At 33.5% G+C, this 72,089-nt stretch overlaps 1 protein-coding gene across 1 annotated transcript; it reads left to right on the forward strand.

Annotated features, from left to right (window-relative positions):
* The first annotated feature begins 35,765 nt into the window (after positions 1-35,765).
* On the forward strand, positions 35,766-38,873 carry LOC131806261 (serine/threonine-protein kinase phg2-like). The gene is made up of 4 exons (XM_059130224.1): positions 35,766-35,895; positions 35,969-36,252; positions 36,329-36,472; positions 38,520-38,873. The coding sequence occupies exons 1-4, from the start codon at positions 35,766-35,768 to the stop codon at positions 38,871-38,873; spliced, it is 912 nt and encodes a 303-aa protein (XP_058986207.1).
* Positions 38,874-72,089: the final 33,216 nt, after the last annotated feature.

Raw genomic sequence — 72,089 nt, forward strand, 5'->3', positions numbered from 1 at the left:
ACCCAGTTTGTGGTAGGTTTGCGATAAAGAGGTGGTTTCGGAAATGTAGTATCCATCCATGTAGTGCACGAAAGTACTAAATAGTAAAAATTTTGGATGATTGTTGGTGTCTAGGATGGATTGTCATAAAATTCTGAAGTTGATATTGAGAACACTGTTGTTTTCTAGGGTTTATATATGGAGTCGTTATAAAATTTGCGTGTCACGACATAGTGACGTACATTTAAAATATTTTTACCTCTTAGCAGCAACATAAAAAAGCCAAATTCAATTTATTTCTGTAAGCTGTACCCCTTTTTCCACCATTCGCACGTTTTATTAATGACTTGGGAGAAAGGGAAATCACATGCCATAAACACGTAACGAATTTTCGGCAAATATGATGTAAAGTATAAAAGTCTTCCCACCTGAGAACCTGGCGACGGTGCAGTTGGTTGTATATTTCTCAAATTGCACTCAACCAACTTCCAAAATTTGAAACTTGCTACAACCCTCAATGATGGCAGTGTAGCAATAAAATGGGGTTTTATGCCATGTTTACTTTAGAACTTTTTGTAGGGTTAACCTTCTTTGAGAGGATTTATTTGAAGTAAAAGTAATGGGTATGACAATTTAAATCCAAATCCAGTGGGTTAACCCTCATATATATAAACGTACTATTATGTACTTCAGGAGAGATTTTAGTTGCAAAGATTTTGGTTTTTCAAATCAATATTAAATTTTCTCAAAGTTTTATTGAAGTGAAAAGGAATTTTGCTAAATCCATAGGTGATGATTTAACTAAGCGTTTTTATTGCAGAAAAGATTTCCAAAAAACATTTCAGTTGTACTTTTAGATTGCATTTCTCCTCCTTTATAGCAATGATAGTTAATTTTGTAAACTCAATTTTAGATTAGTAATTGATGAAGGAGTAAATTGCATAGTTACGAATATCGCAAATGTTTTGCTGTCGGTGAGTTGATTTTTAAACGCTGCACATGGCAAATATATAAAATGGTTAGAACGACATATTCAAGGTCGTAAAATCTTTCGAACGAATTTCATGCATGTATGTACATCGTATGTATTTAGTCAGTACTCACTTCAAGTTCGTAATTGAGCCATGTCGGCCCACTTTTTCGGATAGCCCTCACATGATTGACCTCCCGATATTTTTTGTTTTGATAATTAAGTAAATTTTTTAGCTGTAGACAAAGGACAGCTCTATGTAAAATTGCATCTTCCTATCTCATATCGTTAGGACTCTAGCTGATTACAACGAACGGACAGATTGATAAAGCAATTTTATGCTGATCCGGTGGGATAAAAAAAACTGCAACCAACTTCAGACTGCTGTCATTTCTAACCACTCGTCCGACAGCTATTAAAATTATTCTAGTAACATCTCATTATATTGTTTACAAGGGTACAAAAGCATTTTGGTGAGAATTTTCCTGAAAAAAAGTTATTCGTGATAGAATTCAAGCGTGAAGAAAACAGCAGAAATGGTTCGAAAAGTAAAAAAGCGACTAGATCGACACCCGCGTCGCAGTAGCTGAAAAATTCCTCGTGAGCTGAATATATCGCAATATACCATTCCGCAAATATTGAAAAATGAACTCTGGGTTTAACCATTGAAATTCCAAAAAGTGTAAGAACTTACACCGCAACAGAAAGAAAATAGACTCAAAAGAGCTAAAGAGTTGCTTCGCTTGACCGAAAGTGATGAACTGTTGAATTTGGTTTTCTCTGATGTGAAAACATTCGTTGTCCAGCAGTTTGTAACCACCATCGCACTCAGCACGCGCCACCCAAGAAAGATTACTGGTTTCATTTCCAGCGCACAATGGCCACCAAAATCTCTGGATACCAATCCGTTGGACTATTGTGTCTGAAGTATTTTCGAAAGCAACGTTGGCATTAAAAAATACCAAAGTGTCGATCACCTCAAGCAAGCGCTTCGCCGGTAATGGACCAAAATACCGAAGAGCAAAATTCGGGCAGCGTGTGACGTTTTCATTGGCCGTTTGAAGGCCATAATTCTCTATGTTACAAAAGGATGAACGCTAGAGGAATCAACAGAGACGGATGAATTCATCTGGTCAATTTTGCAATAATTTATTTCGGTATGTGTAACGAATATCTCAGTTTGTCAATAAAAATCTGAGTAACTCTATGAATACGTGACTTTGCGTTTTAAGAACATTGAAAATTTAAAATGTCATTGGAAGTACATTGTCAGATAATTCAATATAAAAAATGCTAAAATAAACATCAACTTTTATCTATATATATAAAAATCAATTGTTGTGTGTTGGTAACGGAATCAGTTGAAAACGGCTGGACCGATTTATATAATTTTCTGTACAAACGTTCGTCATACCCCGAGTTAGGTTTTTAAAGAAAAAAATATTGACCACGCCTACTTTTACGCCCACTTTCTTGATTTATATAAAATTTTTATAGAACAGTGTGGCTTGTTTGTTCGGGATACCGTAGTATTTTGTTGTTACAAAATGGTCAGGCTTTATCCCTTTATTGTTGTTTTTATAAAAACAACGTTTGTTTATTAGTGGAGAACGATGGTACTGTTTAACAGGGGGTAAGGCAGGGAATACCTAGGTTTCGGAAAGAGCCACCAATCCTCATCAGTTCCCTTGTTTTTTGTCTGGGATATTCTCTCCAGAAGTTATTTTAAAAATAACTTCTATGACAAAAAACATTTTTCACCCAAGTGACGAGATCGTAAGCTCAATAGAAGAGGAACCAAAGAAATAAATAAAACTAAAATTCTTTTGGAAAATCTTCTAAATCTTACAACCGCACTTATAAACATTTATATTTGCCAGATAATGAAGATATCGGTTTGAAAATTATTACACGAGATACTGTTGACTTTCCCTCCAAACTTAGGAATTTATTTGGGCGCCAGGGAACTGACCACGCATACTTCTAATCTGTCTATATATATAAGGAAGTTGTGTTAGTTACTACGCTTATAACTAAAGAACCGCTGATCTGATTTTAACGATTTACACAAGTTCAGAAATGTCTCTTGGCAGAAAAGGATAAAATTTTCATTTTGAATTTTGAAGTGTACAATAGTAATGTTTTATTTTGCATGATTTTTTTCTCCATTTAGACTTACTATTTCGGAATGTACATTTGTAGTGTTTTTTTTTTTTCTTTTCTTTTTTTGAATTCTAATATGATGTGTAGCCTTTTTGGGTAGTAGAAAGCGACGAAAATTATGGAGTGGCGGAACTGAATAGATGATGTCAAAATAATTTAACGTGGTCAAACCAAAATTGCTAAAAAATCAAAAAAGAGCATATTGCACTGCAAAAAATCTAAAATAGGGAAAAAACTGAAAACATTTTTTCAATGGGATCAAATTTCAAAATAATAGTAAGGACAAAACTTCGTAAGGACCTTTAAATATTGGCTGTAAAAAACGGGCGAACAAGTTGAAGATTTTTTTCAATTTGTTTATTAGTTACTATGCTTATAAATCAAGAACGTTTTGACGGATTTTCACAATTCATACAACTTCGGAATGGAATCTTGCAAAAAAAATTGCGTAAAATATGCCAATTAAAATATAAAAGAAGAAATCCTTTTGGTGTGAAATTTTTTCAATTTAAAAATTATATAGAAGTGTACATTTTTTATTGTTCTGAATTCTGAATGAATAATATCAAAAATGAAATAGTACGCAATAAGATGTTAAATGGCGATCTTTCATGTCTGAAATTGACATTTAGCTTTCAACTCCAGGATCTACATCGTGCTTCAGCTGGAAGATTCGAAAACATTTAAATAAACAAAAATAACCGACAAAACGTTATGGGGCTCATTTCAAAACGTGGACCTACCTACTTCTATCAGATGACAATAATCCGTCCAATGAGAACTCAATATGCAAAATTCATTGGGACTGCAATCAGTGAAATATCGAATATAAAGGGAAAAGGATTTCTATTCTTTCAGAAATTCTTCCTAAACTTTCACGATACCTTAAATCACTTTTGCAGTTCATGATATGGGCCATAACCCCCGAATAAGAATACAACCCTATTTCAAGTATATCTTACATTTTAACCATATCTTCATACTAATTTCGGCAAATGTTGTAATTTGGGAAGAAACCATCTATGCAAAAACTGATCACGATTTATATAAACATTATATTATTTAAGGAACCGGACATTTGTTTAATCGTCTTTGAATTATACTATGATAAAAGATATGGAAATTATGGGGTCTCCAACGCGTTATTTCAATGACAAATAATTCATATTACTTTAAAAACAAGTAAAAAAATTAAGTTCTGCCGGGCAGAATTATTACTATCATCGAGCTGATGGTAAAGGAAACATTTTTATATAAAAGTATATAAATTCAAGCGTGTTTCACTTTAAACTTCATATACCAGTAAGACTGTTTGAATAATGCAGTTTACTTATCACGGGAACCTCTGTGGACAATTTTATACTTCAAGGATTGTCATCTATCAAACCTTCTAAAATACCAAAATTGAAACATTATACGCGTAAATGTGTGGATTATCAACATACCAAATATTGGTAGGTATCGTTATATGTTTTAGACAAATCCGAGGAGAAATGTGGCTAAAATCATCAAAATACCGAATTTCGAGAGATACCGTTACATGGGAACTATACCAAAACGTAAACCGATAGATCTTTTCAATACCAACCATCCTATACGCAATACACATTTTTCGGCTAAATTTTGACGCTATACGTCAAATAATGTGGGCTGTATCGTAATTTAAACAAACAGACACACAGACGGACAAATCGACTTAGAGTTTTATGCTGATGAAGAATATATATATGACGAACATTTAGTGATGTTACAAATGGAATGAAAAGTTAATATACCCTCCTTTCCAAGGTGGATGATATAATAGCATTAAAGACTAAAATTACGGGCCGGCAACGCGGACCGGGCCAGCTATCTTCTATATATATATAAATCAATTGTTGTTTGTTGGTAACGGAATCAGTTGAAAACGGCTGGACCGATTTGCATAATTTTTCGTACAAACGTTCGTCATACCCCGAGTTAGGTTTTTAAAGAAAAAATATTGGCAGCGCCTACTTTTACGCCCACTATCTTGATTTATCTAAAATCTTTATATTTGCCAGATAATGAAGATATCGGTTTGAAAATTATTACATGCGATACTGTGGACTTCCCATCCAACCCTGCGAATTTATTTAGCGGCTGAGGAACTAACCACGCCTCATTTTTGGTCTAAATATATCTATACATCCAAAATAAAGTTGTGTTAGTTACTACGCTTATGACTTAAGAACCGCTTATCTGATTTTAGCGATCCAAAGAAATTCGGAAGAGTCTCTTAGCAGAAATGGAAAAAATCCAAAAAAATTGCGGAAAATGTGAAACATGAAATTTTTTCATTTTGACTTTTGAAATGTACAGTAGTAATGTTTTATATTGCATGTTTTTTTCCATTTTGACTTACTATTTTCGAATGTATATTTGTAGTGTTTTTTTTTTTTTTTACTTCTAATATAATTTGTATTCTTTTTGGGGAGTATAAAGCGACAACTGACAAAACTGTTATTTATAGATTTTATAGAAGATAATAATCTATGAACACAGAAATCAATATTTAAATTACTTTTTAAAATCGCTAAACAATCACGAAAAAAAGAGACTATCACATCGCAAAAATCCTAAAATCGGGAAAAACTGTTAATGGGATCGAATTCCAAAACAATTGTACATTCTACAGACAAACTTCATAAGGACCTTTATATATTTGCTGTAAAAAATCAGCGAACATGTTGAAGACTTTTTTCTTTTTTATACCCTACACCACAAGGTGGTCAGGGTATTACGTCTTTGTGCATTTGTTTGTAACAGGCAAAACGAAACGAGATCACATTCTGAGTCGATTTGTGCATTTCCGTCCGTCCGTCTGTCCATGTATTTTTGTAAACAAAGTACAGTTCGCATTTATTGCACCATCCATATGAAATTTTGCACAAATCATTTGTTTGGCCCAAGGACGAACCCTATTGAAATTGGAGATAATCGGTCAAAGTTTAGATATAGCTCCCATATATATCTTCGTCCGATGTGCCTTTTATTGTGCACCAAACGTGTAATATCAATCCGAATAGTATGGAATTTTGAACGTACGATCAGATTGGACCTGAAAATAAGTATGCCAAATTTGATCGAAATCGGTTCAGATATAGCTATAGCTCCCATATATATTGTTCATCCGATATATTATTTTTGTCCTCCGCAGCCGTAATATGCACTCTGTAACAACAATATTTGGGGAAATATATCAAATACAGCTCAGAAATACATTTACTGAATTTTATCGAGATCGGTTCAGATTTGGATATAGCTCCCATATATAACTTCGTCCGATTGCCTTTAATTGTGCACTAAACTTACGACCGAATTGTGTCTAGAAGCTAGTATGTCAAATTTGGTGAAGATCGGTTCAGATATAGCTATACCTCCCATATATATTATTCATCCGATTTGTCATATTTGTTACCCACAGCCATAATATGCACTCCGTAACAATGATATTCAGGGAAATATATCAAATACAGCTCAGAAATATCTTTGCCAAATTTTAACGAGATCGGTTCAGATGGACATAGCTCCCATATATATCTTTATCCGATTTCACATTGATTGTGCACCAAATGGGCAATACAAGTCCGAATTTAAAAGATACAAATGCTTCGGCATATTTAGTTCTTTGAACTTTAAATTATAATTATAATAATAGCGTGTATGATTGAATTCTCCCATAAAAACTTTTAATTGTTATGCGCAGCTCTACTAAATTAGCAAAGTGGTGTAGGGTATCATAAGGTCGGCCCCGCCTGACTTTAAGACTTTCTTTACTGGTTCAATTTGCTTTCTTTTTTTTTTTTGTCAATTTTATATAGTGTAAGATTTTTTCAATTCTTCTTAAAATATTGATTTCATTCTTTTTTTTGTGAACAAAATAAAGAATTATTTTCGCCATATAAAAGAATGTTATGTCAGTAACTACGCTTATAACTCAAGAATGGCTTGACGGATTTTAAGAATTCATACAATTTCGGATGGTACGCAATACGATATGGTCATGGTATGGGTCATAACTCCCGGATGAGGGTACAACCCGATTTCAAATATATTTTACGTTTTAAGCACATTTTTCGTACTAATTTGAGTAAATGTTGGTAATATAACCATCATATGGTTTAAGCTATTTTCGGGGTCTTGGCCACTTTATGAATTTTATTGGTCCTTATTTGGCATTTTTCTTTTTAAGGGGGGTAAAAAACCTATTCGCATAAAATGTTCAATTTTCGAAGTAGAGCCCATCTCAGTTTTTACCACATTCATTAATTGGTTTGGCCAAATAATAGTATTTAAGATATTCTGGGGTAGAGAACCAACTTATAGATAATTGTCCACATAGGCATTTATTTAAGTCCCCACATTAGTGTACGCCAACCAATGTGTGGTCAGAAAAGAAAATTGTTTATTCAATTGAATTTGTAACCCCCAAGAAAACATTGTACGCCTATATGAACCAAACCCCGAAATGTCCAACTGAGACACACTGAACCGAACATTTGTTCAATCGTCATTGCATTATACTCTGATAAAAAATATGGAATTTATGGGCTCTCCAAAGCACAATTCAAATGACAAAAAATAAAATTAATGATTATATTCTTATGGTAATGGGTGTAAAAGAGTAATTATCTTTGACTATTCTGAAATCATTCTGCCCTAAATTAAAAAGTGGACGAAACTAAATACCTCGCATTCCAAATTACAACTCATTTGAATGGAATGAAATACCAAAAATTCAGCTGAGTTTTTATATGGATCTATTATAGATGTTCTATATCATATAGCTTTTTAACACTCAAATTAAAGCCTAACGCTGAAAAATAAGATCAGACTATTCAAAATATTTAGAACCGACGGTAGTTGAACATCTATTATAATTTTTGCCATGAATATTTATTTATTTTTAGAAATTACTATGGAGTCTTATCTATAATAAAAATTGTGCTGCTTACATAATTCAGTTTTGTGATTTATTATGCTTTAAAAAATATGCATTAAAGAAAAAAAGTACGGGCTGGCAACGCGGACCAGGCCAGCTAATTTACATATATTTTACGAATTGTTTAATATATGAGCATTGATGCTCATTTGAAAACAACGCCGCTTATATTATGCTAAATATCATATTGCATGGCTTTCATCAGTATACCATGGGAAAATTATTTTTTGTGTTTTGGAGTCGGACGATTGCTCTAAAAAATGCGTGAATGCTTATCGGCTGTGAAATATTGTTATAAAAATTATCAAAAAAGAAAAAAAAAATAAATAAAAGTGAATCTGCAGTATTTTAAAGAGAATTTAACAGACAACGTGAAAATAAAATCACATAACAATTTGTTATAAATAACAATAAATTTACAGACATATTAATAAAATTCGAGTCCTATTAAGGATCATGTCTTCCTATTTTGACGATATAATAATCTGTTGTAGAAATATCATAGCAGAGTGTTTCTCTATTTTAATTTAAAGTTTTGTTAAGTAATATTAAATTTTAAAAATTAGTATTTGCAGTATGTTTAAAATTATATTTACCTTGCAGATTTGAATCACATAATAATTACAAAAATTCACTAAATTAATCCTAATTCTCTTGTGTTCTGCATGAATAAACAACATAAAATGTGTACGAGTGTTGCTGTTGTAAATAGTAAATATTTTGAATGAAAAATTATGTTAAATATTTATTATTTAAATGAAAATACATAGCATACTTTTTTGGGAATTAACAATTAAATTCAAACTGCACATATAGATTGCATAACTCAAAGCTGATACAAAATTTTATTGACAATAAAAGTCGACATATAAGTAAACAAAAATCGTTTAAATTTAACAATGAAAAACAAATAGAAATTTACTCATCACTACCCAAAAAAAAAAAAAAAATAGGAGCCCTAAAACATAGAAAAACAATTTACAAATGCAAATACTCAACAAAAAGTTCATGTTGTTTTGAATTTTGATTATTTGCAAATATTTAAAGAAAAACTAAAACTAATACGAATGTGAATAAAGGGATTGCAATACTCAAAGCATTTTCTGGTGTATATATAGAAATTATTAATTAGATAAAAGTTCAAATAAATCTTTTCAACGATAATTGATAATTATTTTTTATTTTTATTTGTGTTTTTTTTCCAATTAGGCTGGACAATAGATGTAATTACTCTCTCATGTGAGTTATAATATGTCTATCTTTTTAAGTATTTTCTGGTAATATCGATGTGCCTAGCCCATAAGGCCCCTGCCGTTCCAGTGTTAGTATTATTGCTTATTTCATATTTAATTTTACATTATTTGAAAATAATGTCAATTTCATCTCAAGCAAAAAATTTAAATAGATTAAATAATTTTGGAAAGGTATTTGACTGCTTATTTTTCAATTGTTTCAAAATAATTGAATATGAATAGAGCACATGAAAAGTAGATGTTTCACCACCTCCATTATTTTCTACCAACTATATAAAGATGAAATTTTTGAAATTTTTTTTTTGAGATGAAATTTTTCAACCAATATTTGTTTGGCCCAAGAACGAACCCTATTAAAATTGGAGATAATCGGTAAAAAAATTTAGATATAGCTCCCACATATATCTTCTTCCAATTTGTTTTTTATTGTACACCAAACGTGTATTATCAGACCGAATAGTATGGAATTTCGCACGTACGATCAGATTGGACATGAAAATAAGTATGCCAAATTTGGTCGATATCGGTTCAGATATAGCAATAGCTCCCATATATATGTTCATCCGATTTGTTGTTTTTTTCTTTTTTTTTGTCCTCCGTAGCCGTAATATGTACTCTGTAACAACAATATTTGGGGAAATATATCAAATGCAGCGCAGAAATACCTTTGCTAAATTTTATCGACATCGGTTCAGATTTGGATATAGCTCCCGCATATAACTTCGTCCGATTTACGTTTTATTGTGCACCAAACGTCTAATAATTGCCCAAATGGGATGGAATTTTGCACATGCCATGTGGTTCAGGACAGGTCAGTCACTGTAGATATACTCGGCAGCACGCCTTTGCAGATGGATCGAGGCTTCTTCGAGTTCGGCAGCTCACTGTGGATATGCTCGAGTATCTATGTCTAGGCGTTTGCAGATGGATCGAGGTTCGTTCGGGCTCGGCAGCTCACAGTCGGTATGCTCGGTCTTAGCTATTTAGGTTGTCTAAGACTTATGTGTGGGGTGCGTCTTATAGAGGGTTAAGTCTAAAAATGAATAAATAAAAAAAAGAAGAAGAATAATAATATTGCCAACTATCTGCAAAAACAGCTGTTTTGTTGCAATCACATGCAGAAATGTCAAGACGAAGGGGAAGAAAACCAAAGGAAAAGAAGGATGACAATCCGAAATTTCCTGGCAAATTTTCGCAGGAAAATAGGCCCTTTTTTGATTTGCACTGGTAAGAAGATTGGATGTGTGGCTCCAGCCAACCGACAACAGCAAGACCAACAAGAAAACCCGAATTGTTATTTTTCTTTTGGCATTTATTAAAATTTCCTTTCTGCTTTTAAACAAAAAAAGGAATTTAAAGAAATATTAAAAATAATTAATTAAAGGAAAAAAAAACTAAACCCAAACAATGTTTAAACAAACTATACAAATATCAAAACAAAAAAAAAATAAGAAATCATCTTAAAATTAACCTCGGGAGCCACACCAACACCATCCAATCCAACGTGGGAAGCGCAGATTTGCGGCTTTGTCACTCTGGCAAGCCCTTGGTAATTCCCATAGACATTGTACCTTTTACTTGGACGGCAGGACGGACGACAGCAAGCAAATTAGATTCCACGAACATTACATAGCTAGAAAAGAGAAAAATAGCAAAAGTCAATAGAAGGGACAACAAGCAGTTAAGTTTAGAGTCTACTTACCACAATGGGTACAGGATTCCACTCAGGGTTGAGCTCAAGCCAGGGTTAGGAATATTGTTTTGTCCTACTTCGCCGAATATTTGTAAGGCCCCAATCTGCCTTGTTCGACTTTTTCTAAAAATAAAGTGATGTCGTAAAAAGGTTCTGGAATGTAATTACAACGCTAACACCATAAACTTGAACTTTTTACTTATACATTGGGAAGAGCCACCTCCAGATAAAGCCTAAACTACATTTATCAGCCGCCAGATATTTCCTGAAAAGAAAGAAATTGCCTGAAAGAAAAGAAATTTCCTGAAAAGAAAGAAATTGCCTAAAAAGAAAGAAATTGCCGGAAAGATAAGAAATTTCCTGAAAAGAAAGAGGGTGCCTGAAAAGAAAGAGATTTCCTGGAAAGAAAGTGAAAGAAAGAAAAATGAATTATTATTAGATTGCCTGAAACGAAGAGAGATTAAAGAATATTACGGAATTACTGAATTAATGAAATCAAAAAATCATTTTTTTTGTACGATGTATTTTGCTTGATCTTATTCTTGTTGTCCATATAATTTTTACTAAAGATCCTTTGTTAAGCTTGAGTATGAATAAATTTGTGGAATTTAAACTGAAAACAATGTCTTCGGCTTAAAACTGTTTAAAAAGGTGGTAGGGATGAGATAGAGGGGTAAGTGAAGGTTTCGAATATGGGGCACCCTGTGGATAGGGGTGTCATGGCGAGAGGTAATCTCGGTGGGTGGGTAGTTTCCCTAGCCGGATAGCCGCTAGGGGAAACCTGGTTCAAATTAGGAAGATATTTGGATAAATAAAAGTGTTAATGGTGAGTTCACTGTAAATGTTACGGTCATGTAGTTTGTGTTCGTTTTTTTTTAGACATATTCTAGGTTCTCCACCACACAAATACAATCATTCAGTTGGAATCAGACCGGTATGAATTTTTTTCTTTTGTCAACCGAAATGTCCCAGAGTGGCAAGAACCACACCTCATCCGACGAGCCATAGCCACGCAAAACGCCAGCATACCGGCAACGCCACTCGGAGACACACATTTGCGGTATTCCGTTTACATAATAAACCCCGGTTGTTACAAAATGGCGCCCAGAACGTGGGGCCTGAAATATGTCTGTTTAGTTTCAATATTTTTTAGGATTAGATTGGTTTTCTTTCTGTGAGTTTGTGATAAGCCCCGTACAGGTAACACAAGAGTCCCTGACGCGTCGCTATATCGAAGATTCGGTAAGAAACAGTCTGTCATTGATTAGTCACTATGAAGCAGTTAAATTTTGCTAGTGTCTTAGTAGTTATTTCCTTGGTGACTTCTAATCGCACTAGTCGTTAGAAATCGTTTCAGATTCCGTATTAATTTATTTAGCTTTTGAATAGGCCTTACCAATATTTTTCAATTTTTCAAGGTTAACCAGCCTCGTTCGTGGAGTCCCATCTAACAGAGCCATGGTGGGCTTGGAGATGCGCTGCTAAACGAATGGGAATGGCAAAACTTGTTAGAATTTGGAGCTTGTTGGCAATACCTCCTTTAGGGGATTTTTTTACAAATTTAGTTTTTAGTTTCAATACGCAAAGTAAGAGTAGATTTAAAGTACGGATATACAACTGAGTTCCATTGGTCTGCGACGTGTTTGGCTCCAGGCCAGGATCGTATTGCAATGACACTCCTCCAGGGATGTCTGTTTCTGCTTCTTATTACATTTTTCATCAATTTTTGTTTTGACAGTAACTCACCATAACCTTGTATTGAAAATTTTGAACACTTTTTCAAAATACTCCTAATGAATCAGGAATTTGACTTTCACTTACCGTTTTTTATCTATTATCCCACCACCGAACGACGCATTACATTGTATATTATTAGATTCTTTAGACAATTATTGTCATCATTGCTAGTTATCATTATTATTGTTTGTGGATTATTCTCGAAGTATTACCTCATGCTTTAAAAATACTTTGAAATTTCCCTTGTATCTTCAATGATGTATATTGACTTACTTCTTTTCTAATTGCTTGAAAAGGTTTTTCAGTTTCTTGAAATCAGCTAAAAAAAATAGCAATATGCAGACAAGATCGGCCAGTGCAGCAGGTAGACCTATCCTAGGGCAAAGTGGGGCAGTACTCACTACCACAGCTGTAACTGTTAGCAATGTCACTACTACAGCCGCCAGCATTCTAACTTCCACATCAAATATTATGACAACCGCTCATAACGTACCCCTTACCACCCATAGTGTCTTTACAGGAGCCACAAACGCTCCTCCGTCAGACCTGAACATACCAGCAACTTCCGCCTTGTCATCAGCTGCGCCTCCACTTCCCTCCGGCATACAAGAAGCCTCAAACTCTTTCAACACCTCATTTTGGTCGCATGGAAGTGTTGCATCTCCAAGTTATAGTGTCTTGACAGGACTGCAAAAACTGCAGAGCAGGCCTGGAATTCCGCCAGCAGATCCAGTAGTCAGTGCAGGGGTCAAAGAGATCATCAACTCGGCCATCGCCTTGTCACAGCTGCAGTACCGTCAGCAAGAAGAAGAGAGGTTGAGAGCTCTTATACCTCGTATTGCCGAAGCCACCAGGTGTTCATTGATAATGGGTAACGATCCAGGAAACAATTTGTTTCCACCATCCCACTTGACGATGCCGGCAGCGACACATGCACCGTACCGCTCCTCGTTGGAGTCAGCCATCGTCACTTCAGCAGCGTTGGCGTCAGGCTTAAGAGCGCAACATTCACATGTGGCCATGGGACATCCACCGCCCTTGTCACAACAATCAAACTTTGGTTATCCTCCAGTTCCGATGGTAAACCCACAACAACCTGTGACGGGTGTACCAGTATCTGCGTTTAACCAGCCACCACCAAATCTTGCAGTACCTCCGCCAAATTACGCATTGCATTCAGCACGGAGTACGCAGCCACCAGAAAGATTACCGAACAGCTATAACATTAGACAGCCAGGAAATTTACGTGCAGAGCCTTCGGGACGGCGCAATCTCGAAAAATGGGGAGTGCGTTTCGATGGAACGGACAAGACTATGAATGTCCAGGAATTCATTTTTCGAGTAGGAGCGCTCATGAAAGACTACAATTGTCCCGAGGAGGAGTTCGTGACCAAGTTTCACCAGCTGTTAGACCCACCCGCATTAGACTGGTACAGGAATAGCCGGAAGTTCATGCCGTTCCGGACGTGGCGCGAGATAGAGAGAGCACTCTTGATGCAATACCAGCGCTTTGAAAATGAATTTAAAATCCAAATGCAGATCCTTAACCGGCGACAGTTACCGCAGGAGACCTTTGATGAGTTTTACAATGCCGTTCTTAAACTCCGTACTCAGCAAGAGACGCCTTATAAAGAGCAAGAAATGGTTGAAATTATGAGAGGAAATCTTAAGCCAGCCCTTGCCCAGATGATATTTTCGGCGCAAATTCAAGATTTGGGGGAGTTCTATAGACAGGTGAAACGAGCTGAAACCTTAATTGCGAGCCATAGGCAGCAGAGGTATGCCGTGCCCCAGAGAGTTCATGAGCTTGATTGGCAACAAAATGAAGAATTTTCAGCGGAAGTAGATGCAATATGCGTTACATCTAGATATAGATGCTGGAACTGTGGAGTGATGGGACACAGCTGGATGGAGTGTAGAGAGCCCAGAAAGACTTTTTGTTACAAATGTGGCCAGGAGGGTGTTACCGTTCCAGATTGCACTAGGTGTCAGGGAAACCGGCCCAAGAACCCACCTCAGTCTGGGCAGGTTAGGTCAACCCCAGTCTAAGCCCAGAAAACACAAATATGGTAACTCATGGTAGCTTCTACCAACTAGCCCGAAAATTAGAGCTTCTCAATGACCCAGAAGCAAGAATAACTCCAAATATCGTGAAGCAAGATTTAATTAGGGAAAAGATCCGAAATAGCCTACACCAAGCCTACCTAAGAAATGAAAAATCATACAATATGCGGAGTCGCCTTGTCAAATTCATTCCAGGACAAGAGGTTTTCCGTAGAAGTTTTAAGCAGAGCGATTTTAAAAGTAATTACAATGCCAAACTTGATAAGAAATTTTTCAGATGTCGTATAGTTAAACCTGTTGGAAATTGCCTTTACGAGGTCGAAGATCTTAAAGGTAATCCTATTCGCATTTTCCACGCCAAGGATTTGAAACAGTAATATCCTCAACTTTGATTACATTTAGCCCACATTTATTTAAAATTTTAAAGAGTCGAATAGTTTAGAAAAAGGCTTTAAAATTGGATTTTAAATTTGCTCGTTCTAAAGTTCTTTTCAGTATTACCTTATTCACAGTTATGAAAATTTTAAACATTAAATTTTAAACTGAAGTTTTTCAAGAATATTTTTTTTATTAGAATATAGAAAGTTCATTGTACTATCCCTATAGTTCGCTCAGAATGAATTAACCTGAATTACTAGCGATATTTGGGGACTAAAGTGACATTGCTGCTGGCCAACAATTTCTCAACCGAATCAGAAATAAAAAAAAAGTGACATTGCTGCTGGCCAACAATTTCTCAACCGAATCAGAAATAAAAAAAATAGTAGAAACGCAAGACAAACCAAGATATATTTTGAATTAGCTGCGTTACGAAATTTCAAAACTCACCGATTTCCATTTCAATTCACTTCTGTTTCCACTTGATCAATATATTTTTAGTAATTTTTATAGGTTTCAATTTTCACAATTTTTCCCCTCCATCATCCACCTTTTCTACATTTCTTTTCTTTTTTTAATAATTATTTTTCTAAACTCTCAATTCACATTCAGCATCATCAACCTTTTCTTCATTTCTTTTCTTTTTTTTTAATAATTATTTTTCTTAACTCTCAATTCACTTTTGTTTTGGTTTCGATATTCACAATATTTTGACTTTTTTCTTCTTCTTCTTTTCTTTTTTTCATCCTTCTTTTTTTGTTCTTCTTCTTTTTTTCACCCACATAACTCACTCACGGCGAATTAATGATTGATCTTCCTTTTTAAAATTATTCGTTTCCGACATAATCACTTTTTTGAATGAGTGTATTTTTTTTTTTCTATTACCTATTGCAAATGCATCTCATTCATTCAGCCACTAGTTGCGCCACACACACATACACATGCATATAATTTTTTCCGTTAGCTTTCGAAGGTCAGGAATATTCCCATGCCTTTTTTTGCTTTCAATTTATTTTTGCCATTGACTTATTCCTTTTCATAAAACATTTTGTAATAAATATTTTAATATATATTTTAATTTTTTTGGCATATTCTTTATCAAACCCCACAATATAATTGCCTTGCAATTTTTGCTCACACACACTCACTGTTTGTAATTGCGTGGTTAATTTTTCATTCACTTTTTTACACTTTTCACACACAAAACACTTTATCATCAATTACACGACGCGAGAAGTTTAATTAAACACTTTTTCTTATCCACTAAAAATATTTTACACTGTACTTACCTTTATTCTATCAATTTTCGACGACACCGAGAATCACACAGATTTGCACGTACTCATCGACAGCCAATTAGAATTACAATAGACGACGCTAACGCCGGTTGCCATTCATAAAAGTCAGTTTCATTCATTGACAGTTTAGATTTGACTAAATACTTACAGCGCGACGCCTTGCGTACGTCGTATACATCATTTACACCATGCGTAAGACTTCAGTCAAAGCGTGATGAATTAAAACTTCATAAGTTAACAATATTGGTGTATGAAAAATTGGAAAGTTATTGATAGAGTTGGCAGATCGAGAAGGCTTAGAGTTGCCAAATAAAGATTCCTGTTGTAGGTAACGCATATTAAGCAGATTTGTATCTAAATTAATGTATCAAATGTCGCACTTTTTCCCTCCTATCCCTTGATAAGAATATCGGCAGGATAGTTGGCTTTGTGGGGTGCGTCTTATAGAGGGTTAAGTCTAAAAATGAGTAAATAAAAAAAGAAGAATAATAATATTGCCAACTATCTGCAAAAACAGCTGTTTTGTTGCAATCACATGCAGAAATGTCAAGACGAAGGGGAAGAAAAACAAAGGAAAAGAAGGATGACAATCCGAAATTTCCTGGCAAATATTCGCAGGAAAATATGCCCTATTTTTGATTTGCACTGGTAAGAAGATTGGATGTGTGGCTCCAGCCAACCGACAACAGCAAGACCAACAAGAAAACCCGAATTGTTATTTTTCTTTTAACATTTATTAAAATTTCCTCTCTGCTTTTAAACAAAAAAAGGAATTTAAAGAAATATTAAAAATAATTAATTAAAGGAAAAAAACTAAACCCAAACAAAGTTTAAACAAACTATACAAATATCAAAACAAAAAAAAAATAAGAAATCATCTTAAAATTAACCTCGGGAGCCACACCAACACCATCCAATCCAACGTGGGAGGCGCAGATTTGCGGCTTTGTCACTCTGGCAAGCCCTTGGTAATTCCCATAGACATTGTACCTTTTACTTGGACGGCAGGACGGACGACAGCAAGCAAATTAGATTCCACGAACATTACATAGCAAGAAAAGAGAAAAATAGAAAAAGTCAATAGAAGGGACAACAAGCAGTTAAGTTTAGAGTCTACTTACCACAATGGGTACAGGATTCCACTCAGGGTTGAGCTCAAGCCAGGGTTAGGAATATTGTTTTGTCCTACTTCGGCGAATATTTGTACGGCCCCAATCTGCCTTGTTTGACTTTTTCTAAAAAAAAATAAAGTGATGTCGTAAAAAGGTTCTGGAATGTAATTACAACGCTAACACCATAAACTTGAACTTTTAACTTATACATTGGGAAGAGCCACCTCCAGATAAAGAATAAGAAATTTCCTGAAAAGAAAGAGGGTGCCTGAAAAGAAAGAGATTTCCTGGAAAGAAAGTGAAAGAAAGAAAAATGAATTATTATTAGATTGCCTGAAACGAAGAGAGATTAAAGAATATTAAGGAATTACTGAATTAATGAAATCAAAAAATCATTTTTTGTATGATGTATTTTGTTTTGATCTTATTCTTGTTGTCCATATAATTTTTACTAAAGATCCTTTGTTAAGCTTGAGTATGAATAAATTTGTGGAATTTAAACTGAAAACAATGTCTTCGGCTTAAAACTGTTTAAAAAGGTGGTAGGGATGAGATAGAGGGGTAAGTGAAGGTTTCGAATATGGGGCACCCTGTGGATAGGGGTGTCATGGCGAGAGGTAATCTCGGTGGGTGGGTAGTTTCCCTAGCCGGATAGCCGCTAGGGGAAACCTGGTTCAAATTAGGAAGATATTTGGATAAATAAAAGTGTTAATAATGAGTTCACTGTAAATGTTACTGTCATGTAGTTTTTGTTCGTTTTTATACCCTCCACCTTGGAAAGGAGGGTATATTAACTTTGTCATTCCGTTTGTAACATCCCTAAATATTCGTTTTAGACCCCATAAAGTATATATATTCATAATCAGCATAAAATTCTAAGTCGATTTAACGAAGTCCGTCTGTCTGTCTGTCTGTCTGTTGAAATCACGATACAGCCCACATTATTTGACGTAGAGCTCCAAAATTTAGCAGAGCTATTTGCATTGTGTCTAGGATGGTTGGTATTGAAAATGAGATATATCGGTCCACGTTCTGGTATAGTCCCCATATAACGGTACCTCCCGATATTCGGTATTTTGATGATTTATGCCTCATTTTTTCACGGATTTGTCTTAAAATTGGTATTTGTAGGTCATAGCGGGTCCCTGAGCGTGTGGCAAAACATTGTAATTATAGGTCCACGTTTTGGTATAGCCCCCATATAACGGTACCTCCCCATAATCGGCATTTTAATGGTTTTTGCCACATTTCTTCTAATGTTTCTTTTACCCTAAGGTGGAGGGTATTAAAAGTTTGGCCCGGCCGAACTTAATGTTTTTTTACTTGTTTTAGACATATTCTAGGTTCTCCACCACACAAATAAAATCATTCAGTTGGAATCAGACCGGTATGATTTTTTTTCTTTTGTCAACCGAAATGTCCCAGAGTGGCAAGAACCACACCTCATCCGACGAGCCACGCAAAACGCCAGCATACCGGCAACGCCACTCGAAGACACACATTTGCGGTATTCCGTTTACATAATAAACCCCGGTTGTTACATATGACTGCCTCTAATATATTATGTTTGAGCTATGTAGGAGCTCCTGCGAAACTACGTGCCGAAGCCCCTGTGAAACAAGTTTTTCCAGACAACGATTTTTTTAGTCGGAGGACATAAGATAATTAAAACAGGTAAAAAATTAAGTTCGTCCGGACCGAACTTTAATGTAAAAAGTATCTGAATTCAAGTTTTTTCCTGCAGAAAAGGCCGTTCCAACAGCTTTCTAAAACGCTATTACTTGGCCAAATCGATCGTGGAAATTTAGAGAAAAATTGATTTTTCTTATTTTTCAAAAGTTATCAACTGTGCGAAAACTAAAAATAGTGCAAGCTCATGGAATAGCACGTTGGAAAGCCCATGAGGTGTACTTTCAATATATAAACACTCCTGAAAGATTAATCGTGCATTTTTTTTAAATATTTTTCCTAAAATCAAGTGTTTTCTGGAGGGAAACATAAATGGCCCACTGTGCAGCAATAAAAAATAGTGCACGCTTAAGACTGGTACTGCAGGAAAGGCCGTTCCAAGAGTTTTCTAAATCGCTATTACTTGCAAAATTGATTTTTCTTATTATTTAAAAGTTATCACTGAGTCCCGCTGTGCGGAAACTAAAAATTGTGCAACCTTTAAGAAAAGACAGACTTTCAAGACCTGAAAGAATATTCGGACAGATTTATATATTAATATATGTTAAATGTTATGTCAAATATAATATTTTAATTTAATTTTCGACAGAAAACGCCATTCAATATTATATCTATCATTCGTAATTTTTACGAATGAAAATTTTTCAAATTACATTAAAATTTTCGAATTTGAATTTTGAAATGTCGTAATTTATTTTTTCGACACAAAATTAATAAAAGAAAATTGGAAATAAAAGAGGCAATATTTTCAAAATGTTTGTATAGACGGATAAGTTTTTGACAAGTGATTCCCCAACCGAATTTAAAACAGAAAAATACAAAAATATATGTTGAATATCAATATTTATACAAAAGGTTCAGAACATTAATGAAAATTTTTAAATAAAAGATAAAATAAATCTTTGAATTGAAAACAATATTTTCCCCTATTATCATTAATACGAATTTCATGTACTTTCGTACAAATTTTATAAAAATCAACAAACAAAAAATTTGACAAAAACCAGTAAAGAAAGTCTTAAAGTCGGGCGAGGCCGACTTTATGATACCCTACACCACTTTGCTCATTCAGTAGAGTTCCGCATAACAATTAAAAGTTTTTATGAGAGAATTCAATCATACGCGCTATGATTATAATTATAATTGAAAGTTATGCCGAAGTATTTGTATCTTTTAAATTCGGACTTGTGTTGCCCATTTGGTGCACAAATAATTTAAAATCGGATAAAAATATATATGGGAGCTATATCTAAATCTGAACCGATCTTGATAAAATTTGGCGAAGATATTTCTGAGCTGTATTTGATATATTTCCCTAAATATCGTTGTTACGGAGTTTATATTACGGTTGTGGGTAACAAATACAACAAATCGGATGAACAATATATATGGAAGCTATAGCTATATCTGAACCGATCTTCACCAAATTTGACATACTAGATTCTAGACTCAATACGGCCGTAAGTGCCAAATTCCACCCCATTTAGACAAACATTAGACGTTTAGTGCGCAATATAGGGTAAATCGGACGATGTTATATATGGGAGCTATATCCAAATCTGAACCGATATCGATAAAATTTGGCAAATGTATTTCTGAGCTGTATTTGATATATTTCTCTAAATATTGTTGTTGTAGAGTGTATATTACGGCTGCGGAGGACAAAAATAACAAATCGGATGAACAATATATATGGGGGCTATAGCTATATCTGAACCGATTTAGATCAAATTTGGCATACTTATTTTCAGGCCTAATTTGGGTGTATATGCAAAATTCCTTAAAATTCGGGCTGCTATTACACGTTTGGTGCACAATAAAAGGTAAATCGGACGAAGTTATATATGGGAGCTATATCTAAATTTTGACCGATTATCTCCAATTTCAATAGGGTCCGTCCTTGGGCCAAACAAATGATCTGTGCAAAATTTCATCTGGATCGGTCAATAAATGCGACCTGTACTTTGTTTACAAAAACACATGGACAGACGGACAGACGACGGACGGACATGCATAAATCGACTCAGAATGTGATTCTATGCAGATCATCAAAAGGAACTATGGGTCTATCTCGTTTCCTTTTGCCTGTTACAAACAAATGCACAAAGACATAATACCCTGACCACCTTGTGGTGTAGGGTATAAAAAGGTTTTTCTCGGTAGTCTGGTAATGTTCATTTAGGCATGTGAAAAATATTCGAGGGAACAAAGTATAATCCACAGTACAATAATAAGGAAAGGTAGAGCTCCCAGCTAATAACAATTTGTTTTCTAAGTGTGGCCGACTTCTGCCAATTTTGTGTATGTATTTGTTTGTAAAATAAATGATTGGAAGAAACTTATATTGCTGGACCCGCATTAATAATATTAACCAGATTTGCCATGGAATTGAAATATTGAACACTTAGGGTCATATTTATGAGAGAACATCCAGGCATTTCATTCATCTTTCATCTTTATTTGACTCATTTTAGAAATGGACAAACAATTTCAATAAATGAAAACAACTTGTTGCCTATAAATTTGAATAATTCTGACAGGTAGCGGGTATAGCCTTAAGGCTGTATTTCTGTAGTTTTACGAAGCTGTTCTACCTCCTTATTGTACCATGCGCACATTACCAAACTATCAAACTATCGATAACATCGATGTTTGTCTCGATAGTCTGGTAATGTGCAGTACATGTAGACATATGAAAAATATTCGAGGGAACAATGTATAATCTGCTTACATTACCAAACTATCGTTAACATCGATGTTGGAGGGAAATATTGTAATTGTTAATTTGAATTGAAGAACAAGACACCAGAAGCTTGGGTAGGTATACATTTTTGTGAATTTTTATTGTTTAATTTGAATAAAATTCTTCACCTTTTCAGACAGAAACATGAATTGTATTGCCATGGATGGGAGAAAAGCTCTTGCCTTGAATGAAAGCCGACAAGAAAATGAAAATTGGATAATAAAAACAAAATGCGAAATATGCATCGGATTCAAATTTTACGCATCCCAATATTGATGACACATGATCGGTGTGAAAATGGGATATATGTTCAACCTCCTCCACAACGAGTCAGCATTTTGAATAACAAAGCGGTAATAAAAATTTATATTTATCACTCATTTTTAGAAACAATTTATTTGGCATTACAAATTTCACACAAAAATTGTGTATTAACACTAGCATAGTAAAATTTAAAACAGGCTTCACAAACGGATCGAGTACAACTGCAAAATATATTTGAGTGTGAACCCTTACGATCGCAATGGAAGCAAATAGTTTTGGTTGGGTCACTATAAATACTCCACAATTATAGGAATCTACCTGATAGTCATGTGGTAATAAATTTGTAGTCCAGCTACGAACATTGTATTTATTTTTAAATATGTTAAAGAAAATATTTGTCAATTTTACATGATTTGCTCTTTTCCGAGAGTTTAAGTAGTGAAATACTTTATTTTTTGTATGAAGGTAAATTTGTGTATAGTGTATTGAATGTAATATTGGGATAAAATTTTTTTATACCCTCCACCATACTATGGAGGGTATATTAACTTTGTCATTCCATTTGAAACTCCTCGAAATACTCATGTCAGACCCAACAAAGTATATATATATTCTTGATCAGCGTAAAATTCTAAGTCGATTTAGCCATGTCCGTCTGTCCGTCTGTCTGTCTGTTGTAATCACGCTATCTTTCGAAAGAATTGAGATAGAAGGCTATTTTTCAAGTAGGCAGGTTAAGTTCGTAAATGGGCCATGTAGGTTCTCGTTTTCATATAGCCCCCATATAACGGTACCTCCCGATATTCGGTATTTTGATGATATTAGCGACATTATTCACCGGAATTGTTTCAACTTTGGTATTTGAGATTCGAAATGGATACTACAGCCTATGACAGAAAATTATCTGGGCAGGTCCACGTCTTTGTATAGCCCCCATATAACAGTACCTCCCGATATTCGGTATTTTGATGATATTAGCGACATTATTCATCGGAATTGTTTCAAATTTGGTATTTGAGATTCGCAATGAATGCTACAGCCTATGAAAATTGTATGTGCAGGTCCACGTCTTCGTATAGCCCCCATATAACGGTACCTCCCAAAATTCGGTATTTTGATGATTTTAGCGCCATTATTCACCGGAATTGTTTCAAATTACGTATTTAAAGTTCGTAATTGGAACTACAGTCTGTGACAGAAAAATGTCTATGCAGGTCCAGGTCTTCGCACAGCTCCGATATAATGGTACCTCCCTATATACGATATTTTGATGATTTAAGCTACATTATTCACCGTTTATTTCAAGTTTCGAATTTGAATATGGTAATGGCTAATTTCCAAATTCGTTCCAAATGGTGGAGGGTATTCAAAGTTTGGCCCGGCCGAACTTACTGCTTTTTAACTTGTTCATACTTATCTAATGGGAGAGGAATATATCTTGAACTGTAAAATATTGTTTCACCTTCGTGAGAAGCCGTGGAGAATGACTTCCTATCTTAGTCGCGGTGTGTTAATATTGTTAAAAATATATCAACAATGCTATTAAATAACATTTCTGCATTTCGCAAACTTTTAATCTCCTTTTTAATCCTCCTCAATAAATGTAAGAAATGGCAAAGGCAATTTATTTAATGATTTAACTGAAAGTGTCTTATTCTTTTTAGTTTTGTTTGTGCATAAATATAAGCATTCTGTGTATACGTAGTAGCGCAAATATTTCTGGTCTTTTTCAATAATCTATTTTTAATTATATTGAAGTATGTTTCTGCGGGGCTATTCGCTATACGCTATGCTCGTATTTTCGTTATCAACAAAACGACACATTAAGTTGGACCATAAGGGTTTTAATATAGTTTTAGCAAAGACTTCATTAAAATATGCATTCGTTTTTCCTCCGTCCCTGATATTTTTTTCGTCACAATATAATTATAATGCTCGTACATAAAAAGGACTTTTTTTATATAAGGAAAGTGGTTTGTTCTTAGAGCTGATATTGTTTGCATTAGACGTTTCAATAGTCGAACATTCCAAAGTAGAATTTTCAGCAAAAGATTTTTCAATTCCTGAAGGTGCAGCATTCTCCGCTCCGAGTGCAGAAGTATCAACTACCGAAGCATCAGCAGTCTCACTATTGACAATCAAATCATCAATGCCACAGTCTTCTTCTGGAATAATATGTTCAAGGTCAGGATTTTCTTTTTCAATTGACTCTAAAGACTTTAATGTCTCCTTCACAATTTTGGAATTTGACGGACTAAGTAACAGAATGAATATATTTTAAACCCGTGCATAAAATTGGGAAAGATCACTGATATTAATGGCTACATAAATTTGCCATCTTAGAAACTTGACAATGTCCTCATTGAAATTGCATTTCTTAATGTCGGTTACGACAACCTTCATAAAATGTGCACAGCATAATTTGACAATTGTATATGATGGTCGTCTATTTGTCAAACTATTAGCATAGCAACACTGCAAATATCTGTCCACAGTGCATATATTATGTCTTTTATTGAATGTTATCAGAATTGCATTTATGCTCGCACGTCTCCAGTCCGTACAGAAACGTTTTGCAATTGGCCATGTTATTTGATGTTTATGACAATATGTTTCAATATTTTGCAAAAATCGTACGACGTCTCCAGTGAAATGACTACTCAGAAATGCCTCAGCGATTGGAATCACAAAACCTCTTTTAGTGCCCCCGTTTTCTTTGATATGTGCTATCATGCTATACAAATAAATTTGCTTGGATGTTTTGTCGAATTTTCGTGAAATACTTGAAGTACTATCAAGAAATAATGTATTTCTACTTAATTGCATTATTCTTTTTTCTTTTATTTTCGTTAATTGTAACTGTTCCTTTGTAAACAAATACACATCTTGGATTGAAGCATATTGTATGTATCAAAATCTCCTTTTGATTTTCTTGCGGCTTCCTGGGTTAATAAGTTTTGGTTGTTACCCAGATCCCATAAAGTTGCTGACATTTGATATATTTTCCTATCGACTCAGGTGGATGGTTCTAAATCTCTAATCTCATGCCTGGCCAGTATGCGTTCTACACCACGTACTTGATGTGGTATTTCTATATCAGGTGGGTGTACTGCATCTTCTTGTGTCGAAAAATAGTCGAACTTCTTGCTCTCGCCTGTGTATACTTTGAATTTATATTTTCCACATCCGTAATTATAGTATACACAATTAGCATACATGTTGATTATATTATTTTTATTTATACGTGTATTAGAATAATTTAACGGACACACATTATTAATAACTTTAAACTTTTGACCTACCAGGTCTTGAATATATTTTATAAATATTTTCGAATCAATATTTGAAATATTGGTCAAATACACTTTTTCGCTATTTGAGAAAGTAATTGTACCGCCTAATGTAAAGCTATTACTCTCCGAATATTTTGATTTAACGCTTTTTACTTCTACGTTAGGAACCACGTCTAATCTCATTTTCTTTCTCACTACTTTATACTCCTTAAGAACAATATCTGTATTCGATGTAACATCGATAATATTACCACATTGTGTGGAGCCTAAAATATCCGTTTTATCAATGGTTGTTGTGTTCCTTTCTCCATCGTTGTTTAAAGGACGTAAATTAGATCGCAAAGTACTTTCTGGAAAAATATAGCTGTAAGTTTCTTTTTCTGGAACGTTAAAATCTACAACTTTACACTCCTCAAGAACAATGGTAGAACTTAATATACCGGTTTTGTTAAAGTTTTTAGTGTTTTCCTCTTCTTTATTGTCTGCATGACATTCGGGTAAATTTGTTTCAAGCATACTTTCAGGAGCATTAGAGGTAGTTACATTATTTTCTATTTGAGCGTCCACACTATTACATACAGAACCCTTACCATTATCCAAACTATTTGGAGGATTGGAGAAAGTGAAGTACTTTTCTTTGATGAGTTCGTAGATATTTTTTTCAATGAAGACCAAAATATTGAATATAGTGATAAATTCAATATTTTGGTCTTCATTGAAAAAAATATCTACGAACTCATCAAAGGAAAGTACTTCACTTTTATGATTTCTTATATTGAATTGTATTTTCATTTCCCAATACCATAATATTTTTGTTGCTTGATTCGATATTAATAGTAACAAATTCGTTAGATGTTATACCCATGTTGGTATTCATGTTTTCATCAACTATGTTTGGTTTTTTAATACTATGTACCTGTTTAACTATAGCATTTTCCGCAGAAAGGTTTTTGGAATTATCAGGTATCTCATTAGGATATTCTGTTGATCTATTATCGGCGGGAAATCCAAAATGGCGAATTATTTCCTCGTAACTATCCATTAGATTGTTCCTGAAACATAATGTTTTTGTATTTTGTAGCAAATCATGGAATGTTAAATTTTCTGAATCCTAAAAAGATTAATTTTGTAGAAATCAATACGTTATAATCATTGTTAATTTTTCCGTATTTAACGTTATGTACTATAATAGATTGGTAATAATTTTTACCATATGTTTCCCAAATTCAAATTGGTTGTGACTGGTCAATATTAGGGGTAACGATTCACAAAAATGAATTTTAGTTAAAATGTTCTACTTCATGGACTGTTAAGTATTGACAGTTTGAAATACCAAATTTAAAACATCTTCGATGAAAAATGTCAATATATTCATCAAAATGCGGAATATTAATTGCAATAATTCTTATTCATGTATACAAAAAAAGCATGTGCATTGTGCAAGTTTGCAAGAAAAATCCGAAACTGCACAGCGATAGAAGTTTCATCGATACTTTATGCGACTGTGAACGCATCAGATAGAAAATAGTTTCATTAAGAGGCTTATCAACATAACATGGAAACAATTTGCTTTAGAATTGTGACAAATATTCGAATCAATTGTCAGTAAATATTTATATTACAATATTATTCATCGCATGGAAAGTTTGTAGTACTTACTGCAGCTTTAAAACGAGAGAATATTCGCTTTCTTTTTTTTCTGCTGTCGCAAATAATTTTACCGTAGCTCAATGTGCGTGGATAAGTTAAGTTGCTTATTTAGCTTTTCGAATAATTCTGCATACAGAGTGTTGTCACTTAACTTCTTAAAACTATATATAGACTCCCCTTCCTTTTACAATTTAGAAAGAAAAGCCTACATATATAACAAAATAATTTTCTTTTAACGTTTAACATTTTTGCTTTTCGTTTTCGAAACAAACTGAAAAATAAATGTCGACGCTGCACTTTAATTTAGACGACGATATGTGTAATAATTACGGTGCCGTTAAGTTTATAAGTTATTTGAAAAGCGTATTTAACGTAAAACAACATATAGTCAATATGTTCATAAATTAAAAAACAAAGCAACATTAAAAGTAAAAATATTAATTTAATTAAAGCTGCAAGTTATGTCCGATGTATAGATGCCTTTTCTTAATATTATAATTTTTTTAGGAGTTCATTACATCTTACGTACCCTTAGGGCCCTACATTAACATATAATTATGATAAATGTGTTTGTGTATGTGTGAGTTGTACATTATATAGTATTTAATAAAATATCATAAATATAAACGTTAGACGTAAACGTCTGTGCGAAAAACAATTTAAGACGTTACAACAATCGGGTACTTATTTTATCGCCGTCAGCAAACACCAAAAGGTTAACGGAGTTTGGCAAAAGAAAGCTAAAAAGTTTAAGTGAAGCCTCAACAAAATAATAAGAATTCGTGAAACTCCTTTGTATTCGTTCATTTAAAAAATGGTAAGTTTTGTATAATATTTTAAAAGAACCTGTATTATATAGTCTGTTTTTGGCAATATCTAGTATCCATTTAAGATACCGCTAAATTTACAAGTTAGCGTGGCTCCAGGTAACAGGAGAAAAAATCAGTTTCTCCAAAGGCAGAGACTAATAAGAAAATTCGAAAAAAATCGAGGCATTAAAAAGGCAACAGCCGGATACGCGCAACAGGCAAGAACGTTATGGCCATCCATGGCCGAATACTCACAGCAGACAAGAACGTTATGGCCCACAACATTTGCATTATAATCAAGTGCAACAATACCGCTGCAAACAATATCCAGAACCAACATTCCAGCAACACTTTCAGCAGTTTGTGCCACAGTACTTTCCATCAAATTTTTTTGCAACATTCCAACCTAATTTTGTCCACACTCCACAACAGTCGATGCATTTACAGGCACAACAACACCACATAGTGGAGACTCACCAACAGCAAGTGCATATACAGCACCAGCATTTGCAACAACACTAACAGCCAGTGGCACAACATTTTCAGCCACAGCTGTCGGAACACACAAACCGCCACTATGTACAAATCCAACAACAGCCAGTTTCACATCATATCCAGCACCAGCAGTCTCAACAACACCAACAGCCAGTGGCACTACATTTTCAGCCACAGCTGTCGCAACATACAAACCACCACTTTATAGAAATTCAACAACAGCCAGTTTTACATCATATTCAGCAACAACAGGAAGAACAAAATCACCAATCCGTATATGTTCAACAACATCCATAGCCACAACGAAAGCGTTATCCCCTACAACCCTCGTCTTTTAATCATTTATCTACCGAATTGGAGAATCTCAATTTGAGGCAGAGTAAAGACAGTGATCGCGTAACGGGTGTGGAATCAAGCTATGAAAATGAGGAAAATGATGAAGTTGGTACATCATAAGGTTTTCTATAGAAGAGAGTTTTTTTGTTTTTGAATTAATCTATTTTTTAGTTTTTTTTACATCGATTCTTAAGTTTGCGTTTTTCTTATTTTTTACTACAATTAGTAATCGTTTTTTCGTTTTAATAAGTTTAATTATATTAGACATAAATATTTTATAAGCATATTCACTTTTATAAGATATGAAATAAATATTTTATGACTCGTAATTTGCCCTCTATTTTCATTTCAAAATCAGAGCTATTATAAGTAGATAATACTAATTTGGTTCTACAGAGGTTGTTTTAAAGTGTACACTAATTTGATTTTCTACACTGTTGCGAAAAGACAAAATGTATAATTCGGTTTGGTATGTCAAATTGAAAAAATTGTGTGCACTATAAAAAACAAGTTAACAAGTATCAGTCGGTTCTATCGACAGATTTATACCCTCAGACAATGTCCGTTTACTCAAATACATATTTCGACATGCTTGACTTGGAAAGGTTCCGAAAGAATGGGCCAATATTATCCTTACATCGTGCCAGATTTTGAGTTTTTGTCTGTTCCAAACCCAGCAATCATTTACTGGTTTTTGCTTTTTTTCAATACCTTAAAGGAAAATTAGTTATCTTATTAAATAGTTTTAAATCATTGCATCTCTGTAACAGAGCATACATTGACTACTTCCTTTACTACATATAAGATGATTGTCAGTAAATATTTATATAACAATCCTATTCATCACATGGAAAGTTTGTAGTACTTACTGCAGCTTTAAAACGAGAGAATACTCGCTTTCTTTGTTCTCTGCTGTCGCAAATAATTTTACCGTAGCTCAATGTGCGTGGATAAGTTAAGTTGCTTATTTAGCTTTTCGAATAATTCTGCATACAGAGTGTTGTCACTTAACTACCTAAAACTATCTATAGACTGTCCCTTCCTTTTATAATTTAGAAAGAAAAGCCTACATATATAACAAAATAATTTTCTTTTAACGTTTAACATTTTTGCTTTTCGTTTTCGAAACAAACTGAAAAATAAATTTCGACGCTGCACTTCAATTTAGACGCCGATATGTGTAATTACGGTGCCGTTAACTTTATAAGTTATTTGAAAAGTGTATTAACGTAAAACAACATATAGTCAATATGTTCATAAATTAAAAAACAAAGCAACATTAAAAGTAAAAATATTAATTTAATTAAAGCTGCAAGTTATGTCCGATGTATAGATGCCTTTTCTTAATATTATAATTTTTTTAGGAGTTCATTACATCTTACAAACCCTTAGGGCCCTACATTAACATATAATTATGATAAATGTGTTTGTGTATGTGTGAGTTGTACATTATATAGTATTTAATAAAATATCATAAATATAAACGTTAGACGTAAACGTCTGTGCGAAAAACAATTTAAGACGTTACAACAATCGGGTACTTATTTTATCGCCGTCAGCAAACACCAAAAGGTTAACGGAGTTTGGCAAAAGAAAGCTAAAAAGTTTAAGTGAAGCTTCAACAAAATAATAAGAATTCGTGAAATTCGTTCATTCAAAAAATAGTAAGTTTTGTATAATAATATTTTAAAAAAACTTGTATTATATAATCTGTTTTTGGCAATATCTAGTATCCATTTAAGATACCGCTAAATTTACTAGTTAGCGTGGCTCCAGGTAGCAGGAGAAAAAATCAGTTTCTCCAAAGGCAGAGACTAATAAGAAAATTCGAAAAAAATCGAGGCATTAAAAAGGCAACTGCCGGATATGCGCAACAGGCAAGAACGTTATGGCCATCCATGGCCGAATACTCACAGCAGACAAGAACGTTATGGCCCACAACATTCGCATTATAATCAAGTACAACAATACCGCTGCAAACAATATCCAGAACCAACATTCCAGCAACACTTTCAGCAGTTTGTGCCACAGTACTTTCCATCAAATTTTTTTGCAACATTCCAACCTAATTTGTCCACACTCCACAACAGCCGATGCATTTACAGGCACAACAACACCACATAGTGGAGACTCACCAACAGCAAGTGCATATACAGCACCAGCATTTGCAACAACACCAACAGCCAGTGGCACAACATTTTCAGCCACAGCTGTCGGAACACACAAACCACCACTATGTACAAATCTAACAACAGCCAGTTTCACATCATATCCAGCACCAGCAGTCTCAACAACACCAACAGCCAGTGGCACTACATTTTCAGCCACAGCTGTCGCAACATACAAACCACCACTTTATAGAAATTCAACAACAGCCAGTTTTACATCATATTCAGCAACAACAGGAAGAACAAAATCACCAATCCGTATATGTTCAACAACAGCCATAGCCACAACGAAAGCGTTATCCACTACAACCCTCGTCTTTTAATCATTTACCTACCGAATTGGAGAATCTCAATTTGAGGCAGAGTAAAGACAGTGATCGCGTAACGGGTGTGGAATCAAGCTATGAAAATGAGGAAAATGATGAAGTTGGTACATCATAAGGTTTTCTATAAAAGAGAGTTTTTTTGTTTTTGAATTAATCTATTTTTTAGTTTTTTTTTTACATATGTTTTTACATCGATTCTTAAGTTTGCGTTTTTCTTATTTTTTTACTACAATTAGTAATCGTTTTTTCGTTTTAATAAGTTTAATTATGTTAGATATAAATATTTTATAAGATATGAAATATATATTTTATAACTCGTAATTTGCCCTCTATTTTCATTTCAAAATCAGAGCTATTATAAGTAGATAATACTAATTTGGTTCTACAGAGGTTGTTATAAACTGTACACTAATTTGATTTTCTACACTGTTGCGAAAAGACTTAAAAAATACAAAATGTACAATTCGGTTTGATATATCAAATTGAAAAAATTGTGTGCAAAATAAAAAACAAGTTAAAAAGTATCAGTCGGTTCTATCGACAGATGTATACCCTCAGACAATGTCCGTTTACTCAAATACATATTTCGACATACTTGACTTGGAAAGGTTCCGAAAGACTGGGCCAATATTATCCTTACATCGTGCCAGATTTTGACTTTTTGTCTGTTCCAAACCCAGCAATCATTTACTGGTTTTTGCTTTTTTTTCAATACCTTAAAGGAAAATTAGTTATCTTATTAAATAGTTTTAAATCCTTGCATCTCTGTAACAGAGCATACATTGACTACTTCCTTTACTACATATAAGATGATTGTCAGTAAATATTTATATTACAATATTATTCATCACATGGAAAGTTTGTAGTACTTACTGCAGCTTTAAAACGAGAGAATACTCGCTTTCTTTTTTTTCTGCTGTCGCAAATAATTTTACCGTAGCTCAATGTGCGTGGATAAGTTAAGTTGCTTATTTAGCTTTTCGAATAATTCTGCATACAGAGTGTTGTCACTTAACTACCTAAAACTATCTATAGACTGTCCCTTCCTTTTATAATTTAGAAAGAAAAGCCTACATATATAACAAAATAATTTTCTTTTAACGTTTAACATTTTTGCTTTTTGTTTTCGAAACAAACTGAAAAATAAATTTCGACGCTGCACTTCAATTTAGACGCCGATATGTGTAATTACGGTGCCGTTAACTTTATAAGTTATTTGAAAAGTGTATTTAACGTAAAACAACATATAGTCAATATGTTCATAAATTAAAAAACAAAGCAACATTAAAAGTAAAAATATTAATTTAATTAAAGCTGCAAGTTATGTCCGATGTATAGATGCCTTTTCTTAATATTATAATTTTTTTAGGAGTTCATTACATCTTACAAACCCTTAGGGCCCTACATTAACATATAATTATGATAAATGTGTTTGTGTATGTGTGAGTTGTACATTATATAGTATTTAATAAAATATCATAAATATAAACGTTAGACGTAAACGTCTGTGCGAAAAACAATTTAAGACGTTACAACAATCGGGTACTTATTTTATCGCCGTCAGCAAACACCAAAAGGTTAACGGAGTTTGGCAAAAGAAAGCTAAAAAGTTTAAGTGAAGCTTCAACAAAATAATAAGAATTCGTGAAATTCGTTCATTCAAAAAATAGTAAGTTTTGTATAATAATATTTTAAAAAAACTTGTATTATATAATCTGTTTTTGGCAATATCTAGTATCCATTTAAGATACTAGTTAGCGTGGCTCCAGGTAGCAGGAGAAAAAATCAGTTTCTCCAAAGGCAGAGACTAATAAGAAAATTCGAAAAAATCGAGGCATTAAAAAGGCAACTGCCGGATACGCGCAACAGGCAAGAACGTTATGGCCATCCATGGCCGAATACTCACAGCAGACAAGAACGTTATGGCCCACAACATTCGCATTATAATCAAGTACAACAATACCGCTGCAAACAATATCCAGAACCAACATTCCAGCAACACTTTCAGCAATTTGTGCCACAGTACTTTTCATCAAATTTTTTTGCAACATTCCAACCTAATTTTGTCCACACTCCACAACAGCCGATGCATTTACAGGCACAACAACACCACATAGTGGAGACTCCCCAACAGCAAGTGCATATACAGCACCAGCATTTGCAACAACACCAACAGCCAGTGGCACAACATTTTCAGCCACAGCTGTCGGAACACACAAACCACCACTATGTACAAATCTAACAACAGCCAGTTTCACATCATATCCAGCACCAGCAGTCTCAACAACACCAACAGCCAGTGGCACTACATTTTCAGCCACAGCTGTCGCAACATACAAACCACCACTTTATAGAAATTCAACAACAGCCAGTTTTACATCATATTCAGCAACAACAGGAAGAACAAAATCACCAATCCGTATATGTTCAACAACAGCCATAGCCACAACGAAAGCGTTATCCACTACAACCCTCGTCTTTTAATCATTTACCTACCGAATTGGAGAATCTCAATTTGAGGCAGAGTAAAGACAGTGATCGCGTAACGGGTGTGGAATCAAGCTATGAAAATGAGGAAAATGATGAAGTTGGTACATCATAAGGTTTTCTATAAAGGAGAGTTTTTTTGTTTTTGAATTAATCTATTTTTTAGTTTTTTTTTTTACATATGTTTTTACATCGATTCTTAAGTTTGCGTTTTTCTTATTTTTTTAATACAATTAGTAATCGTTTTTTCGTTTTAATAAGTTTAATTATGTTAGATATAAATATTTTATAAGATATGAAATATATATTTTATAACTCGTAATTTGCCCTCTATTTTCATTTCAAAATCAGAGCTATTATAAGTAGATAATACTAATTTGGTTCTACAGAGGTTGTTATAAACTGTACACTAATTTGATTTTCTACACTGTTGCGAAAAGACTTAAAAAATACAAAATGTACAATTCGGTTTGATATATCAAATTGAAAAAATTGTGTGCAAAATAAAAAACAAGTTAAAAAGTATCAGTCGGTTCTATCGACAGATGTATACCCTCAGACAATGTCCGTTTACTCAAATACATATTTCGACATACTTGACTTGGAAAGGTTCCGAAAGACTGGGCCAATATTATCCTTACAACGTGCCAGATTTTGACTTTTTGTCTGTTCCAAACCCAGCAATCATTTACTGGTTTTTGCTTTTTTTTCAATACCTTAAAGGAAAATTAGTTATCTTATTAAATAGTTTTAAATCCTTGCATCTCTGTAACAGAGCATACATTGACTACTTCCTTTACTACATATAAGATGATTGTCAGTAAATATTTATATTACAATATTATTCATCACATGGAAAGTTTGTAGTACTTACTGCAGCTTTAAAACGAGAGAATACTCGCTTTCTTTTTTTTCTGCTGTCGCAAATAATTTTACCGTAGCTCAATGTGCGTGGATAAGTTAAGTTGCTTATTTAGCTTTTCGAATAATTCTGCATACAGAGTGTTGTCACTTAACTACCTAAAACTATCTATAGACTGTCCCTTCCTTTTATAATTTAGAAAGAAAAGCCTACATATATAACAAAATAATTTTCTTTTAACGTTTAACATTTTTGCTTTTCGTTTTCGAAACAAACTGAAAAATAAATTTCGACGCTGCACTTCAATTTAGACGCCGATATGTGTAATTACGGTGCCGTTAACTTTATAAGTTATTTGAAAAGTGTATTTAACGTAAAACAACATATAGTCAATATGTTCATAAATTAAAAAACAAAGCAACATTAAAAGTAAAAATATTAATTTAATTAAAGCTGCAAGTTATGTCCGATGTATAGATGCCTTTTCTTAATATTATAATTTTTTTAGGAGTTCATTACATCTTACAAACCCTTAGGGCCCTACATTAACATATAATTATGATAAATGTGTTTGTGTATGTGTGAGTTGTACATTATATAGTATTTAATAAAATATCATAAATATAAACGTTAGACGTAAACGTCTGTGCGAAAAACAATTTAAGACGTTACAACAATCGGGTACTTATTTTATCGCCGTCAGCAAACACCAAAAGGTTAACGGAGTTTGGCAAAAGAAAGCTAAAAAGTTTAAGTGAAGCTTCAACAAAATAATAAGAATTCGTGAAATTCGTTCATTCAAAAAATAGTAAGTTTTGTATAATAATATTTTAAAAAAAACTTGTATTATATAATCTGTTTTTGGCAATATCTAGTATCCATTTAAGATACCGCTAAATTTACTAGTTAGCGTGGCTCCAGGTAGCAGGAGAAAAAATCAGTTTCTCCAAAGGCAGAGACTAATAAGAAAATTCGAAAAAAATCGAGGCATTAAAAAGGCAACTGCCGGATACGCGCAACAGGCAAGAACGTTATGGCCATCCATGGCCGAATACTCACAGCAGACAAGAACGTTATGGCCCACAACATTCGCATTATAATCAAGTACAACAATACCGCTGCAAACAATATCCAGAACCAACATTCCAGCAACACTTTCAGCAGTTTGTGCCACAGTACTTTCCATCAATTTTTTTTGCAACATTCCAACCTAATTTTGTCCACACTCCACAACAGCCGATGCATTTACAGGCACAACAACACCACATAGTGGAGACTCACCAACAGCAAGTGCATATACAGCACCAGCATTTGCAACAACGCCAACAGCCAGTGGCACAACATTTTCAGCCACAGCTGTCGGAACACACAAACCACCACTATGTACAAATCTAACAACAGCCAGTTTCACATCATATCCAGCACCAGCAGTCTCAACAACACCAACAGCCAGTGGCACTACATTTTCAGCCACAGCTGTCGCAACATACAAACCACCACTTTATAGAAATTCAACAACAGCCAGTTTTACATCATATTCAGCAACAACAGGAAGAACAAAATCTCCAATCCGTATATGTTCAACAACAGCCATAGCCACAACGAAAGCGTTATCCGCTACAACCCTCGTCTTTTAATCATTTACCTACCGAATTGGAGAATCTCAATTTGAGGCAGAGTAAAGACAGTGATCGCGTAACGGGTGTGGAATCAAGCTATGAAAATGAGGAAAATGATGAAGTTGGTACATCATAAGGTTTTCTATAAAAGAGAGTTTTTTTGTTTTTGAATTAATCTATTTTTTAGTTTTTTTTTTTTTACATATGTTTTTACATCTATTCTTAAGTTTTGCGTTTTTCTTATTTTTTTACTACAATTAGTAATCGTTTTTTCGTTTTAATAAGTTTAATTATGTTAGATATAAATATTTTATAAGATATGAAATATATATTTTATAACTCGTAATTTGCCCTCTATTTTCATTTCAAAATCAGAGCTATTATAAGTAGATAATACTAATTTGGTTCTACAGAGGTTGTTATAAACTGTACACTAATTTGATTTTCTACACTGTTGCGAAAAGACTTAAAAAATACAAAATGTACAATTCGGTTTGATATATCAAATTGAAAAAATTGTGTGCAAAATAAAAAACAAGTTAAAAAGTATCAGTCGGTTCTATCGACAGATGTATACCCTCAGACAATGTCCGTTTACTCAAATACATATTTCGACATACTTGACTTGGAAAGGTTCCGAAAGACTGGGCCAATATTATCCTTACAACGTGCCAGATTTTGACTTTTTGTCTGTTCCAAACCCAGCAATCATTTACTGGTTTTTGCTTTTTTTCAATACCTTAAAGAAAAATTAGTTATCTTATTAAATAGTTTTAAATCCTTGCATCTCTGTAACAGAGCATACATTGACTACTTCCTTTACTACATATAAGATGATTGTCAGTAAATATTTATATTACAATATTATTCATCACATGGAAAGTTTGTAGTACTTACTGCAGCTTTAAAACGAGAGAATATTCGCTTTCTTTTTTTTCTGCTGTCGCAAATAATTTTACCGTAGCTCAATGTGCGTGGATAAGTTAAGTTGCTTATTTAGCTTTTCGAATAATTCTGCACACAGAGTGTTGTCACTTAACTACCTAAAACTATCTATAGACTGTCCCTTCCTTTTATAATTTAGAAAGAAAAGCCTACATATATAACAAAATAATTTTCTTTTAACGTTTAACATTTTTGCTTTTCGTTTTCGAAACAAACTGAAAAATAAATGTCGACGCTGCACTTCAATTTAGACGCCGATATGTGTAATTACGGTGCCGTTAACTTTATAAGTTATTTGTAAAAGTGTATTTAACGTAAAACAACATACAGTCAATATGTTCATAAATTAAAAAACAAAACAGCATTAAAAGTAAAAATATTAATTTAATTAAAGCTGCAAGTTATGTCCGATGTATAGATAGCCTTTTCTTAATATTATAATTTTTTTAGGAGTTCATTACATCTTACGTACCCCTACATTAATTATGATAAAGGTGTTTGTGTATGTGTGAGTTGTACATTACATAATATATAATAAAATATCATAAATATTTACAAATTTTACAATAGATGTTTTTTTTATAAGAACGTTAGACGTAAACGTCTGTGCGAAAAACAATTTAAAGCGTTACAACAATCGGGTACTTATTTTATCGCCGTCAGCAAACACCAAAAGGTTACATAAAGTAACCGCTTTCTTTGGGTTAACGCCTGGCGTAAATAACAGTGGCTTTGATGTGCTAAAAAATAACGGAGTTTGCAAAAGAAAGCTAAAAAGTTTAAGTGAAGCCTCAACAAAATAATAAGAATTCGTGAAATTCCTTCGCATTCGTTAATTTGAAAAATGGTAAGTTTTGTATAATAAAATTTTTAAAAAAAACTTGTATTATATAAATTCTTTTTGGCAATAGGTAACAGGAGAAAGAATCAGTTTCTGCAAAGGCAGAGACTAATAAGAAAATTCGAAAAAAAATCGAGGCATTAAAAAGGCAACAGCCGGATACGCGCAACAGGCAAGAACGTTATGGCAATCCATGGCCGAATACTCACAGCAGACAAGAACGTTATGGCCCACAACATTCGCATTACAATCAAGTGCAACAATACGGCTGCACACAATATCCAGACCCAACATTCCAGCAACACTTTCAGCAGTTTGTGCCACAGTACTTTTCATCAAACCTATTTTTGTCCAACCTAATTTTATCCACACTCCACAACAGCTGATTCATTTACAGGCACAACAACACCACATAGTGCAGACTCACCAACAGCAAGTGCATATCCAGCACCAGCAGTCGCAACAACACCAACAGCCAGTGGCACAACATTTTCAGCCACAGCTGTCGCAACATACAAACCACCACTTTATAGAAATTCAACAACAGCCAGTTTTACATCATATTCAGCCAGAGCAATCGCAACAACAGGAAGAACAAAATCACCAATCCGTATATGTTCAACAACAGCCATTGCCACAACGAAAGCGTTATCCCCTACAACCCTCGTCTTTCACTAATTTATCTACCGAATTGGAGAATCTCAATTTGAGGCAGAATAAAGATGTTATCGCGTAACGGATGTGGAATAAAGCCATGAAAATGAGGAAAATTATGAAGGTGGTACATCATAAGGTTTTCTATAGAAGCGAGTTTTTTTTTTTTTTTTTGAATTAATCTATTTTTTAGTTTTTTTACATATGTTTTACATCGATTTTTAAGTTTGCGTTTTTCTTATTTTTTTACTACAATTAGTAATAGTTTTTTCATTTTAATAAGATTAATTATGTTATCAGAGGTATTATAAGTAGAGAATACTTATTTCGTTCTACAGAGGTTAATATAAAGTGTACACTAATTTTTCTACACTGTTGCGAAAATACTTAAAAAATACAAAATGTACAATTCGATTTGGTATATCAAATTGAAAAAAATTGTGTGCAATATAAAAAACAAGCTAAAAAGTATCAGTCGGTTCTATCGACAGATGTATACCCTCAGTCAATGTCCGTTTACTCAAATACATATTTCGACATGCTAGACTTGGAAAGGTTCCGAAAGAATGGACCAATATTATCCTTACAACGTGCCAGATTTGGACTTTTTGTCTGTTCCAAACCCAGCAATCATTTACTGCTTTTTGCTTTTTTTCAATACCTGAAAGGAAAATTAGTTATCTTATTAAATAGTTTTAAATCCTTGCGTTTTTGTAACAGAGCATAATTTTATTAAAATTCAACAATAAAAATTCACAAAAATGTATACCTACCCAAGTTTCAGGTGTCTTGTTCTTCAATACAAATCAACAATTACAATATTTCCCTCCAACGTCGATGTTAACGATAGTTTGGTAATGTGCGCAGATTATACTTTGTTCCCTCGAATATATTTCACATGCCTAAATGAATGGCACATTACCAGACTATCGAGAAAAACATCGATGTTAGCGATAGTTTGGTAATGTGTGCAGATTATACCATGGTACAATAAGGAGGTAGAACAGCTTCGTAAAACTACAGAAATACAGCCTTAAGGCTATACCCGCTTCCTGTCAGAATTATTTAAAATTACAGGCAACAAGTTGTTTTCATTTATTGATATTTTTTGTACATTTCTAAAATGAGTCAAATAACGCAAAAGATGAATGAAACGCCTGGATGTTCTCTCATAAATACGGAAAGCTCTTGCTGCACAGTGGGCCATTTTATGTTTCCCTCTAGAAAACACTTGATTTTAGGGAAAAGCTTTCAGGAGTGTTTATATCTTGAAAGTACACCTCATGGGCTTTCCAACGTGCTATTCCATAAGCTTGCACTATTTTTAGTTTTCGCACAGTGGGACTCGTTGATAACTTTTGAAAAATTAGAAAAAAAACCATTTTTCTCTAATTTTCCACGATCGATTTGGCCAAGTAATAGCGTTTTAGAAAGCTCTTGAAACGACCTTTCCTGCAGTACCATTCATAAGTGTGCACTATTTTAGGAAAAATTATTAAGAAAAATACTTTAAAAAAAAAAAAAACTGCCCGAGTGTTTATATGTTGAAAGTACTATTAGCTAGCACTATTTTCAGTTTTCGCACAGTGGGACTCGTTGATAACTTTTGAAAAATAAGAAAAATCAATTTTTCTCTAATTTTCCACGATCGATTTGGCCAAGTAATAACGTTTTAGAAAGCTCTTTTAACGGCATTTCCTGCAGTGCCATTCATAAGCGTGCCCTATTTTTTATTGCTGCACAGTGAGCCATTTTATGTTTCCCTCTAGAAAACACTTGGTTTTAGGAAAAATATTTCAAAAAAAAAATCTGCCGGATTAATCTTTCAGGAGGATGGTATAAAATTATACAATTCTGGCATAGGTACAAAATACATTTTCCAACATAGACTTTTAATATTTTGTATTATTTTGCAGTTATATGTCACTTTTTGCTCATAGGATAGTCCCCATTATTAATCTTGCGTTGTCTCCATTATAACTATCTAAGAAAGAAAACTTTTGACTTTTGGACTTGAATTTAATTAAAATGATTTTTGTAAAATTTTAACAGCAGCATTGCTGCTGCTGTTGTCAACATAAATCAGATAAAAGATGTACTTTCAGCTTTTGGAAGAGGAAGAAAAGATAACAACTCAAGAATAAGAAGGCAAAATGAGAGACAAAACCCATTGTTTAAAATGCGATTTAATGCAAACATTGAGAAAGTAAGCACCTAAAACTATAAAAAGTGGAGCTACATCGCATTTTGCCCCTCTCATTTTATGTGCATGACAGCAATTGTTGGTATTACCCGTTATGTGAAACAAACAACATCCAAAAACCCTTTGAACAGATGTACTGGCTGTGAAATACTAAAAAAACAATAGGTTACGACTTCTGCTGAAATTAACACCAAAGAGTAGAACTAACCTATTTCTTCGCCTTTTAAACAAAGTATTCTTACGCCCTTTTTCCAAACTAAGAAATTTTTAAATAAGCTTTTAACTAAATAGCCATTTTGGCAATGAATGGAAATCCGAACAACAGTCTTAACCATAGGAAATAGAGGATTTTGAAGAAAAATGGCTACAACTACTTTATATAATTTTAAACCATTGTTTGTGGCAACATAAGAAAGCAAAGAAACTTTGCTACTATAAAGCGTGTGGAAGTGAGTGGGGAAATGAAAAAAGTTTAATGAGGAAATTAATGATTAATTGAAATGATAAAAGAAGAAAAATGGATCACAATGGAAATGTTTTTGTTTTCTCTGTCGAGACGAGCTTAATGATCTGAAATTTGCAGTGAAAAGGAAGGCCAGATAGACACTATCACACACTCACCACTATGAGACGCGTTTCGCCGTTGGTTAAGCGGCTCATCAGGCATATTTGGTGTGGATGATGGCTTACAAGGGCCGTTCTCTGGGAAGTATTTTGATGTGGATGGTAGACAACACTAATTTGAGAAAGGAGATCGTTAAAAATATTAAAATATTAACAAGTTAAAAAACAGTAAGTTAGGCCGGGCCGAACTTTAAATACCCTCCACCATTTGGAATGAAATTGAAATCTTCAAAAAATAAAATGTCCGATGATTTTTGCGAATTTATTTACCGGAAACTCCATAATGGATACCACAGCCTAAGACAGAAAATTGTCTTTGTATTTTAATGATTTTATGGACATTTTTCACCAGAATTGTTTCAAATTTGGTATTTGAAGTTCGTAATGGATACTACAGCCTATGACAGAAAATTGTCTGTGCACGTCCACGTCGTCGTAAAGCCCATATATAACGGTACCTCCCGATATGCGATGATTTTAGTGTTCGTAATGGATACTACAGTTGGTAATGGATACTACAGCCTACGGCAGAAAATTGTCTGTACAGGTCTACGTTTTCGTATAGCCCCCATTTAACGGTACCTTCCGATATTCTATATTTTGATTTTATCGACATTATAACCGATTTTTTTAAGTTTTGCATTTGAATATTGTAATGGCTTTTGACAAATGTCACCTACGCAGGTGCATGTCTTCGTATAGACCGCAATATAACAGCTACATTCGGTATTTTTAAGATTTTAACAGAATTTTTTGTTTTTGAGAATTGCCAAGTTCGTTCCAAATGCTGGAGGGTATTCAAAGTTTGGCCCGGAATAACTTACAGCTTTTTTACTTGTTTTTTTTTTTTTATACCCTACACCACAAGGTGGTCAGGGTATTATGTTTTTGTGCATTTGTTTGTAACAGGCAAAAGGAAAGGAGATAGACCCATAGTTCCTTTTGATGATCTACATAGAACCACATTCTGAGTCGATTTATGCATGTCCGTCCGTCTGTCCATGTATTTTTGTTAACAAAGTGCAGTTCGCATTTATTGCCCTATCCAGATGAAATTTTGCAAAAATCATTTGTTTGGCCCAAGGACGAACCCTATTGAAATTGGAGATAATCGGTCAAAATTAAGATATATCTCCCATATATATCGTCGTCCGATTTACCTTTTATTGTGCACCAAACGTGTAATATGGAATAGTATGGAATTTTGCACATACAATCAAATTAGGCCTGAAAATAAGTATGTCAAATTTGATCGAAATCGGTTAATCGGTTAGCTCCCATATATATTGTTCATCCGATTTGTTATTTTTGTCCTCCGCAGCCGTAATATGCACTCTGTAACAACAAAATTTGGGGAAATATATCAAATACAGCTCAGAAAGACATTTGATAAATTTTATCTAGGTCGGTTCAGATTTGGATATAGCTCCCATATATAACTTCGTCCGATTTACATTTTATTGTGCACCAAACGTATAACATTTTTCCAAACGGGATGGCATTTGGCACTTACAACCGAATTGAGTCTAGAAGCTAGTATGTCAAATTTGGCGAAGATCGGTTTAGAAATAGTTATAGCTCCCATATATACTGTTCATCCGACTTGTCATAGTTGTTACCCACAGCCGTAATATGCACTCCGTAACAACGATATTCAGGGAAATATATGAAATACAGCTCAGAAATATCTTTGCCAAATTTTATCAAGATCGGTTTCGATTTGGATATAGCTCCCATATATATCTTTATCCGATTTCAAATTAATTTTGCACCAAATGGGCAATACAAGTGCGAATTTTAAAGATACAAATGCTTCGGCAAATTTAGTCCTTTGAACTTTAAATTATAATTATAATCATAGCGTGTATGGTTGAATTCTCCCATAAAAACTTTTAATTGTTATGCGGAGCTCTACTAAATTAGCAAGGTAGGGTAGAGTATCATAAAGTCGGCCCCGCCCGACTTTAAGAATTTCTTTACTGGTTTGTTTGTGTTTCGGATTTACAAAGTTCCCTGCCCTACCACGGGATGGTTTTTTCTCAAATTACCGAAATTAGTATGGAAAATATGGTTGAAATGTAAAATATACTTGAAGTCGGGTTGTACCCTTATCCAGGCATTATGACGCATATCATGACCTGCAAATGCGATTTAAGGTATCTTGAAAGTTTGAGAAGAATTTCTGGAAAGATAGAAATACTTCTCTTACTAAATGTCCAATTCGACATTTCACTAAATGCAGTCCCAATGAATTTTGCATTTTGAGTTCTCATTGGACGTATTATTGTCATATGAAATAAGTAGGTCCACGTTTTGAAATGAGCCACATAACGTTTTGTTATTTACGTTTGTTTAAATGCTGAAGCACGATGTTGGTTCTGGAGTTGAAAATTAGATGCCAATTTTAGACATGAAAGAATTAACATAACTTTTTTATATGGTGAAAATAATTCTTTATTTTGTTTACAACAAAAAAAAAAAACCGATTGAATTCAATATGGTAAGCCAAATTGAAGAAAAAACTATTTAAAAGCAGTAAGTTCGGCCGGGCCGAACTTTGAATACCTTCCACCATTTAGAACGAATTAGAAAATTTGCGAAAAATATAACAATCGCCAAAAATTCCGTCAACATTTTACAAATACTGAATATAGCCGTTATATTAGGGCCTGTACTACGTGCACCTACATAGGCATTGTTTGTCGCAAGCCATTGCCATATTCAAATTCGAAACATGAAATAAACGGTGGCGGAGCTAAGTATGAGCTAAACGAAGACCGGTAGGAGCTAAACGAAGACCTGAACCTGCATAGACAATTTTCTGTCACAGGCTGTAGCTTCCATTACGAACTTGAAATACGACATCTCAAACAATTTCGATGAGTAGTACCTAAAATCGTCAAAATACCGAATATAAGGAGGTACTGATATATGGGGCCTATACGAAGACCTGGACCTGCATAGGCAATTTTCTGTCACAGAATGTAGTTCCCATTACGAACTCTAAATACGTAATTTGAAACAATTCCGAATATTGGGAGGTACCGTTATATGGGGGCTATAACAAGACGTCGACATGCACAGGCAATTTTCTGTCCTAGGCTGTAGTATCCATTTCGAACTTCAAATGCCAAATTTGAAACCATTCCGGTGAACACTGTCGCTAAAATCATCAAAATACCGAATATCGTAAGGTACCGATATATGGGGGCTATATGACCCATTTACGAACTTAAGCTGACTACTGATAAAATAAACATGTGCGCAAAATTTTAGCCTTCTATCTCAATTCGTTCGAAAGATAGCGTGATTATAACAGACAGACAGACGGACATTGCTAAATCGTCTTAGAATTTTACGCTGATTATATATTTTGTTGGGTCTAAGATCATTATTTCGACGAGTTACAAACGGAATGACAAAATGAATAGTATAGTATGGTGGAGGGTATAAAAAGAAAAAAATCTTCATCTTGTTCCCTGATTTTTTACAGAAAATGTTTAAAGGTCCTTTCGAAGTTTGACAATAGAATTACTGACTACTTTAAAATTCGATTCCATTGAAATTTTTTCTCGATTTTTTTTCCCGATTTTGGAATTTTTGCAATGATATCTCTTTTTTCGTGATTTTATTTAAAAGGAAGACAAGTGACGAATCTCTAAAAAAAACTTTTCTGTCTCCAAACAAATGGAGATTAATGAAGACAGTGTCAATCTTATTATATAATAACTAGGGAGAAAGTTGAACAAGTCGCTTACAATCTTTACTCTTTCAGCCTTAAAGTATTCACATTAAACCGATATTAATTCATTTCGTTTTCCATTCAATTCATTTCAACAACTCCATACAAGCAGACAAAATAAATAAATGTTTTCCCTAATTCCAAATTAATGAAGACGAAATGTAAGTATTGTCAATTATATTTTGGTCATTTTTTTTGTGAATATAGTTTGGATGAAAATAAGGCAAACGGACCGCAACGTTAATCACTTTCTTCACTGTCAAAAGGAGTGTTGAATGAATGAATTGCATTGAAATGACTTACAAAACTTTTTCAATAACTTCAATTTTTTGTCACACAACATTCGAACACGATTATTATTTCCGAAGAAATTCTTGTTGTCATTTCCCTTTTCAACAATTCTTTGAAACTCAGTAACAACTGTCGGCAGTGGTTCCCATTTGACAGGAGTTTTTAATGGACTTCAGTTTAATTCATTACTCTTTTGGCTCTTGACTTTTCACAATATTTATTTTCCATTTTCTTGAAATGTCAATAGCATTTTCGATACATTGACGGATGTGCATATACAACATATTTGTTGAGGCCAGAAGAAGCAATGGTCTCCAAAGTGTATACCTCACTTTCTATATCAAAGAGTTGAACCACACAAGTAATACTTGTCAATCGGAATTTTATTTAAATGAGATTTCCCTCTACAATCTTGACGATTACCTTATTTTATGAATGCGAAAAAGGATGGAAATAATGAAGTGGACATGAGAGATTTTTCGATTTCAATCAAAGAATTGAAAAGAGAACCTGTGGTAGTAATTAATTTAAAAAGTTACTCTCAAACTAAATGATACTTGGTAAGGGAGAAGTTATTTAGAAATCAGTTAGTAGAGGAAAGTGTAATCGGGCAAATCGAATCAAGGTAGAAAATATTAACTGGATTTTTAATAAAGCACACAATATTCGCAAAAAATATGATTTATTAACAAATTGTGCTCTAAATCCTAAATTTTTAGTGATAAACATTCAATACTAGCAAATATTAAACTTTTCTCAGAGAGATAAAATGTTGCATACTCTATTTTATGAAAGAGATATAATAGTGATGTGGCAAAATTCATTCGCTATCTGAAAGATTTCCCTGGGAAAAGTTTGCTGCTTTTGCGGAGGGTAAACGTTTCCTGAATCTCTCCTACAGTACTTTATTTCAATATAATCCTTGTGTCGTGGCACCAGAATACAGTTTCAACCCTCCCTGTCACAGTCGTGATCCCCAACACAAAGAGAACATATACCTCAAAAGTAATAGTATTACACCAACAACATTTTTCTTAAAAAAGAGTTCTACCTAGGTTGAAACATTCTTCCAGAATGGCGTCCCACAGCACCAGTATAACAGAAAATTGTCTGCGCAGGCCTACGACTTCGTAAAGCCCCCATGGAACGGTACCTCCTGATATTCGGTATTTCAGCGACATTATTCATCAGAATTGTATCAAATTTTGTATTTGAAGTACGTAATGGATACTACATCGCATGACAGAAAATTGTTTGTGCAAGTTCACTTTTTGGTATAGCCCCCAAAGAAAGGTACCTTCCTATATTCGATATTTTTATGATTTTGGGTACATTATTCATCAAATTATTTTTTCAAGTTTCGCATTTGTATATTGCAATGGCTTATGACAGGCAGGTCCACATCCTCGAATAGACCTAATATAATTTTAAGATTTTAACAGAATTTTTAACGGATTTTATTTATTTATTATTATTATTATTATTATTTTTGAAAAGTTCGTTCCAAATAGTGTGGGACATTCAAAGTTCGGCCCGGCCGAACTTACAGCTTTTTAACTTGTTGTTTTATTTGTAGCAATCTCTTTTCATGTTTAAGCTTAAAAATATAAACAATACAGTGCTTTTTATTTCCCTTTTATTGAAGTTATCTTTAACTACAACTCCATGTACACATTGCCTATTTCCGCAATCACAGCAAACGTTAATAAAACATAATTAAATAAACAAACAGTAAATGAATGGAGTAAACAATTTCCCTTCTCCAGCTCTATTCACGGAAATAATTGGAGTTCTCTTAATCATACAATTAAAATAGCGATGAGTGCAACCAACCTGGGTTTTGTTTTGTTGTATACTGTGTTATATCGGTCTGAGCTACTTAAATAGAGAATGGGATAATTTGGTTGAAATTAATTAGTCGATTTCATGCTGAAATTCAATTTCTTCTTTCGTTTATTCGTAATTTTTTTTGCTCTACAAATATATTTTCAATGTAATTTTCCACACGTACATTTTTAATAGTAATAATTTGAAGGAAATGCTATGCAGGGATACATATTTCGATTTGCCAAATTTTCGTATGCAAATCGACATTAGAACGAAAGTGAGGCACATTATTTAAGAAAAGTATTAAGGAGTGTTAAAATGTGGAATCAAATGCATAAGGAATAAAGACATGTATGCAGCGGACCTGCATTTGCAAAAGAAGTTGGGAGAATCGCTTGCTGCAACTAAGCAAACATTGGCTAGAATTGGAATAAAATCTGAAAGGAGAGAGTAAAATATTCAAACTACAAAGTTGTTCTCATTTTAACCTACATATTTATACTGAATGTCACGTTTTGTATTGTAAAGCTCTTACATATTTTGTAGAGTTTACGGACATTGCATGGTGTAGAAAGATATTATTTATTCGTATGAAATAGTATATATGTATGCATACAAGTTGCTGCATATATTTTATTATACCCTACACCACATAGTAGTAAGGGTATTATGACTTTGTGCATTTGTTTGCAACATGGAGAAGGAGGCGAAATAGACCCATATATACTTTTGGGAATCTTCATAGAATCACTTTCTGCATTGATTTATGCATGTCAGTCCGACTGTCCTTCCTCTGCCTATGCAGGTTACATTTATTATAAAATTGAGATGAATTTTTCTAAACAGTGTGTATATGTATATCTGCATTACATCTTCGAGATTAAATATTATAGCTTTTGGTATGTTTACATTAGTTATTGCAACCACTAAATTTTGGAAATTAATGTACAAAAATACAACAGGTTCCTTCACTTCATATAATTGGTAATTGTTCTCATTGTAACATCTTCTCATAATCTTTTGCTTTCATAGTCAGAGGGGTCCTTTTATAATTTCATATCAGTGGAAGGCAAATTTAACTGTTCGTTTCAATATCTCTGAGTTGAAAGCTTTATCTACCTAATACATGGAGACAATCATTGATGTCTTTGATTGCAAAACCGCCAAACAAATGTGTATGTGTAATGCTGAATAGAGTATTTCAAGCTAACAACAAATAACCTGTATAATCGCAAATGTATACAAATCGAAATGGAAGTATATATTGAGTAGTAGAAGTAGTGGATCGATTTGGATGTAATCTTATTGGCTGCATTTTGTACAAAAATTGCACTCAATTATGTACTTATCTCACTTCTATGCGAAAAAATAAGTTTAGTTGCCATAAATAAATATTGTTCACTTTATATTACGACATAGTTAACGTGATTGGCAAATTCAATAAAATTGTATGTTACATCCAATAGTAGATAATTAAATTCCGCTAATTCCTGATGAATTTTATACGCGTAATAAATAATTGATTATAAATGTCCATATCAAATTTATATAGTTAAATAGGCAAGGAGTTAGATATACTACATAGCATGCCTTTGGAGCATGTAGTGCGCTGGAAGTGAATCCGACAAAAAATGATATTTGATTGTTCACAACAAAGTCCAAAATTTCATGATTTCGATTTTTAACGGGTATACTCATCGAATGAAGTCTGTGTTGTCACGAACCTATTAAATGCAGTCTGGTTTTTTTATTATAATAATACACGTATTTCTTCATTATAGTCCATATATGATATGGATTGAATATTAACTTAGATATCCAGTTCAGTACAGTCCAGTCCAGTTCAATTCAATTTAATTTTTCTTTTAATTGTAAATTATTGTATCGAGAAATGTGTATCCAATGAAATATACCACACGTACATATTTAACGGCATTCATTTTGAAAAACCTCATTGCTATGCCGGCTTACATATTTCTTTTTCCCAAAATTCCTTATGCAAATCGATAAACTATCAGAATGAAAGTGAGACACATTATTTAGGAAAAGCATTGAGTAGTGTTAAAATATTGAATCAAATGCATAAGTAATGCGGACATGAATACGCTAGACCTGCAATTGCAACTGATGCTGGGAAATGTGCTAGCTGGAACTATGCTTACATTGGCTAGGATTTGAATGAAATCAGAAATGAGAGAGAAAAATATCCAAACTCCAAAATCTTTGATTGGAAATATGTACATTAGTTTTTACTTCTTTTCTTTTCAGCTTTCAGTTAAATATATAATGTTGGCTTGAAATTGTACGATGTTACATTAGGATTTCAAACAATTCAAGTACAAATTTGTGTTTTTTTTAGGAATTCTTCTATTGGAAGGAAAAATCTTACTTTGCAGGAAATATGTATGAGTTTTTTGCACACTATGCTTTTATTTTAAACTTGCATGTTTAGACTGAATATCACGTACAATTTTGTAAAGTTAAGGGACCTTGCATGGTGTTATATGATATATGCATGTTGTTGTATGTGTCCTTTGCAGTTGCAGAAAACCTTCTATAGCTATTGAATTTGGAGTAATTCTACCGTTTATAATTATAATGTTTCGCCACACGAACTAGGACCCATTATGACCCACAAATACCAATTTTTAGACAAATCAGTGAAAAAATGTGGCAAAAACCATCAAAATACCGAATATTGGGAGGTACCGTTATATGGGGGCTATACCAAAACGTGGACCCATACATGCAATGTTTTGCCACAAGCACAGGGACCCATTATGACCTACAAGTACCAATTTTCAGACAAATCCGTGAAAAAATGTGGCATAAATAATCAAAATACCGAATATCGGGAGGTACCGTTATATGGGGACTATACCAGAACGTGGACCGATATATCTTATTTTCAATATCAACCATCCTAGACACAATGCAAATAGCTCTGCTAAATTTTGGCGTTCTACGTCAAATAATATGGTCTGTATCTTGATTTCAATAGACAGACAGACGGACAGACAGACAGACGGACATCGTTAAATCGACTTAGAATTTTATGCTGATTATGAATATATATATATACTTTATGGGGTTTAAGACGAATATTTAAGGATGTTACAAACGGAATGACAAAGTTAATATACCCTCCTTTTCAAGGTAGAGGGTATAAAAAAGGACTTCGTATACTGCATTTCAATCTTCTGTTTCATCAAGAGAGTGTTTTTTGCTAGTTTTTGTTGTAACATCTAATTTATTTAAGATGAGTATACTTTATTTACTTTCCTCTGTTTTGAAATTCAAGAATGCTTATAATTAATCAAATTAAATTTTGGAGACAGATGGATTGTTTTACGTGAGCGGATGAAGATAATCAGCATGTTATGAAGTCGTAGTTTATAAGCTGGGTGAGCATTTTGTATGGTCCCTTCAATTGGGGCCCTACACTTGAGGTTACTTAATATGCATGACGAAGGTTGGAATAAAAACACTCTGATAAGGTGGATTTTCGATAGGTTAAAAGTAGCCCTTATTCACATGGATGGAATAAAATTCTATGTTCTCATTGCACTTTCAATCATGTTGTTCGCTTTCTGAATTAAGTACACGAAGTAGCCCATTCATAATGCACGATTCGTAATTCATAGTAATTTGAATTTAATTTGTTGATTTTAATGGGAATTTATACGAAAATAGATGAAATTCTCACTAATATGAATAGAAGAAATTACTGTATTTCTCCCAAAGATTAACTATATCTTTAATTTTACAATTTTCATTCATGTTTCAACTTTTTGTGTAAATGTTGACATTTTGAACACATTTTTGTTTTTTATACCCTACAGCACTATGTGTTGGTGGTATTATAAGTTTGATTGGGCCAAAAATTATGTAACACCACGGAATATTGGTTTCCCACATAGGAAAGTATATATGGATCTTCCGCTCGCCGAGCTGAGTCGATCTAGTTATGTATGTCCGTCCGTCCGTCTGTCCATGTTAATTTGTAATCACTCTACAGGTCGCAATTATGGACCAATCGACGCGTAAATTAGCATGGGGCTAGAGTTTCGGGCTGGGCAGAAGCCTTCCAATTTTGATGGTTATCGGGTAATATTTAGTGGGTGAAAAAGACTATACATTTGTGTTAAGTAAAAGTCAAATTTCCATTAAACCGCGAATATTTTTAGTCTCGGCGAAATCATAAATAGACGAACAGGTCAATTCTGACCTTTACGTAGATACCGATAGTAAATATATCGGATATATATAGCGAAATATACACAATATGTATATACAAAGGAAAGGAAAGTTAGATAGAATGCTTATATCTCAAGAATGGCTGGACCGATTTTGACAAAGTTTGCCAATTCAGAACGCGCTCTTAACATAAAAGTATAAAATCTAAAAAAACCCATAAAAATAGGTCAAAAATGATGTTAATATAGATTTTGTAGTATTTTGTGACATTTTTTTTATTTGTTCATATTTTTTATCGCATGCGATTTTTTTTTATAATATTAAGGTATACATTTTGTAATATTTTTCCACCTTACAACACAGGTTTAGGATATTTTATACAGATTACAATTATCGTCCGATCCTCACGAAAAGGGTAGGGTAAGGCTCAGAAGGGCTAGGCCAATTGTTTTCAAAGATGTCCGCAATATTTTTAGGGGTTGAAATGGACCAACAACTAAAATGTTCCTGATTTTGCAGCCGTTATAAACGTCACAAATAGAAACTAATGGACACGAAATCTCGCATGAAGTTAGAGTTTAGGACAGCAGGTAGAATGAACCACTACTTTTGTCTGAATAGCCGAAAAACACAAAATGCGAACTTCTGCCTTTTTTTGCTGATTTCGTTGACTTATATAATATAGATGAGTCTAAATTTAGAAATACAGAGGGACCTCTTGCTTTTGGAGATGATCGCACAATATTCAAAAACAGGGAAAATTTCCTAATCACACAATTGAAGCCAATCGACACGCCTGAGAAGAATGTTAGGGACAGGGAAGAAGTCTATCATTATATATGGCCATTGGATTATATTTATCTGTAAAATGGACCACTACAACTAACAGCACGACGAAGTTCGTAAATATTGGTTAAATGTCCCTGGTCAAAATGCTAGTAATATCTGGGCAGTGCTCCGTGACATAATTTCAAAAGCGAAATCTGCCAAAATGGATTTGGACATAAGGGGGCTTCTAACATATTGTAGTTTGGTTGGGTATCACATGGTCGGCCCCGCACGACTATAGCCTTTGCTTACTTGTTTTATTTGTTGTTTTGTAATATCCATGTTTGTTTTTTAATTCAAGTATTGCGTTCTTCCTGAAACACCCGTTACATTGTGAAATTATATTCAATATTTACAAGGATTGACTGAAATTACATTTTTTTAATCTTTACGAAAATATTAAATTCGGTGAACACTACACAGAATTCCTTGGCGAATTGGTTATACATTTTCGGTAATTGTATGTTGTAGAACCTCTATATCATTTGCATCAACGTTGTTTTTGCAACCTACAACGAACATAACCAGAAAACTAGAATTCTTGGAATGCACTATTTGTTAAGGTCCCCTATGAGAACAAAATGAATGAAAAGTAAACGAAAATGTGTTATCTTTATGTCGCTTTCCTGGCATATCCTCCCACACAATGTGGTAAGAATTCCAAGTATGCATATGGCGATTTCCAAAAGGCAAGACGTGATTAACGAACCTTTATAACTATAGAAATGAAAAATTTCAAACTGTTATAGAGCAATCTTAAAGAATCCATGAATAAAAATTTAAAATTTTCTATGATGCCAATTTACTATACACTCATTGTGCAATTGATATTTCCTTTTATCTTATGCAATATAATTTTTCTTTCAAATTTTCTTCTATGCTTAATTATCCAGTGTTTTCAGTTATTTATGAATACGTAGATCTCCTGTCTCTGCGACCATATTATTGTTGGCATTGAATTGATGGTTGCAAAAGATTACTTTCAAATTCAATATGATTCATTCGAAATTGCGGTCACATCACTTAGGTGGGACTTTCTTGTCGGAGCCATGTGGCTATCACAGTATTGCGAAGGACATTTAATTAATTGGAAGGAGAAAATAAATGGAATATAAATATTTTTTGACCAATGCGATTGGGAAGTACAATTTAAAATAGTTAAACACTTGCATTAAAACTCAGAGCCCATTCCATAATTTTCTCCAAACAATTTCAACCCACAATATTCTACGAAAAATGACTTGATAGACTCACTTCAAAATCTGGAGTATTAGCCAGTCCAAGATTAAGGTTAAAGATATACAACTCAATCATTTTATAAAATTTTTGAAATTCTACATCATATAAAGAAAATTATTAAACCTATCCGTAACTTTAAATGAAACAAATATTTTAACAAATAGAAAAAATCATTTACTTTTGCCCCTGGTCCCTTTTTAATTTACCAACCGTTTATATAAAAAATTAAATTTCAACTTGACAATTAGCAGTATCCTATGAATTTATGTATTGAAAAAGAAAGAGTGAGTCTGGGTAACGATGTGTGTTTTGGGTTTGTTTCCTTTACGGTAAAAAACATATTGACAGGTTTTCGTTTTCGCCTTTTACATTTGGGTTCACACATTTAACAGGAAGAAATATCTGTCTGAAAAGAAGAAAAATTATACAATAGGCACACAAAGACAAATGAATTCCATATGCACACAAAGACAAATGAATTCCATATGTATAGACTAAATTTGGTGCGCACAAATTGTTTTCATTTGATAAAATGAAAAAGTAAAATGAAAGTTGCAAAAAATAGTAAAAACGCAGTAAGTTCGGCGGGGCCTAATCTTGAATACCCTCCACCATTTGGAACGAATTTTAAAATTTCCAAAAAAATGACATCCGCTAAAAATTCTGTTAAAATCTATACGAAGAACGCAGTAAGTTCGGCCGGGCCGAACTTTGAATACCCACCATCATTTGGAACGAATTAGAAAATTAAAAAAAAAAAAATTAAAACAAGTAAGCAAAGGCTACAGTCGAGCGAGGCCGACCGTTGAATACCCTACAACACTATAATAAACGATACAGTTTATATAGGCGAGATACTCGAAAGAATTCTACAAGATATTGTGACAAATAATAAAAGAAAACCATTAGGTTTCGTTCTCTAATTTTCGAATAATGGCAACTTAAACTAATTTAAATGGTCTTCCTAGATCTGGAACCAATATTCCCCAAAGACCTATAATCTCTCAGAAGTGGCAAAAGATTAACATTTATTATTGGTTTTTGACTGAAACGCATCTATATGAGATACAGACATTTGACCATATTCTTCAACGAAATCAGCGTTAACGAAATTGTCAGAAGTGCGTCTTTCCTGTATTTGTGAATTCTCCAAAAAGTCACTGGAATGGACATTTTCGTATTTTGTCTACAAAGTTGGCAAACTCCTTTACACATTGAATATTTTTGGATGGCCATCCAAAACTGCTTGGCTTTTGCAATGTCCGGTAACCCCCATTCAAATGTGCGTGAGGATCGGTTGATAAATACAACCTGCTTACAATTTTGCAGTTTTTTGGTCCATTTCAACCCCTAAATATATGGCGATTATCTCCAAAAAGAGTAGGCTTCTATTCTGACCCTCATCTTATCCCCATGCAAAATTTCGTAAGGATCGGGCCATAAATGCGATCTGTATATGATATCCTAACTACTTAGTTTTATTAGCTGTAGAAATATTACCAAATGTTTAATTCAAAATGAAAATATGCCAAAAATATGACAAAATTGAAAGAATATGAGAAAATTTTCAAAAATCAATATTTTCATCTTCATAGAGATATTTTTATGCGATTTTTTAGACGTTTTTTCTTTCCCGCCAAGAGGCCATTCTGAATTAATGAGAACTGTCGAAATCAGTTCAGCCGTTCTCGTCATATAAGAGATCTTTCAAGCATATCTTCTTTTATAGACATATATATCGCACATATTTCGCTATATATCCGATTTGTTGGATGTTAACATCAATGTAAAGGTCAGAAGTAAGCTTGTCATGGCTTTGGGATTTCGCCGGTATTTAAAATATTCGTGTTTCATGAAAAATTTTGAATTTTTTCAACACAAAAGATATGGTCTATTTTACCCGCTAAGTATTATCCGATGACCACCCAAATTGGTAGGCTTCTTCTCCGCCCTAAACTCTAGCTACATGCGAAGTTCCGCGTCGATTGGTCAACAATTGCGACCTGTATAGCTGCTGCAAAATCCGACATTTTTTCAGTATTTGGTCCATATAAATATTATGCGATCATCTCCAAAAGAAATAGGGTTCTATTCTGACCTAAGCCCCACCTCCATTCTAAATTTCGTGAAGATCGGGCCATAATTGTGACCTGTAGAGTGATTACAAATTAACATGGACAGACGGACAGACGGACGGACGGACATACATAGCTAGATCGACTCAGCTCGGCGAGCTAGGAAGATCCATATATACTTTCCTATATGGGAAACCAATATTTCGAGGTGTTACATAAATTCTGGCCCAATCAAACTTATAATACCCCCAACACATAGTGTTGTAGGGTATAAATACCGAATATCGGAATGAACTCCTTATATGGAATTTCAGACAATTCCATTGAAAAATGTGGCTAAAATCATCAAAATATCGAGGGGTACCGTTGTATGGGGAATATACGATATCGTGGACCTATAAAAACAATACTCTTTCAGGATGTAAAGTGCTCAAAAAGAAATCCTTATGTAGAACTTCCAACAATTCCATTGAAAAATGTGGCTAAAATAATAAAAATACCGAATATCGAGGGGTACCGTTATATGGGGGATATACGATATCGTGGACCTATATAGATAATTATCTTCTGGGGGATAAAGAACTCACAAGGAATTTCTTGTGTGGATTTTCGTACAATTCCATTGGAAAATGTGGCTAAAGGCATCAAAATACCGAATATCGGGAGGTAATGTTATATATGGATCGTGGATAGATATCGTGGACCGATAGACAAAATACATATCTGTGCAAAATTTTAGCTTCCTATTTTAATTCGTTTTGAATGTAGCGTGATTACAACAGACGGACAGACGGACGGACAGGCCTAAATCGTCTTAGAATTTTACGCTGATCAAGAATATATATACTTTGTTGGGTTTAAAATTATTATTTCGATGAGTTACAAACGATATGACGAAATTAATACCCTCCATACTATGTATGGTGGAGGGTATAAAAATCCGGTGAATAATGTAGCTAAAATCATTAAAATATCGAATATAGGGAGGTACTGATAAATGGTGCATATACGAAGGCCTGGACCTGCATAGACAATTTTCTGTCATAGAATGTAGTTCCCATTACGAACTCTTAATACGAAATTTCGCTAAGATCATCAAAATGTTAGGATGTGCCGTTATATGGGCTATACGAGGGCGTGGGCTTGCGTTCGCAATTGTATGTCATAGTACCCATTATGAATTCTGGATACGAAATTGAAAACAACTCCCGTGAAAATGTCCTTAAAATCGTCAATATCGCGCGATACCATTGTATGTGAGCTATGCGATATCGTGGATAAAAAAAAGAAAAGAACTTCTAGTATGGATTTTTAGATAATTCCATTTAAAAATGTAGTTAACATCATCAACATACCGAGTATAGAGAAGTACCGTTATGTGGGGGATATACGACATCGTCAATATGTAGACAATAAAGTACTCAGAAGGAAATCCTTTTGTGGATTTTCAGACAATTTTATTGAAAAAATTGGCTACAATCATCAACATACCGAATATCGGGGGGTACCGTTGCATGGGGGTTATACGATATCTTGGACCTATATAAATAATTTTCTTCTAGAGAGAAAAGTACTCAGAAGGAACTCCTTGTGTGGATTTTCAGACAATTCCATTGGAAAATGTAGCTTAAATCATAAAAATACCGAATATCGGTTGTACCATTGTGTGGGGGCTATGTGATATCGTGTGTAACATTTTAGCTTTCTATCTTTATTCGTTTTTACTCTAGCGTGATTACAACAGACGGTCAGACGGATTTAGAATTTTACGCTGATCAAGAATATATATACTTTGTTATGTCAAAAAATATTATTTCGATGACTTGCAAACGAAATGACGAACTTAATATACAATCCATACTATATAGAGTGGAGGGTATAAAACCAAATGGAAGCATTGTTTCATTGAACATTTTCCTCTTACGTATCAGTACTTTGATGGCTGTAAGTCTACTGTTATGTGATATGTTCTCAGCACAGCTCTTCTCTAAATTGTTAAAGAAAATTATAAATTAAACGTTATAATAAACAAGGCAATAAATACGACATGACCGAATTTTTGGTTCCCTCCTCAGAAGCGACATTTTAACAGTGAGAACAATATCCGAGTACATAGCTTTACAATTATATTCACAAGATATTCTTCTTCGATTAAGAAATGTCTTTTAAGCCTCGAAATACGGAATGCCTGGTGTTGCCTTATTATTATGGCTATGGTGTAACATAACATATACTCCCATTCTAATCCAAAGACAAACGACATCAGTCGATACAGATATATAATGGTAGGTATGGTAGGTATTATTTATTATTTATGTGTGCCAACTTTTTCTGTGTTGCAATTTTTTGTGAAGAAAACCCCAATTCCCCTTTCGACACTATGGCGTTTATAACCAACATCATTAATTAATTCCAAACAATGTCTGATATAATGGTATTTATTAGAGTTGTGCCAATCAGTTCAGTATACCAGTTCCTAAAAGTATGAGTGAGTTAAGACATTTCATATCACTCATACGCGGAGTTTCCATACAGACAACCGGAGTTCCCGGAACAAGATAAGGACCTAGTTCGCTTCATCGAACTAGATTGGCACAGCCCCGGTATTTATAATATCTACTGCAATTATGGACTATTTGTATACCCTCTACCTTGAAAAGGAGGGTATATTAACTTTGTCATTCCGTTTGTAACATCCCTAAATATTCGTCGTAGACCCCATAAAGTATATGTATTCATAATCAGCATAAAATTCGAAGTCGATTTAACGATGTCCGCCAGTCTTCAAAATTTGACCAAACAATTTGTATTGTGTCAAGGATGGTTGGTATTGAAAATTAAATATATCGGTCTAGGTTTCGGTATGGCCGCTATACAACGGTACCTTCCGATATTCGGCATTTTGATGATATTTGCCAAATTTTTAAACGGATTTGTCTACAAATTAGTATTTGTGGTTTATAATGGGTTATAGCTCCGGTGGTGGAACATTGAATATTTAGGTCCACGTTTTCCTATAGCGCACATAAAACGATTTGATAATTCTAGTCACATTTACCCACGAAATTATTTTAAACTTGGTAGGGTAAGTGTACCAGTAGTCGGCACTTTTAGGATTTTCGCGTTTTTAATCGCTCACCATTCTGAGTGGAACTTTTCAATTATTACAAAGTTAATGTATTCAGATTCGAAATTTTGTATAGTTTTTGCAATAATAAATAAAGTTTTAATAATTTTTTATTAAATTTCATAAATTTGTAGTTTTATTAAAACAATGCTTTTTTGCCAGTAGTCGGCACCACTTGCCAATTGTCGGTATGGCATGTTCCAACAGTCGGCATACCAATTTTTTTGTAAGAATAATTAATAATAATAATAAATTAATTCATTAAAATATAATATTTTTGTTTAGTTAAACTGATTCGACGTCTTTATTGTACTTTTCTTAAGAATATGGATTGTTGAGGACATTCACAGACAAAAATTTAATTTTTATTAGAATAATTCATCTTTTCTTACCGAAATTGTATACAAAGATAGCTGACAATATATTTGAAGTAAGCAAAATACATTTAGTTATAATAGTTTCATTTATTTGGGCTTAAAAATAAAAAGTGCCGACTACTGGGACATGCCGAACTTAGGCACACTTACCCTATTTGAGAAGATAGTGTAAATGGTATAATTGTCCATAGAGGTTCCCGTTTTGGTATGGCATATTAATACTAGTAAAAATAATTACATGTCGCCGGTGCCGATTATATGATACCCTACAACATTATTAATATTAAGTAGAGCTATCCGGCTTTAGAGCAGTTATCATTTGGAATGGGAAGAGAATAATATATGAGAGGTATATCCAACTCCACCAACTTTAAAGTAGGTATTGTTCCTCTCGTATCAAATAACATTGCTGTGATATGACGTTGAGCAACTGAATATTAAAAACAAGTAAAAAAGCTGTAAGCTGTAAGCTGTAATACCCTCCACCATTTGGAACAAATTTGAAAATTTTCTAAAAAAAAAATAAAAACCGGTTAAAAATTCTGTTAAGATAAAAAAATATGGAATGTAAAATTTATATTAGGGTCTATGCATCGACATGGGCCTGCATAGGTAACTTTTGTCATAAACAATTACAGTATTCAAATGCGAAACTTAAAAAAAGTGAATAATGTAGCTAAAATCATCAAAATACCGAATATCGGGAAGAACCGTTATATGGGGGCTATACGAAGACGTGGACCTGCACAGACAATTTCCTATCATGAGCTATAGTATCCATTTCGAACTTCAAATACCAAATTTGATACAATTCCAGTGAATAATGTAGCTATAACGTCAAAATACCGAATATAGGGAGGTACAGTTACATGGGGGCTGTACCAAAACGTGGATCTACATAGCCTATTTTCAATACCAAAAGTCCTGCAGACATAATAAAAATCTGATACCAAATATCATTGTTGTGGAGTGCATATTATGAATGTGAGAGACCGAATTGAGCTAAAACATTATCTTAACTGATTTACATCAAATGCGAAAATCGTGCTTTCATGCTGATTTCTGTTGAATGTGACGGAATCCATACTATTTGGATGAATATTAACATATACAGTAAAATCAATCAATACAATAACAGTAAAATCAAGCAAAATTTTGTAAGTAATCGAAATTTAGTGAATATATTTCCTTAAAAATCTTTCCTATTATCATACCTAACAGTAAATCGAATAAATATATCGAAATAGAAATTTCGGAAGGAGGCAAATGCCGGATATAAGCTATACACTAATTCATACCAACTTCATCTCTATCAGTGAATATTTAAGTTCTCAGCAGGTCGGAGAACCCTACAGTTTTATTTCTTGCATCTTGAAAAGTAAGCGATGATAGAACTCCCCTTGGAATGTGTCTCTGCTAACTAATTTGTACAATTCTATTAATCCAGTCAACTGGAGTAAGGGCGATATAGCACAATAGTAAAGTGTTGTATGTATTTATACCCTACACCACATAGTGGTAAGGGTATTATATCTTTGTGCATTTATTTGTAACATGGAGAAGGAAGCGAGATAGACCCATAGTTACTTTTGAGGATATCCATAGAATCACTTTCTGAGTTGATTTATGCATGCCAGTCCGTCTGTCCGTCCGTCTGTCCGTCCGTCTGTCCATGTATTCTCGTGAACAAAATGTAGGTCGCATTTATTATCCGATTGAGATGAAATTTTGCACAATTCATTTGTTTGACCCAAGGACGAACCCTATTGAAATTGGAAATAATCGGTCAAAATTTAGATATAGCTCCCATATATATCTTCGTCCGATTTGCCTTTTATTGTGCACCAAACGTGTAATACCAGGCCGAAAATTATGGAATTTTGTACATACAACCAAATTAGGCCTGAAAATAAGTTTGCCAAATTTGATCGAAATTGGTTCAGATATAGCTATAGCTCCCATATATATTGTTCATCCGATTTTTTATTTTTGTCCTCCACAGCCGTAATATGCACTATGTAACAACAATATTTGGGGAAATATATCAAATGCAGCTCAGAAATATCTTTGCCAAATTTTATCGAGATCGGTTCAGATTTGGATATATCTCCCATATATATCTTTATCCGATTTCAAATTAATTGTGCACCAAATGGGCAATACAAGCCCGAATTTAAAAGACACAAATGCTTCGGTATATTTACTCCTTTGAACTTTAAATTATAATTATAATCATAGCGTGTATGATTGAATTCTCCCATAAAAACTTTTAATTGGTATGTGGAGCTCTACTGAATTATCAAAGTGGTGTAGGGTATCAAAAAGTCGGCTCCGCTCGACTTTAGGACTTTCTTTACTGGTTTTTTTTTATATTTATTCAGTAATACATTCTTTAGAAGACAACATTTCACATACATTGCTTAGATTTGCTTTCAATATAAATTCCTATGGTTGTACACTCTGAATCCCTGCCGAAATATTTAAAGTTTGATTATTTGCCAGACTATACACAGAGCGTTAATAAATTTCAATGTATGAGGAATTTGTTGATAGCATTGCAATTCTGGTTTGTGGATTGTGTTTACTGCGCGTCGAAATGAAATTACAAATTTGTGGAATTAATGACACATTATGGAAAGCATTTGTGGAATTTTCAACGGAATAACATTGGTAAATCAACAACAAGTTATTTAACAATTTATTGCAGCAATAATGCTATCTACCATAGGAAACCTAGTAGTACGTTGTGGTTACACGGTACGTATAAGTGGTACGTGCATTCATATTCTACAATGGCATTGCTTATACGCCTATATATTATTGCTGTCTATTTCAATTTGACCATACGCGACAAAGTTTACATTAAACAAAAGAACTTTAATATCATTGTGAGTTTTTTTAATATATTATGGTGAAATGTGTAGGGCAGGCGTATTACCCAAATACGCAAGGTTCATATCTTCAATAAAAACCGACATTTTCAAAAAATTATGAATGTTATTTTGTTGTATTTTTACATGTTGGTTTGTGAACACCACATGCTAATTTTGGGAACATGCGTCATATAATCTTAGTTGTTACAACGATACCTTCATAGAGGATGTTTATATATTCGTTGGTATATATAACTACTCCACATTTCCCTGGCGCATTTAAAATAGTAATACCTTTAAAATAAAAGTATATGCCATAATATCCTCGGTTTATATACCAGAACTGCCATACCCTCTTGTCAAGAGACTGTGATACAGTCAAATTGTCCGTTGACACGTCTTCCGCATAGGTTATATAAAAGTGGTCACACAAGTGACTAAATAATCAAATAAAATTTTGAGGATGTGATCTAGCGTTACTGTCCTATCTATTTACATTATTTTCTTCCTGTTCTGTCTAGTTTTGTTTTTCAAATCAATTCTCCATTTCACAAATTTGTTAATTTTCATGGATACATTTTCTGTGTATATTCTCTCGATAAGTTTGTGTATTCAATTACACCCTTACAATTGTAGTTTTATGTTTTTCTATCATCGTGTTGGGAATAACAAATTATTAGTTTTTTTTCCTTGATCTGAAATATTGAATATGCCCCCTGAGTAATAGTACGTATACGTTGTAAAGGATTTAGAAAACCTAGCTAATTTCAATTGTCAATTCCATTGCATATACCTCAAATAAATCTTCCTAGCGAAGGTTAATCCGGAAAAAATTTCCAACGTAAACAAACCTTAAGGTAGCTAAGAATGTTGGTGTATCAACTTTCATATGTTTTCGTTATGATACCTGTATTTAAAAGAAAATATTCATTACTTTGGGCTTTGCATTAGATTTCTTTAGGTTAGGGTAGATTATTTTTCATGCTGTCAATTTTAAAACTGGATATTTTGGTCCTCGTTATATATTGCCTCCGTAAAACGTTGCCCCAAAATTGCCATGTCAACTAATTTTTTGCTTTTAATCGACTAATTTTATATCTTCCAGATGGATAGGAACCACCTTATAATCAGGACCCAGGCATATTCTCTCACACATAATTCGAATTCTAAAACTAAAAAATAAAAATGAAATATTTTATCTTATTCTGTAGATTGACTAAATTCGTTTGTTACCCAATTGATTTTGAAATCTGCCAACAGAAGAACATATATAAATGTATATTGAAGGCCACATACACACATACATAGAAATGTAGCTTTATCCGATAGCTTTTAAACAGCGCTGTAGACGACATGTGGAACTTTTCACGCCTTAACAATTTAGTTAATTTCAATTAGATTACTCAAAAAAACCATTACTTCTATGGGCTTATTGGTAATAGCCGAACAATAATGAAATAGGTGTTTTCTTCGACAGTATAACAAGAAAATTACATTTGATTGAATTTCATTTAAAAATTTATTCTATTAGGAATTATTTTCAATTTTAAGATTTGCAAATATTAGTTTTATATTGAAACAAAACTACATTAAATATGATTAAACAAAATCGAATTTAATCTGATAAAAAAATAAAACGCATTATGTCCCACTTATTGTCTTAACTGAAATAACTGAACGAATAATGAATGTCTGGGATAGGTAAATGTAGCCACGAGTTTTGTCATCCAATGAACAAACCAATCAACAAACACTTAATAAGGAACATTGCTTTTGTATCAGAACAACCAGAAATGGAAGTATTCAGTGTAGTAGTGGGATCCTCTAACTGTTTTTTTGCTAACACCGACAAAAAACGATTGCTTTTAATTTGTTTAAAGTAAAAGCTCGTCTATTCAGTTTAAATGTCACTATCATTTAAACTGAACTGCAAGTAAGTAGTTAAAGTTTACAACATTGTTACCTATTGGTAGGTTCTAGCGACGACTTTAATTTTGTAATATCGTTATTCTGCAGTTAACTAATTAGATAATCGCATTTATGATCTGAACGAATCGAATCGAATAATAACTTTAATCAGATACATACTCATAGGGAAAATAATACAACATGTATGCGTTTTCATACTGAGATAAATTATGTCGGAATTAAGATTTTAAATTCGTTAATGGTACTTTAATTATTTTTGTTTTTCATCAGCTTGCTTTGAATTTAGGCATAGAGCTTAGGCAAGAGAAATATTTGCAAATCGTTGTAATTTAGGAAATTTAACGTAATTTAAGAATGAATAAAAATTTATACTCCTTTGAAACTGTATGTTTGTATGTAGCGGATTTTATGATTCCCCTTCTTGTGTGTGAGTAAAAGATCTTGGGTCTTTATACCTTTCACTTATTTAAAGGGGATAAATGCATAAAGATTTTATGACGATGATGATTATGATGTTGCGGTTAATGGGACTATGTTTATTTCAGAAATGACATTGGTCTATAAGCATTGCTCTTTAATGAATTAAAATATGTACGTTGTTCGGTGACACAACCAACTCAAGTAACCATCCCACAAAGTCTCGTTGACTTATGCGGAGTTCTATTTTAATCCCTTCAACGAAAACTCCTTGGTCAAAGAGAAGTTAATTAGTCGTAATAAACTACATTTGGAAACATTTACTAGTTTCTTGATATGCCATCCCCTGGTTGTGCTCACATATCCTAAATACAACATAAAATATTTAAGGAGAGAAAACGAATAGCATTTTAGACTTTAAGAAAGTAAATGTATGTTTCCTTCTATAGTAATAGCTTGCGTAATTGAAAGGTATAATTGTTAGTTTTAAGGGCGGCACATTCTTAAATTTATGCTAAGGTGCCTTTTATATAATAGGCACAAAATCGCAAATGAATGAATTCAATAAAATATAGGTAAACATTAAAAATCTGTAGGTGTGAAGGAGGTAATCCTTTCCAATATAAATAAAAAGATATAAGACTTAAACTAATTTACTTAGTAATGACACCAATTTGTTGCTTAGTCAAGAACGCTTTTCACATTTTAAATAACATTTTTGGAGAAATTAAAATCGAATAACTTTTTTGTGGTTGCTATATACGAAATTCCTGTTGTAGCTTCTTGTCTGACCTCTTGGATCCATCTGATGAACTAAAGGATATACACTCTTTCTAAAACCCTATATATTTACCCCACAATCCAAGACACACCATAATATTATATGTAGAGTGTTTTATAATGATTGCTGGGAAAATATTTTTAATACGTCGATTACATGTCCGAATATACGTAACAATATATTGAGGAAATCATTCATCATATTCTAAAGCTATCACATTTACAGAGACTTTACCATCAGTTGTGATGTGATTTAGTGATTAGAGTGTTTTAGGGTATAACATGGTCGACCTCATTCGACTGTAGCCGTTGTTTTTTGTCATTATCAAAAAAAAAAAAAATATATTTTTTCAAAAATCATTACAAATATGAATTTGTAAGTTTGTGTCAAAAAACCTGAACGTGACGGCTGAAAACATTTGGAGGATTTCACGTAATATGAGACTGAAAGCAAGAATATTTGCGCAGAGTACCATAAGTCGTCAGCAATATAAGAAGGTTGGTACATCCGCGGAATTTCCTACTAATCAAAGAAATATACCGGATAGTGGAGAACAAAAATTTCAAAATCTTGGGAAAAACTAACATACCTCTATGTAAGTCTATCAACTTAAGTAAGTTCATCACATTAATCGTCGCCTTGTTAACAATAATATGTTGAATTTTCCGTGAGTCAAACGAAAAACATTGAGGAAGGTATTAATAGCATAATACTTCCTTGGAAAGCATCAACTATTTGTATCAAGATCAAAATCAATGAGGGTTAATGAAATAGCCGAAATAGTTATGTGGGTATAAGACAGCGGGATCAGGTCCGTAGTAAAATTGTGAATGCTTGCAATTTCATTTGCCAAAATGCAATATATTTTAATCGTACAAAGGAGAAAAAAGTTTTTATATTTTCAAGTCGATAATTTTTCATAATTCATCTGTCCGTAAACGTAGGGTCTTATTTAATAATGCACCACCGATAAAATTTTCTTCATGGCAGTTGTTTTGAAAATATTTAATATCTAGAGTTACATATCTTTTAGATCTAAATTTGTATCACGACATTTATCGGATCAACATGTCTCGTACTTTTTTTTTTTGCCATTTAAATCGTGACAGAGCCATAAGAAACCCGATAAAGGATGTATTTTCAATTCGCATCCTAAATATATTATTTTAAAGAAATCAAAACAAATATATTTCAAATCCCACTATCAGTTGAAACAACAAAGAGTATATATCAATTTGGAAATGTATTTTCACGCCTTCAATTTATGCAAACCCATTAAATAAGAAATAAGAAAAAAAAAAAACAAATAAATACTTTATCAAAAGCATTGCACTTAACTACCACCATCATCGAACAATAATGAAACTGTCAAACTAATCCCCAGATTAGGCATTGCATCCACATAAATACTTTTTTTTTCCCGAAGTATTCCTTGCCTTCAGTATCAAATTATTGAGAAAAGTAGACAGCTCTTTTATTGTCTCCATCAAAACCAATGACTAGTATATGGAAGAAATAGCAAGTAAAACTGTATGAAGCTGTTGAATACCCTCCACAATTTTGTACAAATTTGGCAATTTTCAAAAAAGTAACATCCGTTGAAAAATCTGTTAAAATCTTAAAAATACCGATAGCCGTATATTAGGGTCTATACGACGACGTGGAGCTGCATAGGCAACTTTTGTCACGAATGCGAAGCCTGAAAAAAACTGTTTATAATGTAGCTAAAATCATAAAAATACCGAATAGAGGGAGGTACCATGGGGGTTATAAAAAGTGGACCTACACAGACAATTCTCTGCCATAGGCTGTAGTATCCATTACGAACTTCAAATACAAAATTTGAAATAATTCTGGTGAAAAATGTCGCTAAAATCATTAAAATACCGAACATCGGGGGAACCATTATATGGGTTCTGTACGAAGACGTGAACTGCAGCGACAATTTTCTGTGTTAGGATGTAGTACCCATTACGAATTTCAAGTACCGTTATATGGGGGCTATACAAAGACGTGAACCTGCTTACGAAATTTTTTATCATGTGCTGTAGTACCCATTACGAACTTCAAATACAAAATTTAAAAAAAATACCAAAAAAATACCAAAAGCCCTGCAGACATAGTTTAAATTTGAGTAAAATTTTATCAACCTACTTCATTTCGTTCAGAAGCTAGAGTGGTTTTCACAGACGGACGAACATCTCTAAATCGAAATAGAATTTTATGCTGATCTAGTATATATATGCTTTGTGGGGTCTAAAATGTATATTGCGAGGTGTTACAAACGGAATACAAACTTAATGTACCCTCAATACTATACCACTATTTTGAAAGAACTTGAAACATTTCCAACAAATTCTTTTGAAAACAAACCGCTCAAAGGTAAACCATTATATGGGGGCTATACGAAGACGTAGTTCTGCATAAGTAAATTTCTGTCATCGGCTGTAGTTTGCATTATGAACATTAAATGCGAAATTCAATTCCATGAATAATGTCCTTAAAATCATCAAAATAATGAATATCGCCAGGTGCGATTATATGGGAACATCTATGAGGGTAATTCTATATAGACAATTCAATTCGTGGATCTATAGACAATTCTCTTTCAGGGGATAAAATATTGAGAAAAATGTTGTTAAAATCAACCAAATAAAAATAAGGTATTATCGGCATGTCTGCATACAAAAAACTGATCTGTGCAAAATTTGTGCAGTTATAATCGTATTGACAAACCTAATTATTCTATGTATGGTGGAGGGTATAAAAAACATTGACTTATCCTATTGGAGAATATACGAAGACGTGGACCTATATAGCCCATTTTTAATACCAAAAGTCATGCAGAACAAAAACACACATCTGAGTACAATTTTATTAACCCACTTCATTTCGTTCGGAAGCTAGAGTGAATTTCACGGACGGACAGATGAACGAACATCGCTATATCGACATAGAATTTTATACTGATCCTCCATACTATGGTGGAGGGTATAAAAAATGAAACAACAAATGATGTCTGAAAAAATAATATTGGACAAATTTGAAGAATTCTATATAAAGTATTACATAAGCATTCTCTTAATAAATATGCTTAACATACTCAAGACAACACATATAATATAGAGGGTATATTAAGTTTGTCATTCATCGAAATATTCATTTTAGACCCAACAAAGTGTATAATTCTTGATCAGCGTTCGTTCGTCTGTATGCTTGTTTTTATCCGCTAGGGTCCAAATGGCATGTGATAGCAATCTAAGATTTTGTATAGAGTTGTCTTTTGTCTGCAGGCAGGCTAAGTCCGAAGATGAGTAGTATATGTGAACGTTTTTATATAGTCCCCATATAATTATACCCCTCTATATTTGGTATATTCTACATACTGTGACATAACATTGTCTATAAATCCACGTTTTCATATAGCCCTATGTACCCGTATTTTGAGGATTTTAAATTTCTGACACAAAAATTTACTGAAATTGTGAAATTTCGGGATTTGCAGATATATTTTATTTTCCAAATCGTGGAGGCTATAACAAGTTACTTGTTTGAGGTCAGTTCTTTCTTTGATTCAGCTATTACGATAACAAATTGGAAAAGGTTTCGTTAGGTGGTCTTCAAATTGGATGAAAATTGTGGTCAGGACTATTACGATATCCAAAATCAACATCGATTTGGACATACATCTCGTCGCCTGGCTCAATTTCGACACTATGCACTATTTTGGGGGTTATGTTTTTTTTTATTATGACGTGCAAACACAGGTCAATAGCACGTGTGAAAGCTGTCGCATGTTCCAATGCCTCTCAAAAGTTTCGCATGGTTCAATGCAATGTAAAGATTTTAATTATAAATTCCTTCGATTTAAGGGGCGCCGTATATTATTGTAATAGTTTTTAACAAAAATTAATGTCCACAAAAAAATGTGGCTGGTGCCCCACATGCAATCCGAAACAGCATTTTTTGCTAAAAAAAAATATTATTTATTGGGGTTGAATTCTGGCTCTATGATAATTTGAAGTGAAAAAATGTTCCTTTCTACATTGTTTCAATGACACTTCATTCATTTATAAAAGTTTTAATTTATGGAAGACATTTTTTGACCCTTATATCCGTAGGAATAATATATCACCTGAGAATTTGCTATGTGCTCATATTTTGTACTGTTATTACAATCTAACTGGGGTTCCAAAATAAATTTATTTGCAAGACTTTTGAAATGTTTCCAAACATTCCCATAAATATTTCCAGCATTGTGCTAAACTTCAACAAATAAAAATAAACGACTTATAATAAAAGCTTAAGACAAGACAAATATATTGGAACGTCCGAAAAAAATATAAAAAACAAAATACTGGTCATTTATAACCAATGGAATTGTGGTGTCAACCACATTTCCTGTTCGCGTGGTCAAAGTGAATTCGCATCACGAAACATATTTATAAACATTAGGATTCGTTCAATGTTTAATCTCTAAGCTACGGTGTGTTATTGCTGTTATTGTAACTATTACTATAAATTTCCTAGCGTTTTCTGTCTCACGAAGTCACTTTGGGATTACCTTTGTTAAATTGCCCTTTAATGTTGGCAATAATTTACCAAATTATTTGTCTTTTCATTGTATATTTTATGCTCTTGTTGCTTCCAAAAAAGTTCTTCTATTTGTTTTAGATATGGGCAGAAACTTTAAGGGTAAGAATGTGCATGTACATTAATCAGATTAATTATTAAAGCTTTAAAAGTGATTAAGCAAGTAAACTCGTGATGCCATGTGGCAATTAATCTGTCACTTCGTATGTTTGAATTATACAACAGAAAATAAATTCAGACAAAACAAGAGAAAAAATAAGTTGGTAAAATAAAGACTGATACTTTCGAAGACCTGAGATACAATTAGAGACGTTTAAAATGCATCCTCATATGTTGTAAAGTAAAATATTTAAAGGTCATGCGATAATACTTGAACGAAGAAGGAGCAATTTTGGTAAAACTGAAAAAATGTCTCTCTCTGGACCCAATAAATCTTCCCCCCTTTTATCTTACAATCTTACAAAACCTTATTAACTATTTTCATTGACTTTTAAACAGCCTTCAAAGAGAATTAAATGCAGAGTTACCGTAGCGACTGTCATAATAAATATTTAATTGCGGGGAACAATAGCAACTTTTTGTTGCATTCAATTTATATTTCACTTATTTGTTTATGTCTTATTAATGTTTCAATAACTGTTTTTTATTTTAACTTTCCAGCTATAGTAATTTTCTTGTCAATAAAACATTAAAAACAAGTAAAAAAGTATCGGTCGGATTTGTCGGCAAAGGTATACCCTCAGCCAATGTTCGATTATTTAAAAATATTTTGACTTCTGTTATGATTATTCAAATGTTTAACCCCTTATACAGTAGCTTCCGAAGGAATGGACCAATATTGACCATTTCGTATCGGACTTACAAAAATATGATATAAATATTGCGACGTGCTAGGTTTGGACTGTGCTTGTTAATTTAAATTTTGAGATGTACCAAGTCCTAAATAGAATCGGATGTCAATTTCGCTTTTTATGAGCTTCATGGATATTCAGAATTTTGAGCCTTTGTGGGGGAGGTACCAGAAGGAGTGGACCGATATATCCCATCTTCACAACGGATCTTTTTTTCTGGAACTAATGGGATGTCTGCAATATAAAGAGAACCTGATGTTTATTTCGGATTTTATAAACGTTTTGGTTATTCAAAACTTTGAACTTTTGTGGGGGAGGTGCCAGAAGGGATGGCCCGATCTCTTTGTTTTCTTTTTAACAGATCCTGTGTTGATAGAAATATTCAGATGTGCCAAGTCTAAATGGAATCCGATATTAATTTCGCATTTTATGAGCTTAATGTATATTCAAAATTTCGACCATTTGTGGGGGAGGTACCAGAAGGAGTGGACCGATATATTCCATCTTAACACCAGACCTTGGGTTAATATAAATATTGGTATGTGCGAAATTTCAAGACAATCAGACTCTTACATCACATTTTGTGAGAGTTGTAATTATTCAATGTTTTGACCCTCTGAGGGGGTGGTACCAGAAGGAGTAGACCGATATTGTCCATTTTCATACCTGAACTAGCACTGACGCAAATATTAGGATATGCTAAGGTGGAGCAAAATCGGATTATCGTTTCTCTATCTGTGCAAAAATATATTTTTTTGAAAATTTTCTACCATTTGTGGGGGAGGTACCAAAATGAGTGGACTTATGTATTCCATCTTAATACCAAACCTTGCTTTAATATAAATATTGGGATGTGTGAAATTTGAAGACAATCGGATTGTTACATCACATTCTATGAGAGTTGTAATTATTCAATGTTTGACCATTTGTGGGGGAGGTACTTGCTGGAGTGGTCCAATAGTGTACATTTTCACACCTGATCTAGCACTGACTCAAATATATGGATTTGCAAAATTGGAACAAAATCGGATTATGCTTTCTCTTACTGTACAAAAAATATATTTTTTTGAAAAATTCGACCTTTTGTGGAGGAGGTACCAAAAAGAGTGGACTGATAATGCCCATCTCCGAACAAAAATATTACGATGTACCAAGTTTGGAACAAATCGGATACTCCATTCGAGAGTTATCGTGCGCAGCAGCCAGCCAGACAGATAGACAGACGGATGGACAGACGGACATGGCTAGATCGACTCCAAATGTTCTGAAATGGATTTGGTCCAAGGAGACCTTGACCGTTATTTCGACTAGGCACGTTTTGACC

This window comes from Musca domestica, unplaced genomic scaffold (assembly GCF_030504385.1).
Source record: "Musca domestica strain aabys unplaced genomic scaffold, Musca_domestica.polishedcontigs.V.1.1 7, whole genome shotgun sequence".
Classification (NCBI taxonomy): Eukaryota; Metazoa; Arthropoda; class Insecta; order Diptera; family Muscidae; genus Musca; species Musca domestica.

What these genes read in the sequence shown, in the direction of transcription:
- LOC131806261 (XM_059130224.1), top strand. Translation starts at nt 35,766, where the DNA reads ATGGCCATCCATGGCCGAATACTCACAGCAGACAAGAACGTTATGGCC. An exon ending in TTCCAGCAACACTTTCAGCA is followed by an intron (nt 35,896 to 35,968) that starts GTTTGTGCCACA and finishes ACTCCACAACAG; the next exon opens with CCGATGCATTTACAGGCACA. An exon ending in TTTATAGAAATTCAACAACA is followed by an intron (nt 36,253 to 36,328) that starts GCCAGTTTTACA and finishes CAACAGCCATAG; the next exon opens with CCACAACGAAAGCGTTATCC.